At 39.6% G+C, this 60,948-nt stretch overlaps 1 protein-coding gene and 1 non-coding gene across 3 annotated transcripts; one reads left to right on the top strand and one right to left on the bottom strand.

Moving 5' to 3' along the window:
* Nucleotides 1-1,003: 1,003 nt before the first annotated feature.
* LOC133867638 (DNA damage-binding protein 1a-like) lies at nucleotides 1,004-43,996 on the bottom strand. Of its 2 annotated transcripts, XM_062304391.1 has the most exons (19): nucleotides 43,835-43,996; nucleotides 37,495-37,543; nucleotides 28,520-28,579; nucleotides 28,331-28,422; nucleotides 19,803-19,854; nucleotides 19,550-19,612; nucleotides 19,350-19,399; nucleotides 18,931-19,006; nucleotides 12,921-13,130; nucleotides 12,679-12,785; nucleotides 12,414-12,531; nucleotides 11,331-11,531; nucleotides 11,019-11,237; nucleotides 7,650-7,760; nucleotides 7,009-7,284; nucleotides 6,477-6,751; nucleotides 2,482-2,836; nucleotides 2,088-2,372; nucleotides 1,004-1,788 (listed from the first exon to the last, which is right to left on the bottom strand). In XM_062304391.1, the coding sequence occupies exons 1-19, from the start codon at nucleotides 43,936-43,938 to the stop codon at nucleotides 1,207-1,209; spliced, it is 3,285 nt and encodes a 1,094-aa protein (XP_062160375.1). In that variant the 5' UTR covers nucleotides 43,939-43,996; the 3' UTR covers nucleotides 1,004-1,206. The 2 variants fall into 2 exon arrangements, with proteins under 2 accessions (XP_062160375.1, XP_062160376.1); XM_062304392.1 differs by lacking the exons at nucleotides 37,495-37,543; nucleotides 43,835-43,996 and adding an exon at nucleotides 28,767-28,825.
* An 11,321-nt stretch (nucleotides 43,997-55,317) lies between these two features.
* Nucleotides 55,318-55,424, top strand: LOC133869964 (small nucleolar RNA R71). Its single transcript, XR_009900592.1, has one exon. It is a non-coding gene; the product is annotated as a small nucleolar RNA R71 (small nucleolar RNA).
* Nucleotides 55,425-60,948: the final 5,524 nt, after the last annotated feature.

The raw sequence follows: 60,948 nt of genomic DNA, 5'->3' as shown, positions 1-60,948 counted from the left end.
TAGATACTTTAAAAATAAAGAATTATGCATCAACCTCAAATCATAATAAAGAAATTTTAACCATAAAAAATTCACATAAAGAAACAAAAAATACTGATACTGAATCCTACATTGATAAATTGCAATCTCAATTCAAAAATTTAGATCTAAATAAAAAGACTTCAGGATATTATAATGGCGAGAGAGAGAGAGAGAGAGAGAGAGAGAGAGAGAGAGAGAGATAGAGAGATGGGCAACTATGTAAAGAAAGATGGTCATCTTTGAGTCCAGGTGGTTTGAAAGCTGTAGCTGATGAGAGAGGAATCTTGGTTGGACTATTTGAGACCGCATTGATTCTAACTAGACTTGAGCCATAGCAAGTGAAAACTACCCTTATTGAGACGTTACAAATAGTGTATTAATGCATCAAGAATCTGGATGCTGGCTGTTGTGACCCCTCAAACTATATATTTTCGCTGCCCAGAGAGTGCGGTTATTTGGGATACGTAGGGAAAGCAAGATCTAAGGGAGAGGAAAGGCAAGAGTGGCGGCGAGAGTAGGGAGAGAGGGTGGTAATGACGGGCGGCAGGAGAGGGAGGGGCACCAGATGGAGGGAGAAGAGGGCAGGAAATGGAAGAGAAGAGGAGAGGGAGGAGAGGTGGGGAACCGCGCTCTGCTCGGAGGGAGCAAAGGCGATACAAAGAGAGAATTTTGCCGCTTCGGGATTTTGTAAAAATGATATAATATTCAACAAGCACATCAACATTCTCTAATTTCAGTAGGTTCTTCTTCCTTGACTCAAGTTCAGTAATATCAGCAATAATTATTCTTTACACATAACATCAAACTTTTTTATCTCTATTTTCCTCTTTACGCATCATATAATAACATCAACACTTTTTTAGAAAATTATTTGGTACTCTGGGAATGATTCTCTCTACTCTTGCATGAATAATGGACCCCCACCGCAGATTTCTCCTTAGTGTAGTATCTAGGCCAAGCATTCATCTTACGAAACATGAAATGATCAAAGATATTTAATGCATTACTTACAGGACAAACCATAGCGGAGATTACAAAACAAAAGATTCATCAGCAAAAATTTCAAATGAAGAGATAGAAGAATAATAAAAAAAGAAAAAAGAAAAAAGAGGAATCAAACAGATAATTTGTTTTTGAAGGGGAAAAAAAAAAAAAAAAATTCTTCGACCTCGTCAGATAATTATATCAATGCAACCTCGTCAATTCTTCGACTCTATTGCAAAGCTCCTCAACTGAAGCAGCCATCGTCTTTGAAATCTCATCCATCTTAGTACGGTTGAGATCAAGGAATGATTCGATCAGATCTCCATCCAAGAAATTTCTGGCATCTACTGTCTTCTTCTCATTGTTAAATGACCTCCAATGCTCGTGGCTCAACCCTCCAACGCCCTTTATCACCTTCCTTAAGTTTGACTGAAGCTTCTCTAAAAAGAGATACTGCTCGCGAGGAAGCGAAGCAATTACTCCAATTACACCATTATCAGTACCAAAAATGGCGGTTGGAATCTGGCCCACGTCAGAATCTAGCAAGCGCATGACCAAGGAACCAAGCTGGAACCGCTTGACAAATTCTCCAAGGTGATACTCACCAACTACCTCAAGACGGCCACGCTCCTCGTCAGTGGCATCTTCACTATTCTTCCGGACAGTGAAAAGATTGAAGTTATTTTCAGCACCAAGGTAAATGTCATCGTCAAGAATCTCAACAGCTGACATCCAATTTGCATTATAGTCACGTGCGCACTCCTCAATGGCACCTTCTTCATGCTGAACAAAAGAGCAGTTTTGTATCACTCAGCAAGAAAGTGTAGCTATAAGAATCCTGGTAAAAACTATACCGCTGACCAAGAGGACAAAAAAAGAACAAAGAAAATTGAAATTATTTTTGAAGATCCAAACAGGATATGTACAATGTTGGATCACGTGGCAAGTGAGTTTTATTTTCTAACCCACAACCACAACTTTCAGCTAGGGCTCACAGGCGGTTGGACTGGTAGACAAGAAGGATAATTTAAATGACTTGATGATAAATCATATGATGGTAGAATAGGGGGCTAATTACTTACCTTGTATATTAACAAGGATATTGACTTCATAAGATCACCGACAACAATGAAATCTCCACGAGTTTGCACGTAGAGGGCAAGTATGTGTCCATGATGTCCACATTCAGATTGTAATTCACGAGTACCATCATCCCGAAGCATCCACTTGTACAACTGGATTTTTTGATTGATAGCAGCCAGCAGCTTGCCATTAAAGGCATTCAAAGTGTAGACAGACCCCTTGGTTTCCTTCTCGGCAATAAGCTGTAGCTTCCCGTCTTCAACTATGAAAACCAGTATTCGGCCCTAAAATTGTTTATGAAGGAAACACAAAAGTTAATAATATCAGCATGCTTCATTTACGTTTAGGGCCTTTAAAAAAAAAAACACACTTAAAAAAGAGTGTCAATATTACCTTGGTTGGTTCATTCTCTTCTGGCAATTGGCATGCAGTGCCAACACAGTAGTACACATTATTATCATCAGAGAAAGAGCAACTAAGGATGGAGCAAGCATAGTCGTAAGTGTCAAGTGGGTAGGTAGAAATGAACTCAAACGTCTGGTCATCCAGAAGGTGGATGAAGTGCATTTCAGAATCTTCTGGACTGGACTGGTTATACTTCACACTGCAAATAGCAAAGGTCCTGGACTGCTCCTGATGACAGATACGGTGTGCATGCTCGCCAAGTGGGATGGAACGGAGGATGTGAAGTTTCGGGATATCATCAATGGTGCCAATAGTAAGCTCACCTTCTTTTGCGATCGCAAGGCTGTTGACAAAAATAAATAAAATCAGTATGAAAGTAGATGGAATTTCAACTCCCTCCCACCCCCATATCCTTTTTTTTTTTGATAAGTAATTGCAATTATATAAAAAAGCGCAAAGGGGCGCAACCCTTATACACGGAAAGTATACAGGAGTACCCCTAACAGGGACGAACAGAGAATAAATTTCAAAATTCTACATAAGTAAAAGCACTCAAACTATGATGGGCCCCTCCCACCCCCATATCCCTGCATTAGTCAAGAGAGAAATAAAAGACAAGGAAAAATAAAAGAAAAAACAAACAAATAAAGGTCCAGGATCAGGTTTCCGGTATCGGTCTTGCACATCAAGTGTCATCTCTAGACAGGCCATAATGTCTCCACAATTTGAAATAGTCAAGCATATATCCTAATTTTACATGCTATCCTGCTCTACACTACTCTTTTCTGACTGAAAGAACTTTGGAGACAAAATAATACAAAATTGCGAGATCTTTAGCATTTAGTATTTTTTTTTTTTTTTATAAGCAAAGAAGTTTATAAAGAGCGTAAAGGCACTCTCAAGCATACAAAAAGGACACCAAAACAGGAAAAAAGAGGGAAGAGAGGAAAAACACCTCAAAAAACCCAAAAACAGGAGGAAATCCAAACACCCCACCAAAACCGGGTTACAAATCCAGAGACTATTACATCACATTAGTGGCCCTTTTGCCTTGCCCCGACTAGAACCAAAATCCCTGGCATCATAATTTACCGAGCACTCTAAGTTCTTCAAGAGCCTCTTGATGTCGCTCTACATCAATTTGAGCCACAAAGTCTAAAAATCCCTTCACATTCCCCTCGTGGGAGACCCCCAAAGTTTGAAAACAGAAGCTAAGATCAATCGCTGCCCTGGGAGGACCAATAAACTCTACAAAACCACCTTCCCTCGAAGATTCACCCACCTTTGAGAAAGACAAGGAGGGCACCCAAGCACTGGACCGAAGAGAGCGTTGACCCACCCACTTCTGACAGAGGAAGGGCTGCGCCGCTACGGAGAAGGAAGTCACGCCGAATAAGAGGTTGACAGACCTTTCAAGCAGGCGTAGACACTATCCCATCCCTTGCTGGTGCAGACAAGGGATTGGTAGCAACCCCAAAACACGACAAAGGAGGAACCTTGGCAACACTGAAAGCCTCTAGAGCCTCCGAAAGCAGATGCTCATCCAATTGGCCAACCTCATGCTTTTGGGAGTATCTAAGCACCGACTTGGATTCCGACGGATAAATACGCGCGCCAGAGAGATCTATAGCATTAAAAGCATCTTCTTAAAATATCATGTATTTGCCAAGGAAGACATACATTATGGGATACCCATCGATGGAGTATCAGTGTTACACAAATTAGTCACCCGTTATTGTGGACATTAACCTCAAAGGTTCATTCAGCCTGCAACAATTGATCCCTTTACCAGCAAGGTGTCCCTGGTAGCTCAGAGCCACTATCTGTTCAATCCTACACTATCTTGTTTGTTTACCTTCCAATTCCAATATACTTTATATGGTGCAGCAATGACCAACATAGATGGTCAAACAAATGTTGACCTCTCTAGCACACCAACAACTCCGCCACTTTTGAGGCATAAGCCACTCTAGACCAAAAAGAAGGGAGATCGAAACCCATAAATCTCTAGCCACTTCGCAATGGAGAAGAAAAAAATGATTTATGGACGTCCCCCGCTCTTCTTGCACATGCAACACCAATCCATTATGAAGTGCCTCTTTCACAAGTTGTCCAAATTTAAAATCTCTCCTAATTTTGTCGTGCACAAAAAAAGAAAAAAAAAAAAAAGAAAAAAGAAGAAGAAGAAGAAAAGCCACTCTTGAAGCTTGAAGGAGCCTTAATTCTCCACATGCTCTTCCATGAAAAAGTGGAGCCCACAGAAGGCAAAGCACATGAACGTCCGCCTTTTGGAAGGGATAACTCCACCTCCCAATCATGCATTGGCTTGGAAAAAGTAATATTTTATTGAAGAATGTCATTAATAAACTTCACGTTTTTTTTTTTAAAAGTAATAAACTAGTCTTATTAAAAGCTTAAAGCGCCTTTAAGTATATCGGAAGTATACAAGATAAGTTTATTTTAACTTTATTTATTCATACTTTGTATCTTTGGATGGCGGATTTTGTCCCCCTTGTTCACATGTTATGCCACTGAAGCCTCAAAAGAAGCAATGCTGAATAGCTTGGGAAAAGCTGCCTTAAATGGTTGGTTTCCACACCACAAATCATGCTAGAACCTGATCTTAGACCCATCTCTCATCTCAAATGTGATGAATCTAGAGAAAAAAACCCCATCCCCTTCCTAATATTTTTTTCGCACCCCAACCCCAAAAGACCCAACAACCTCAATGGAGCACCACCCTTCCCACAAGCTATCATATTTAGCTTCCACCACCAATCTCCACAAGGCATCTCTCTCCATGCCAAAACACCACAACCATTTTCCCAAAAGAGCTTGATTAAACTGAATCAGGTTTCTAACCCCTAAACCATCAGCAACAATCGGAGTACCTCCATCCTTCACTACCTCTGAAGTCCACAGAAGCCTTGGCCCACCTCCAACCTATCAATACAATGCTTGACATCCTTTTTTAGACTAAACAGGAAGTCCTTCAGTGTGCGAAGTCCAAAAAATTTCCCAAATCCTCTCAGGGATCTGTAGGCTAGATAGAGCCAGTGTAAAAACTGGATTGCCCTAACACTACCCATAGCACACCTGCACTATTTTCAGTGAAAACAAAAAAGACTATTTTGCGACTCAAATTCACAACTTCTCCGGCCCACCCAATCTCGTCCTTCCGGCAAGATAATGAAAGCTCTTAGACCACCACCACCATATTTCGCAAGCACCGGATAACAGCCATGTCTATTGGAGCATCTTTGAGTGATTTAAGCTTTACTCCCTACTCTCAAAGATTTCACAAAGTCATTCAGACCCTCCCCTTACAGCCATGCCCATCACTAACCTTACCCAGAAGAACAGCACGAGAGACACCCCTACTCCTTTCACCAAAAGGTAAGACAGAAGGCCCCTCCACCGCCGAGAGCTCAAACACCTTACACTCAACAACAAACATAGTCGAATACCCCATCTCGAAAACACCCACAAGAGAGAACCTAATCTAAAGCCGATACCAGAACAACCAACAAACAGGTTACGAAAATCGTCTGATAAACTCCCATGAAGGAAAACTAACAGATCTAGGCAAGCAATCCAAAGATATTTAAAGTACCATAAATACAAGTAAGATCCAGCTTGAACCAAGTCGAGGAATATATATCTAGAGCTGTAAAGATATCTCAGGCCACTCGGGATCATCATTACTATATTTATGACTACAAGTTGTTTCTAAATCGCTTGATGCATAGAGTTGTATTATGTTACAAATACACTTTCTTCTCATAAATCGACTGCCTATTTAGCTCCTCTTTCACAAGCAGAATTTGATGAATAGAAATATCCGAATGGTGTTAAGGTTAAAACCGAATCATACCAGATCACAGCTGTATATAGAACACAGAGATGATATATTCAGTATTACACATTTATCCTATGCTCAGGTACCACCTGACTTAAAAAGGAAGGGTGAAGAACGAAAATACCTGTCTGGGAAAGCAGCAGAGTTGAAAGGGCACATATGGCTAACTTCTTTCAAATTTACATTGCTGTAAAGTAGCTTCTTGTTTCTACTGTAAATGACAGTTGGCCTATCTAATGCAGCAAATACACGTGTAGTATTCTTGGATGAGAAAGTATGAAGAGTAATAGGCTGGGTCCCGAGGGAGACTTTCTTCCTATCCGTTAGCTCACCAGTACTTGTGTTCAATAGAAAATTTAATAGATGCCCATCTCCAAGGGCACATAACAAGTAAGATATCTGAAAGAAACAAACAACCGACCTGCTTAAAGTATGAAAAGCCAGGGAAGTACAACATAAAAACTTCATTGATGAAATGTAAAAGAAGGTGGCAAATTTGTGAGTTCCACAGTATTAATTTCAATTGGCCACATTTGCTTCCCTCAATATTCCAATTGGATGTCATGATGACTACCATTTTAATATCTCCAAAAGGCTACAATAAGAACTTATAACCACGAACAAAAATAACTTAAAAGGAACTGAGATAAGCATACCCCTTCAAAGGCACAAAGAAGAACAGAGCGAGGTATAATTTCTCCTCCCAAAAGCTCCTTTGTGATAAGATTCAAGTCAGGAAGCGAAAATATCCTTACACTTATATCTGTCCACATCCCAACTGCTGCTAGCTGACTATAGTCGGGATTCTCACCGATTGGGTTTATGTCAAGGCATGAGATCTCATATTCCAACTGTGCATGTTTTACTTCTGTCAATATCCCATCTCCAATTTCTAGATAAACTAAATGGCCAACACCAGTTGCCAATAGAACCTGTCATAGAAGTGCAATGCGTCAATTGGTCATTTATTCCATAAACACCACACTGATGCCAACGAAGACAAAATCGGAACAAGTCAAATGGATGATAGTAAGCAGCAAGTATTCACTCCACTATGTTGTATGAAGCATACATCAATCCATGCTCCCAAGAAGTGCACCAAGTCAAGCATTGGAAAATCACAAAATGCAAATCATTATACTATTTAAAGCATTATTGGATTCATTTTTTTTAGGCGAATAACAATAATTAAATTATGGACAGATCAAATCATGGCAGTAGTGTTGGGGACATTATCACCCAGCGCCACTGAAACCAAAATTGTAGTCCAAACTCATAACACAAGTTGTAACATAACCTGGGTGGCATTAGTGGTGGCAACATTAATCGAAAAGCCAGATGGAGCATTCCACTCGTACCGCAGCTCTCTAGATGTAGAACTGACCAGTCTCACAGAGCTCGAAGTGACCTGTAAAGGCAGTTGATCAGCCAGCGAATACTAAATGCAAACTAGCAACAAATTAACAATCTCCAGCTTTTTAAATTTCACAAAGGCAATTATAAAACCTCTTTCTTAGGAATGTTGTACAAACAGATACTGGCTATAGGCAGTGTTCATCATCTTCTTTTTCTGTTCATTGAATTTCTAAATTATATTTCTTTAAGGGATATCTTGTACATAACCACATGTACTTAAGTGTCACTTGTTAGAAATAAACTTTATTCTTATTTATCCCAAAAAAAAAAAGTCGTTGCCAAAAATACCTATTATTAACAGAAGGAAAGACTTTAGTAACTCCTATTAATCAAATCACAACATAGAAACAACTTCGAGCACTTTATTCCCTTAATCACTTTTAAATAAGGTTAGGTAGCGAGATAAATTTAAATATTCAAAACACAATCATTGATTCACTAAAAATGCTGGGAGTTCTGGTAAAAGGATCAATGCAATTGAGGCACTTTGGACATAGATAACCCCAGACTGATTGGCTTCCAGTTTCAAATTTCACGATATTGTTTCAAATAATCAAAACAGAGAATGCATTGTTTGGACAAAAAAGACTGGGAACTACCAGTTACTGGTCATTTGGTCATGTTGGGCATGGACAACCCCACGATCAAAATTCCAGTCAAATTTGAAACATTTAACTCTTTTATACCTAATCGCATAAGAATCAGTGCTACGTATACTCATTTTAAGCTAAAACTTCATATCTTATACACAAGAATACTTAGTGCCCGTATGCAATGCAAGACATTGATATTATAACTACAGAGGAATCTAACATTTCCAATAATCCATGACACAATCAAATCACGAAGTCTAAAACAAATGCCTCAGGAAAAAAAAAATTTACAAAAAAAGAAAAAAAAGAAAAGAACATTCATCTAGTTTGGTTCAATTCATCCAAAAATATCTTCCACATTAGATCAGAAGAGGAACTCATAGATTGATAAAGGAAAAAGAGAGAAGAATGATGCTGTGGATGTGAGTGATTTTCGGCCTATCAGTCTTATTGGGGGAATTTATAAGATTATTTCCAAAGTCCTTGCGAACAGGTTTAAATCAGTGTTGGGTAAGATTATCTCAAACACCCAAAATGCGTTCATTGGTGGTCGACAAATTTTGGATTCAGTGCTTATTGCTAATGAATGTGTGGATAGTCAAATCCGTTCAGGGGAGTCTGGGTTGCTGTGTAAGCTGGATCTGGAAAAGGCCTATGATCATGTGAATTGGGACTTCTTACTCTACTTATTACAACGTTGTGGCTTTGGGGAGAAATGGAGAGCTTGGATTCGTTTTTGTATCTCTACGGTGAGATTCTCCATCCTTGTCAATGGAACTCCGACGGGTTTCTTTACTAGCTCTCGCGGGTTGCGACAAGGTGATCCTCTGTCGCCTTTATTATTTGTGGTGGTTATGGAGGCTTTGAGTCGGATGTTGGCTGCTGCGATGGAGCAGGGTTCGATGACAGGCTTTACTGTGGGACATAGTGAGTCAGAGGCAATAGTAGTGAATCATTTATTGTTTGCTGATGATACGTTGATTTTTTGTGGAGCGGAAGAAGAACAGATTCGACATCTGAGGTGCATTTTCCTTTGTTTTGAGGCAGTTTCGGGATTAAGGATTAATTTAGGAAAGTCAGAAATTGTTCCTATTGGTGAGGTGGAGGATGTTGAAGGGTTGGCCCATCTTATGGGTTGTAGGGTTGGATCGCTTCCTATGACATATTTGGGTATGCCTTTGGGTGCCTCTTACAAGTCCGTTCGTACTTGGAAAGGGGTGATTGAGAAAATGGAAAGGAAGCTGGCTGGTTGGAAGCGTATGTATTTGTCAAAGGGCGGTCGGTTGACTCTTATTAAGAGCACGCTGTCCAATATCCCCACGTATCTCTTGTCGCTGTTCCCTATTCCTTTGAGGGTGGCTAATCGTCTTGAAAAAATCCAGAGGGATTTCCTATGGGGTGGCATAGGGGATGAGGCCAAATTTCATTTAGTGAAATGGAACAGGATTTGTACTCCGTTGCATTCAGGTGGATTGGGAGTTCACAATCTTTCCCTGTTTAACCAAGCTCTTTTAGGTAAATGGTTGTGGAGATATGGTAGGGAGAGAGAGGCTCTATGGCGTTTGGTGATTGACGCCAAATTTGGGAGCCTAAAGGGTGGGTGGTGCTCTATTGAGGTGTCGGGTTCCTATGGAGTAGGGGTTTGGAAATATATTAGGAAAGGGTGGGAGAAGTTTTGTAATTATGTTCGGTGTGTGGTAGGGGATGGCTCATATATCAGTTTCTGGCATGATCGGTGGTGTGGGGAGATTTCTTTGAAGCTTTGTTTTCCAGTTCTGTATAGTCTTGTGAGGAACAAAGCGGCTATGGTGGTAGATAATATGGCTGTTCATAATGGCAATATTCATTGGAATGTTCTCTTTACGCGGCAATTACAGGACTGGGAGTTGGAGATGGTGCTCTCTTTCTTCGAGCGGTTGTACTCCACTCCGATTCGACAAGGAGAGGGTGACAAGTTAGTTTGGAACCTCTCTTCAAGGAGCTATTTTGAAGTAAGGTCATATTATGAAGCACTTAGTCGGAAAGAAGGTCCATCATTCCCGTGGAAGAAGATATGGTGTGCTAAGGCTCCGACAAGGGTGGCGTTCTTTGTATGGACTGCAGCTTTAGGAAAAATTTTGACTCATGACAATCTACGAAAGAGGAATATTGTGGTTATTGAGTGGTGTTGTATGTGTAAAAAGAAGGGGGAGTCTATTGATCATCTGTTACTTCATTGCGACACCGCCCGTGAGCTTTGGAGTTTTGTGTTTTCTTTGTTTGGAGTTGAATGGGTCATGCCACAATCGGTGATGGGTTTGTTGACTACTTGGGGTGCTTTTCGAGGGCATGGCCTAGCAAAAAATGTTTGGCGTTTAGTTCCTCACTGTGTTTTGTGGAGCATTTGGAGGGAGCGGAATGCGAGGCTTTTTGAAGATGTCGAGACGGTAATGGTGGTTTTAAGGAAGCGTCTTCTTAACACGTTATATCTATGGATAGCTCCCCATCTTTGCCACCTAGGTGTTTCTACTTTTGTAGACTTTCTTAATTTATTAGTTGTTCCTCCTGTTTAGGGGCTCTCTTGTATACTTCCCGTGTATTAGGGTTGCGCCCCTCTGCGCTTTTTTATTGAATTTTAAATTACTTATCAAAAAAAAAAAAAGAGTAACAAAACCTACTTGTACAAGTTGGTTGTACACAGCATCATGGCAAAACAAAGTCTGCACTTGAGAGAAGAAGCCATCAATCTCGGTTTCTTCCAACACGTCCTCAAGATTCATCGCTAAAATTCGCGTCTCACTGATAAAACTTACAACCAGAAATGTGTCAAATGGATCATCAGTAGAAGATCTTAATGACCACATTCCGGTAATAATACCTTGGAGTTCTACTGAAGCCTACACCATTTCATATATGCACACCAATTAGTCTTATAAAAAAATGCTTATAGAGGAGTTTTGAGGAGAAGTGAACCACCAAGTAAAACATACCTGTTCATTAATATCTATACCATTTCGAACTATGCGAAGAGAACCATCTTTATAAGCTCCAGAGCAAGTTACAACCTGAACTTGGCCTTGCCTCTCCCTGTCCACAACACAAAAGTCAACAATTGGCCCCAAATTGACATATCGTTCCAGTACTTCCACATATGAACCTTTTGCATCATGCTGAAGATTTAACTTTATAAGCTGTGTACACACCACAATGGACTATTAATATCCAATATTGCAAATGATCTAACAATAAACAACTTACAGCCACAATTCATATTGACATGTTACTCTACAATATACAGTAAAAAAGTTGGACCTTATTCCAAAAGCCTTTAAAAAAATTCCCTTAAAATGACATATCCACATTTCTTTTAATTAAAAGTGGCATAAACCAAAGCAGATACAAAAAAAGAATGTAGCCAAAGTGGTTGCAAACGCATCCAAACACAAAATCTATTTGTCATTCTAAGAAGAAGAAAAAAATGGTTAACATATTGGCTTCATTTAAAAGATAAATTGAATAAGAGAAATTCTAATGACTTTCTGCCATCAATTGCTTGAGCTGGCAAGTAGGCAAATGTCAATGCTTCCAATATATGTAGTATTTTGGGTGGGGGCTTCTTCTGTAGTTCGGGTTTTATGGGGGTTTCGTCTGGATTTGGGTTTTATGGGGGCTTTGGGTGTTGCGAGTGCATAAGTCCTTGTGGGTTTTCTTCTGTGGGCTAGCTGGATCGTTCATGTGTATACTTCTTATGTACTTGGGGGTACTTTTTGCTTTTTTTTTTTTTTTAATAAAATTTTTCTTACTTATCAAAAAAAAAAATAAAAAATGTAGTACCTCTAATAATTTCTATTCTTCATTCTAGATTCAGCTCGTCTGAGATATTCTAGCTATTTCCATGGATATTGTTTATTACCTGTCTTCATTATATCTATCTCTAATAAACATTTAAGGCTTCAGATAAAAAGCTTAAAAATAACAATTGGAAAGTCAAGATCATTAAAGACAATAAAACTTCTGATGCAATTTCTCAGAATATACACTTAACTATACAAAGAATAAATGAAATATCACACCTGTGAATCTCCATAGCTCGAGCCAATATATACAAATGCATTATCGAGATATGATAGATATGATACAGTAGATGCAATGGAAGTTTCACCCAAGAGCTCAATTTTCAGTCCCTTGACCCTGCAAGTAGGGTAGATGATGCATTGAGAAAATCTCAGAGTTGCACAAAATCCACAAATTCTAAACCAGGGTTTCTTTTGGTTTTGTAATCAAGAAATTTCTCAAGTGTATGTTGTTCAATCATTAACACAAGATGGAATATCTTACTTTTCTTTCTCATGCGCTATGACAAGAAGGTGAAGTAGCCCAGCATGATCACCAAGTAAATACCTAGAACCATCAGCATCAACTCTTCCATAGGCTCTTGTGATGGACTTGACGTGCAGACCAATATGAGGAACAATAAGAAAACTTAGTCCATCCATTACCAATTTTGAATAGCAATTCTTTGGAAATTTCACTACTAAAGGCTAAAAGCAAATTTATCAGCAGAACTCAGCATATCCTACCGGTCTGATTGGAATTGCTTTAAATGCACTGGCACTGCAGTAGACAATTGTTTCTTCTCCAATAATAATGACGCCACAAAGTGGTGGAGGTACTGGTATTAGCAAATCAGCCCCATTGTCCAGATTGTTGTGGGACCAGGGACCCTCAACAAAATCTTTATCCTTAATAGCAACCTCATATGTTTTGACATGGCGAGCATCTTTGTTATCCTGTAAAAATCAGAATGTGAGAATGTTGCCATCTAAATTACTACAATTGATGCAACGGGACAGTCACGAATAAATAAATTACATGAGGCTATCTGACATCCATTTGTAATCCATAGATGGACCAGAAGAACCACAAAAGAATAAAGAAAAATACACCTGCAAGTTACAAGGGAGCAGATATGTCTGTGACCATGCAGAAGAGACATTTCTATAAAAGAGTCATTTACCTGTTACATTTCTAAGGAAGAGTCATTCACATGTCAGATGCCAAGACTTCTATTAGAGGCCCTCAATTTGGATTAAACACCCTCTAAAGGCACCTAAATTTTGAAGTCAAATTTCATAATGCGGAACTCCACAGACACATGATTACGGTCCATGGAAATGTTTGTTTTTTTTTTTTTTTTTTTTTTTAAAGTAAGATAAATTTCATTAAAAGCGCAAAGTACAATCAAGTACACAGAGAGAGTATACAAGAACGGCAACTAAAAAGAAGAAGAAAACAGTACGAGGAAATCATTAAAACTAATCACAAAAGGGGCAAGAAACGCAGCCATTCAAGAGTACAGAGAATAAAAGAAAAAAGAAATGAGCTCCTCAAAGGTTCTTTCTTTGTCCACAAACTATCTATCGTTACGTTCCCTCCATAAGCACCATAAGAGGCAACAATGAACCATCTTCCACACAACCGCACTCCGAGAGCGGCCACCCATCCACCAACAAGTGAAAAAATCTACCACCCGACGAGGCATAACCCAAGACAAACTAAAGCAACTAAAGATGGCATTCCATAGAACGCAAGCAACCTCACAATGGAGAAGAAGATGATCTACAGATTCCCCATTCTTTTTACACATACAACATCTATCAATCACAATGACTCGTCTCTTTTTGAGATTGTCCAGAGTAAGGATCTTCCCTAGCGCTGCCGCCCAAGCGAAAAAGTCCACTTTCAAGGGAGCATTGGTCCGCCAAATACTTTTCCAGGGGAAATGAATGGTCTCCTTGTGAGTAAGAGTATGATAGAAAAATCTAACATTAAACTTCCCTTTGCGAGAAGGAGACCACCAAAGCTTGTCTTCCCCACCACGATCTAATTTGATGGAATACAAAAGGGTGAAGAAAGAAGCCAAGACATCCACCTCCCAATCATAGGCCGCTCGAAAGAATCTGACATCCCATAGAAAAGAATCACTCTCCAAAATCAAATGAGCTGCAGCGAGTGTTCTTCCAAAGCCCCACACCGTGAGACCAGGGTGGTCTAAGGAACACCAACTAGCCCAAGTAGAACCGTACTTTGCATCCACAACTGATCTCCATAAAGCCTCTCTCTCTCATGCACATAACGCCACAACCACTTCCCTAATAAAGCCTTATTGAAGATCCTCAAATTCCGGATACCCAAACCACCTTTTGAAATAGGGGAACAAACCATGGACCAACTAACCAGGTTATATTTGAATTCTTCACCTATACCTCCCCATAAGAAATCTCGATGAAGCTTCTCTATACGACTAGCAACACTTGAAGGAATAGGGAAAAGAGAAAGAAAGTGTGTGGGTAGATTAGATAAAGTACTCTTTAAAAGGGTAACTCTACCACCCTTTGACAGATAAATCCGCTTCCAACTAGCCAACCGTCTTTCAATCTTACCCACTACATCATCCCAAAACTCCACAACCCATGATGCTAGCCAACTCATCCATATTATCCACATCACCCACAGGAACCAACACTGACTTGGCCAAATTGATCTTTAAACCTGAAATAGCTTCAAAAGACAAATAAAACCCGAGAAAAAGGGAGATGATGAAGATTAGCCCCGCAAAAGACTAAAGTATCAACAGCGAACGATAAATGAGAAATATTAAACACCCCGTTGCTACCAGAACCTACTGAGAAACCTGATAGAAAGCCCCTATGAACGAAAACAAAGAACTTACTTAGGGCCTCCATCACAATGACAAACAAGAGAGGCGACAAAGGATCACCTTGTCTAAGTCCACAAGAGCTGCTAAAAAAACCAGAAGGGGTTCACCAAGACAAAGAAGCGCACCGAGGAAATACAATGAGCTATCCACGAACACCATCTCTCCCCAAAACCACATCTTCTCATCATATACAATAAGAAGTTCCAGTTGACATGATCATATGCCTTCTCAATATCCAGGTTGAAAAGCAAACCAGGTTTGCCTGATTTAATACGACTATCCAAACACTCATTAGCAATAAGAACTGAATCAAGAATTTGCCTACCTTTCACAAAAGTATTTTGAGGTTTCGAGATTATCTTTTCCACAACCTTACTAAGTCTATTTAAAAGAACCTTTGCAATGATCTTGTAAACCCCACTTACAAGACTAATAGGCTGAAAATCTTTAAGATCCATAGCCCCAGACTTCTTCAGAATTAGGGCAAGAAAAGTGGCATTAATGCTTTTGACAAACTTGCTATGAGTGTGAAAGTCCTGGAAAACCTCCATGAGATCTGTCTTAATCACATCCCAACAATCTTGGAAGAACGCTAAAGAGAACCCGTCAGGACTTGGAGACTTATCACGGTTCATGCCTTTAACCACCTATAAGACCTCTTTTTCCTCAAAAGGAAGTTCCAAGGAAGAGGCCTCAAACGCATCCAAATTGTCGAAACCAAGATTATCCAACCTAGGACTCCAAGTGTAAGGTTCTGTAAAAAGAGACTCATAGAAATGAGCAACATGATTCCTAATAGCCTGTTGATCGAAAGATATAAAACCATTGACTGAGAGAGACTCTATGGCATTAGACCTCCTATTTGAGTTAGCCATCCGATGAAAAAATTTAGTGCATTTATCACCCTCTTTAAGCCAAAGAACCCAGACTTCTGTCTCCAGTTAATCTCCTCCTGTAGAATAGAGTTCTCAAGATCTCTGATGACCCCACATTTCCTTATCTTTTCATTGGGAATTAAACCACGTTGTTCCTCCAACCTATCAAGAGCACACAATTCTTCCATACGCATTTTTTTGCGAAACTCCACATTGCCAAACTCCTGTTCGTTCCATCTCTTAAGATCATTCTTCAGAGCGTTAAGCTTTTGAGAGAAGATGAAGCTAGGGGATCCTTGAAAATGGTAAAACATCCACCAAAGTCGCATCCTATCCACAAACCCTTCAGCCTTCAAGCACATATTCTCAAACTTGAACGGTCTAGGACCCCAATGAATGCCTCCACAATCAAGAAGAATTGAAAAATGATCAAAACACAACTTAGGAAGCCTTTTCTGTAGAGTACTTGGAAACTTGACTTCCCAATCAGGAGATACAAGAAATCTATCAAGGCGAAACCAAGAGGGGTTCTCTTGATTATTTGAACACGTAAATGACCCTCCTGCAAGTGGAAGATCCATAGGAGTCTGCTCAAAAGTAAAGTCCAAAAACTCCCTCATGGCAGCGTTCAGGCGAACATTACTCGATCTTTCGGAGGGAAAGCATGTGACATTGAAGTCGCCCCCAATACACCAAGGCAATACCCACCAAGAAAAAAGACCAGCCAACTCATCCCAGAGAGAACTTCTGAGACCGTAGACTCCAGCAAAGGCCCCAATACAGACAATGGAAATGTAACAAGTACGCTTTAAGATTCCACCCTTTTGTTATCTATTAGTTAAGAATTTAGTATGACATGGCTTATACAAGTGCATTTATACATGAACAAATGCTTATACTTGTCACTGAGATGTTATTTTAATAAGAATTTGCCATTTTACGAAGGGGTGATAAAAAAATAAAAATAAATAAATAAAGGTCAACTACCCTTTTGATAGGTAAAAAAAGTCAACTACCCTTGTGTAGCCCATCGGCCAAAGTCCCATCGGCCAAAGTGGCTTTCAACAAACCAAAAAGATGGGAAAAGGAGCTGCCGGGAGAGAAGGGTGGGGAGGGAGGTGAGTTGAAGTTAAATAAAGTACCCAAATCCAGCCACATGGCATATTCTTTTCAACTACTGAAATTATAACGACCATTGGGAAAACACTAACCACATTTGCGTTACCACTCCAAAAAGATTAGCCAAGTCACAATTTGAGCCCCTAAAATCACTTATAAAGTTCAATCTCACTTAATAAGGAATCAATGTGAGACTTAACACCCATAAACACCCTTATAATCCACTAACTCTATATGGGTAATTCAACTTTCCAATGTGGGACTCACACCCGACACACGAATACGAACTACCATACCTACACGGGAACATTGCATGACATGGACCCTGACGAAGACATCAAGGATTTGAGTGAGCAGATTGTGACACACCAAAAAGTGTTTGACCGTTTAATTAAATGAGTCTGGCAATGGTTGACCTATATGGTACCACCCATCAACCCTAACCCTCTAGTTTTGTATTGTGTCGGGTTCGCGGGTTATGTCAAAAATTCTATGTCATTATGTCGTGTCTAAGCATAAGTATAAAACAATATAGGTCAACCCTAACCCAACCCATTTAATTAGACGAGTCAGACTCTTCAACTCTAACTCTTTAATTTCGTGTTAGGTTCGTGTCGAGTTCGCGGGTCGTGTCAAAAATTGTCAGCCCTACTCCAATATCACATGGTGTTACTAGGTTGCTCTGATACCATTTGTAACGACCCTTGACAAACCACTAGCATATCACTCTATCACTCCAAAAGAACTAATCAAGTTACAATTGGAACTCTATATTATTACTTATAAAGCCTAGTCTCACCTAATAAGGAACCAATGTGGGACTCAGTACTCATGAACACCTTTATAATCCATCCACTCTGTGAAAAATTATTTTCCCAATGTAGGACTAACTTTCTTGAATGTCACAAGTGCCAAAAGCAAAAGGCGCTCCTAAGTTGTAACGACTCATCACCAACAACACAATATTGTCTGCTTTTGGCTCCTCCAAACCAAACTTCCCAAGAGGTCACCCATCCTGCTACTACTCTAGTATAAACACACTTAACTGCGGGGTTCTAATAGGTTCATGGTCATGACGGCTTTAAAACGCGTTGTAAAAAAAAACGCGAATAAACATATAAGCACATTCTCATTCTCATACCCAAGTAATGTAAGACGTCACAATGACCCCCTCTTGAGACCCAATGTCCCCGCTGGCGTCCCTTATGGAATCATCTCATTCTTGGCGTCCCAACGAGTGCTCGTTGAAGACTCTCATGGGCTTGTACACGCTCCTCCATCTCTGGCTGGCGAATGACTCTGATACCATTTGTAACGACCCACTCCCAACGACACAATATTGTCCGCTTTTGGCTTCTCCAAACTAGACTTCCTAGGAAATCACTCATCCTGATACTATTCTCGCATTAGCACGCTTAACTGCGGAGTTCTAATAGGTTCATGGTAATCACGGCTTTAGAATGCATTGTGTCAAGAAGGGTGCGAATATACATATAAGCACATCCTCATATCCATACCTAGGTGATCTGGGACGTCACATAAGTACACAGGCAGTATACAACAGGAAGCACCCAACTAAAGCTTGCACAAAAAAAGACCCAAACCCAAACTAAACAGAACCCACCCAAGAAAATCCCACTAAAACACCAAAAGCTCTCAAACCCGAAACCCACAAACACCAACAACCCTCAAACCCGAAACCCACACGAAGCACTCAACGCTAAAAAACAGGAGGCTTGCCTTTCCCACGCCTAGAGGACGCGCCTGTAGTATTATAGTTTATAGAGCATTGAAGAACTTTTTGTAAAGTAAATACATTGGAAAGCACACAGCTCTTGATAAACATATGGATGTAAAAAGAAACATGGGGGGCACCTGGTAGAGAACCATAATTGTGGGTTTTGAACAACCATAAAGAAACTTGATATCCAAAACTTGAAGTTCCTCTAGCCTGAAATCACCCAAGGTAAAAAGATGTAACTAGATTGATTCTTCCAATAAACTAAACAAATGCTAGAAACATTAAAAGCAGGAACTATTGTATGATTGATAGTGATAAATCTTTAAGAAGGAACCACCTAAATATATATACCAACAAATGAAGTTTCTGTGTATTTCAGCAGCTACATGGACAAAAAATTAAATTGAGAGTATTTAATCCCTTATGCATCCATGTCATAGCCAATTCCTTCACAAGCATACTCATCCGAAAATCCCTTTCTGGCTAGAAGCCCACAAAGCAATTTTCTTTTGATAAGTAATTTTTTACCCAAAGAACAATAAAAGCAGCATACCTAATGTTAAATGCTTCTTTGAGCTGCCCCTCGTTATCAAAAGGAATGACCTGAGAACACCACAAACTATGATGGTCACATAAAAAAAAAATTAATGTAATGGCAAAGACAAGAATTCTGCTCTATTGTAAATAAACACACAAATTACCAAAAAAATTATTAAGTATGGATGCTGTAATTGATTATATCAAACAACATACCTTGAACAATCCATCATATAAATGGAGTCCAATGAGTCTGCAATCTGGGTCAATTATGCCAATCTGCAGGAAAAGAATAAGAATAAGAACAAGAGAAAAATAGGTGCAAGGAGAATTGCTGAAATTTTCAATAAAAACAAAAATAAGCTATTGATGTCCACCTTTAGGAAAAACAACAGCTTTAAGATATACTTAAAAATCCACCGAAAGAAGTCAAGAATACAATGAAGTGAACCTAGATTCAAATATGTACCTGACCATTGTCTGTAGGACGACCAATACGATCTGAAACATCGCCCATTGCTCTAAATGACAGACATGAATTTGTTAGTGTAAAATCTTTTTTTTTTTTTTTTGATAGGTAAGAGATCAAATTTATTAGAAAAGCGTAAGGCGGCCCTTAGTGTAAAATCTATCAACAAATTACAATGGTTTCATTGAGCTATGAAGGTTCTTCACATATTATAAAAGGAACAAAAATTTAAACATTCCTGATCAAAAGTTTTTATCTAGATGATTTATTATGTAATGGCAGTAACTTCTAGGAAAATAAACTTAAAGCAAATACCTATTTGAAATTGTATTTTTCATTCCTGGTAAGTAATCGAAATTTTATTAAGAACGAAAAGGCGTAAGCCAAGTAGTATACAAGAGAAACACCCAATCAGATAAAGAAAGAAAAAAAACATGATAACTTGATTATGAACTTTTTCCAACCAATACTTGAATTAACCATTTTTTCCTAAACTTCCATATTTTCTGCACTCATTTCCTTTGGTTCAAACAATTCTGTTTCTAGGAGGCAACCCAGAAAAGTTTTAACAGGTCCACAAATCAAGATATTTATTGACAACAAGGACGGCATTTTCTTTCATCCTTGGTTGATTATGGACTTCTTCAAACCAATACTTGATTCAACCATTTTTTTTCCTTAACTTCCATAGTTTTTGCACTCATTTCCTTTGATACCAACAATTCTTTTTCTAGGAGTCAAGCCCTGGTGTGTTTGGCTTGACTCACAACACTTTTTGGCGAATATTTTGACATTTTCTGGTGTCTGATGCAGCAGAAAACCTAAGTCAACACAAGACGTTTTCCCTGTTCAACAGAAAACTTTCTTTTTTTGATAAGTAACTGTAATTCAGTTTATTAAAAGCGCAGAGGGGCGCAACCCTTATACAAGGGAAGTATACAAGAGAGCCCCTAAATAGGACGAGAAGAGAATAAATTTAAAAAGTCTACAAAAGTAAAATCATTCAAGCAATAATGGGGCACTATCCAAATATATAACATATTAAGCACACACTTCCATAGCTCCACCATTGATGTCTCTACATCTTTAAAGAGCCGCGCATTCCGTTCCCGCCAAATACACCACAGTAAACACAATAGAGCTAACCGCCAAACTTCTTTAGCACAACCATACCCAACCGACGCGCCCCAACTAGTCATCAACTCCAACACCGTTCGTGGCATCACCCACTCTACCCCAAATAAGATGAGAATGTAACTCCAAAGATCACGGGCAACTTCGCAGTGAAGCAACAAATGATCAATAGCCTCCCAATTCTTCTTACACATACAACACCACTCAATCAATACAACATTCCTCTTACGCAAGTTATCAAGTGTCAAAATTTTACCCAACGCTGCTGACCATACAAAAAAAGCCACCCTAGTCAGAGCCTTAACACGCCAAATGCTCTTCCACGGAAAAGATGGACCATTTCTTCTAATCAGTACTTCATAATAGGAGCTCACCTAAAAAAAACCTTTTTAGAGGGGTTCCAAACTAACATGTCGCCATCTCAATGTCGAACATAAGTGGAGTAAATCCGATCGAAGAAAGAAAGAATCATCTCTATCTCCCAATCCTGGATTTGCCTCGTAAAAAGAACATTCCATTGAATAACTCCGTTATGAACGACCAAGTTATCATCCACCATCGCATCTTTGTTCCTCACAATACTAAATAGAATTGGAAAGCACTGCTTCAAAGAACTATCCTCACACCACCAATCATGCCAGAAACTAATAAGTGACCCATCCCCCACCTCAAAACGAACAAAATTATAACACTTCTCACATCCCTTCCTAATATGTTTCCAAGCACCCACTCCATAGGAACCCGACACCTTTTTCGAACACCACCCACCCTTTAGGCTCTCAAATTTTGCGTCAATCACCAATCGCCATAAAGCCTCTCTCTCCCTACCATACCTCCACAACTATTTACTTAGAAGAGCTTGATTAAACTGGATGAAGTTGTGAACTCCCAACCCGACTGAATGCAAAGGAGTACAAATCCTATTCCATTTCACTAAATGAAATTTGGCCTTATCTCCAATACCACCCCAAAGAAAAAGCCTTTTGAATATTATCAAGACGATTAGCCACCCTCACTGAAATAGGAAATAGGGACAAGAGATATGTAGGAAGATTGGAGAGCATACTTTTAATAAGAGTCAGCCGCCCACCCTTAGACAAATACATACGCTTCCTTCCAACCAACCTCCTTTCCATTTTCTCAACAACACCATTCCAAATGGACACGGACTTGTAAAAAGCTCCCAATGGCAAACCCAAGTATGTCAAAGGCAAAGAAGTGACCCGACATCCAAGTAGGTGAGCCAACCTATTGACATCCTCTAACTCACCAAAGGAACTTTTGATTTTCTCTAAGTTAATCCTTAAGCCCGAAGCTGCCTCAAAGCATAGAAAAATACACCTCAAATGTTGAATCTGTTCTTCTTGTGCACCACAAAAAATCAACGTGACATCAATGAACAGTAAATGATTCACAACTCAAGTCTCGGATTCCCTGGATCCCACTAAAAACCTTGTCAAATTGCCCTGATCCAAAGCAGCAATCAACATCCGGCTCAAAGCCTCCATAACCACCACAAACAAAAAAAGAGAAAGAGGATCTCTTTGTCGCAAACCACGAGAGCTATAAAAAAAACCCGACGGGGTTCCATTTACAAGAATAGAAAATCTCACCGTAGAAATACAAAAACATATCCAAACCCTCCATTTTTCCCCAAAACCACAACGGTGCAGCAAATATAGCAAGAAATCCCAATTCAAATGATTATAAGCCTTCTCCAGATCCAACTTACATAGTAGCCCAGGGTCCCCTGATCGAATTTGAATATCCACACATTCATTGGCAATAAGTACAGAGTCTAATATTTGTCGACCACCAATGAACGCATTCTGAGTGTTGGAGATAATCTTGCCCAAAACTGGTTTAAATCTGTTCGCAAGGACCTTTGAAATAATCTTGTAAATCCCCCCCACCAAACTAATAGGGTGAAAATCTCTCACATCCACGGCACCAGTCTTCTTGGGAATCAAAGAGACAAAAGTAGCATTAAAGCTCTTTTCAAACTTGCCTCAAGCATGAAATTCTGCAAAAACAGCCATAATGTCAGTTTTTAAAAAATCCCAACACTTCTAAAAGAAAGCCAAAGTGAATCCGTCAGAACCCGACGCCTTATCTCCATTCAAATCCCTGATCACATCCCACACCTCCTTCTCCTCAAACGCTCTTTCTAGCCAAATGTTTTCATCCACATCAATGGATAAAAAAGATAGGCCCTCCACCTTAGGCCGCCAAGAACAATTCTCAAAGTACAAATTGTTGTAATATTGGACTATATGCTCCTTAACAGAAAACTAAGCAAGGTGGATGAAAGTAGTTCAAGATTTTAAAGTCCCCCTCCCCCTGAACTTTGCCCTTCCATCATGGCCAAACTTGACCCAGCTCAAACTTTCTCAATTGCACTGTTGACGACCTCAACTACTTTTGCCTCTGTCTCCCTCAAGACCCAACGTCCCCCCGAACATCAAAGTGATCTCTTCCTTATTTTTCTTCGCTGTGTGAGAGGTGGGTCTCTTGGCATCTACAGTTATAAAGTTTTCTAGAATAAGAGAAATTGGAGTCAAGAGTTGGTGACATTGTAAAGGGACAGGGAGATCGAATCGGCCTACAAATCGAAGGGGTGGCCATCGTGGCTAAAGCTAGCAAATTTGATGACGTTGTCAACGTTATCACCCTTGTTGACAAATCGACCAAGCACCACAACACAGTAGAAGTTGTCAGCTAGGTCTGCATTCCTGCAATGAGATTCGAGTTATACACAGGACCCATGGCAGTTCAACTCTCATATCTCAGCCACGTAATTGCCCACGACCTTTTGCCAGTCCCATATGTAGTGCTTTTTCACTTCAGAACTCGGATTTTCTTTTCTTTTCTTTTTTTTTTTTTTTTTTTTTTTTTTATAAGCAAGAAGATTTTATTAAAAAGCGTAAGACGCCCTTAAGTACACCAGGAATATACACAGAAACCATCAAAGCTAGCCCACAAATGGAAAAACCCAAACAAACCCACAAGGATCAACCCTAAAACTCAAATCCCACAAGGAGCACCCATAACAATCAGAACCCAAAACACAGAAGAAGCCTTCATCAAACACCCAAACCTGCGAAAGCACCCCAACCCATCAAACCCCCAAAACCTGCAAGAAAACCCAAACAACCCTCCCATAAAAACACCCACAACCCAAAATATATATGAAAATCAAACCCAAAATACAAAGCAAACCCGAAATACAAGAAAGCAAACCCAAAATACAAAGCAAACTGGAAATACAAAGAAAAGGCAGAGCTACAGGCAAAAAAAAAAAAAAAAAATCGGAGCAGTGCGGCACGAAAACAGCCAGAAGGACCACTGAAAGAAGCGGAAACTGCCGGAGAAGCCAACAGATAGGCGCGTGTGTGGAGGAGAGGTCCCATACACCGCAGATCGCGCGTGGTTTCCACGCGCCGTCGCCGGAGGCCGCACGTGGCAGTCGCGCTGTCGCCACTGCATTTTTTTATTTTTTTTTTATTTTTTTTATTTTTTATTATTATTTTTTTTTTACTTTAGCTTGGGTTTTTTCTTTGTAATTCGGGATTTGGGTGTTTCTTGTGGGTTTTTTCTTTATTCGGGTTGTGTGGGTATTGGAATTTTATTGGGCTTAGGGGTTTTTTTTTGTATTTTGGAGGATTTTATTGTATCTTGGGTTTTTTTGTATTTTGGGGGTTTACTATTGCTTCTTGGGTGTTTGGTGGGGGTTTCTATTGTACTTTGGGTCTCATGTGGTTTTGGGGGTTGTGGCCTTGTGGGTTTTCTTGAGTTTTTTATGTGGGCTATTGGGGTTTTTTTGTATTGTGGGGAGTCTATTGTATCTTGGGTTTTTCTATATTATGGGGGGTTACTTTTGTATCTTGGGTGATTGATGGGGTTTATTATTGTATTTTGGGTCTCATGTGGGTTTTGGGTGTTGTGGGTTTGTAGTTCCTTGTGGGTTTTCTTGGGTTTCTATGTGGGTTAGCTGAGTTGCTCCTGCGTGTACTTCCTGTGTACTTGGGGCGCCTTACGCTTTTTTAATGAAATTTTCTTACTTATCAAAAAAAAAAATCAGAAACACCCACGGCCACTCGCGCCGAAAACGGCATGTGGCAGCCACCCGCAGCAGTGCCGACGGCGGTGAAGAACCGACCGACGACGGAGAGTCCTCCGGAGAGGCACGTGGACGACGAGGAGGCCCCAAAACCCATAGATCTACAACCCAAGAAGCGCATGAACCAAAACAGCCACCCACAACGGCGCTGCGGCAACCACAGAGACGGCAACATCGGCAAGGACTAGAATAAGCCGGCAAGGTCACGAGCGAGGCGTGAGCGCGCCGAAAAACCCAACCACTGAGAACTACCCCCAACAAAAGAAAACCCCAAAACTAAAAGACCCAAGCGAAGAAGAAAAACTAAGAGAACCTAGACCGGAAAGGAACCAAAAGAGAAGGAGGGAGGTTAGCGAAGTAGAGTAGGCTAAGGGTTTTTTTGAAAATAGGCTAATGTTCCTTACTCAATTCAGGTTTTCTTGTAAGAACAATGATGCATCCAATTGACTATTCGGGTTACGAATTGGATCCGCTCTGCTTTGCTTTTAGTAAGAGCGAGATCTTCAGCAATGGATTCTATTTTATTTGAGGTCTTGATTCGAATCAAAGCAATTGTTGTTCTATTGGGAGCTTGAAGCACTTAGTCGGAAAGAAGGTCCATCATTCCCGTGGAAGAAGATATGGTGTGCTAAGGCTCCGACAAGTGTGGCATTCTTTGTATGGACTGCAGCTTTAGGAAAAATTTTGACTCATGACAATCTACGAAAGAGGAATATTGTGGTTATTAAGTGGTGTTGTATGTGTAAAAAGAAGGGGGAGTCTATTGATCATCTGTTACTTCATTGCGACACCGCCCGTGAGCTTTGGAGTTTTATGTTTTCTTTATTTGGAGTTGAATGGGTCATGCCACAATCGGTGATGGGTTTGTTGACTACTTGGGGTGCTTTTCGAGGGCATGGCCTAGCAAAAAATGTTTGGCGTTTAGTTCCTCACTGTGTTTTGTGGAGCATTTGGAGGGAGCGGAATGCGAGGCTTTTTGAAGATGTCGAGACTGTAATGGTAGTTTTAAGGTCTTCTTAACACGCTATATCTATGGACAGCTCCCCATCTTTGCTACCTAGGTGTTTCTACTTTTGTAGACTTTCTTAATTTATCAGTTGTTTCTCCTGTTTAGGGGCTCTCTTGTATACTTCCCGTGTATTAGGGTTGCGCCCCTCTACGCTTTTTATTGAATTTTAAATTACTTATCAAAAAAAAAAAAAAAAAAAAGTAAGGGTTTCCAAGGCATGGAGGCCGATGATTAGAGGTTTTGCTTCAAACAAAGAAATCATTGCTCGATTGCGAGGTCAAACTAAGGAATTTCAAAGGGTGAAGTCAACCTCGAAGTGGGTGCAAAGGAGGAGGTTGGTTAAGCCAAGGTGGTAGAGCTTAAAGATGATGGCAAAGCCAAGAAAGCCAGGATGGTTGGCCATGAAAATTTTCATCAATGTTTCGAGAATGGAGCCTGAGGAGACTGATCCTTTAGAAAATTCTATGGTTAATGATTTTCAACGCAAGCCAAACAATGGAAAATGTTCTTAAGATCATTTTCACGATTTCAGCCAAACTAAAAATTTTACAATATTCCAATGAGTCACAAGGACTTGCACAGGCTTGTTGGTTTAGAGTGCTCCCCAACCCCAAAATATATATATATATATATATATATATATATATATATATATATATATATATATATATATATTGAAACTTTACAAGCTTCATCAAATGACGCATTTAAATGATAAGAATAACAAAATATGTATGTGTATATACTACTCTCAAATCAGTAATAACTTAAGGAAGAATATTACAAGCCACAAGGGCATCTCATAACAGCAAAAATGGAATCATAACTGTAAAAAGCCTCATCTTATAAATGTCCTATGAATTAATTGCCTATTGAATTAACAGGAAAATGGTTGTTAGTATGCCCAGCTCGTTGGAAACATTAAAAAGCCTCACTGTAAACAGCAAAATGGAATCAAAACAACAATATTTCCTATGAATTAATCACACACTCATAAATGTCCTACATAACATCCACTAAAAGGGGACCCTACAACAGATTAGTATGCCCAGCTCGTTGCCAATACCTCATTGGTTTAGAACAAATTGTTCCCCGCTAGTTCCAACTCTTAGTTGTATAATTACTATTTTTTTGATAAGTAATAGCAATTTATTGAAAAGCGCTATGGGCTCAACCCTTATACACGGGAAGTATACAAGAGAGCCCCTAAAAGGGTCGAACAGAAAATAAATTTAAAAAATCTACAAAAGTAAAGACACTCAAACTATGATGTAGCACTATCCAAGAATATAAAGTATTGAACAACCGCTTCCGTAGCTCCACCATAGGTGTCTCTACATTTTCAAACAGACGAGTATTCCGCTCCCTCCAAATATACCACAGCAAGCATAGAGGAACTAAACGCCAAGCCTCTTTAGCATGACCACTCCTAATTGCCGCCCCCCAACTATTCAATAACTCCAACACCGTTCGTGGCATAACCCACTCAACCTCAAATAAAATAAGAACATAGCTCCAAAGAGCCCGGGCGACCTCGCAGTGAAGCCACAAGTGATCAATAGACTCCCCACTCTTCTTGCATAGAATTACTATTACATTCCTCTTACGCAAGTTATCATGCGTCAATATTTTGCCCAAAGCTGCTGACCATACGAAGAAAGCCACCCTAGTTGGAGCCTTAACACGCCAAATATTCTTCCAAGGAAAAAATGGAAGAGATGGGCCATCTTTCCTAAAGAGCTCTTCGTAGAAGGATCTCACCTCAAATAAACCTTTTTTAGAGGGATTCCACACTAATCTGTCACCCTCTCCATGACGAATCGAAGTGGAATATAATCGGTCGAAAAAAGAAAGGACCATATCCATCTCCCAATCCTGGATTTGTCTTGTGAAAAGAACATTCCTCTGAATTACACCATTATGGACCACCAAATTATCCGCCACCAACGCGACTTTGTTCCTTACTATACAAAATATTTTGTTCACATAAGAAAAGCCAAGTTAACAATCAATATACTTGCTGTTTGACTTCATAAACAAGATAACAGCTTAGCTTTCTTTATAAATAAAACATAAAAGTATAACAGCATTTTCAGACACAATTGTTCACACTGACATGATCATGTCCTACAAAATACAAGATGAGAAAATTATGTTTGCCATAAAGGGGGAGGAGGGGGGGGGAACGTATTAACTTCAAGTATGAGCACTGACGCCCAACAATGACAGACATTAATTAAGAAAATAAAGCATTAAAGATTAAACCTTGTAATAAGCTCAGATGTCTCGGCATCCCATTGAAGAACACAGAATTTGTATCTTTCTGTTGCAATGAATAGAAAATCCTGTGCCTCACCCTGTTCAGAGCAACTAATATGAGTGCAGGCAAAAAGAAAAAGTAAATCAAAAATTAAATGTGTAGATTCAGAGAAAAAAATTAATAGCAATGCTCACATGAGGGCGAAAAAGTTCAAGTGTTGCAATTCTCCCATATATTGGCACATCCAACATAGGCTGCACAAGAGAAATTTTAGATGAGTCTTATGTTTTTAGATCTCAGTTCTAGCTGGCCCAGGAAAAAATACTAATATTCAAGAAAAGTAAATACATAGTCGATACAGAGAAGACCAAATGACGATGAAACCACAAAGAAGTTGGACATTTAAAGTTTCTTTCTTAGAATATCACAGATAGCATATACCTCTTTTCGAAACAACGATTTGACCTGAGATCTTTGAGTGAGTAATCAAGATCAGTCCAAGAACCACAAAATTCTATGAACTGTGAAAAACAACTCCAAAATTTGTAGTTAGACAACCAAATATGTTGTTGTTCTAGTTCGTAGTTTTCTGTAGGTATAATTCAAAACTAAAGGATCATTCACCTATAGTGACCTATAAAACGTGGCCAGCAAGGTACCAACTGCCTCCTTTTTTTCTCACTTTTAGTGTGTTTCAGGAAAATTACACTTTAACCTCTACAGTAAGGCCATAAAACATGGACATATCTTGTGGTTATATTTGTGACACCAAAATCCCCCTACAGTCAAGATTAAATTGCAAAGCCTAAATACAAGGTGCAGATGATGTTCAAACTTCCAACCAATGACATAACGTACACAATAGCTTAAAACAATGAAATAAGGTGGCATCACTTATAAATTTTATACCATGTATAAACCATTTTCTCTCCATCCTTTATTCAAAAAAGAAAAATATATTTTTCTTTCTCTATTTAAAACTTCTAAAACCATTCCTCCTCTTGCTTTTCCAATCGACCAAGTAATATAAATCAAGTAAAATACAAAATTAACAATTAGTTCAACACTGCCAAGAGAAAGAGCCCACTCTTAAATTTATCAATAGTGAAAAAGAAGACACGCAACATAGAAAACCCATAAATTTGGAAAAAAAGAAAAAGAAAAAAAAGTTCAAGTACTTTTTTTTATCATTAAGGAACCTATAGTCTGACCATTGGTGAAGTATGCTATTTGGAGACCGTAGTTTTCTATGTGGAGATCCAAATTTGAAAATTCATAACAAAACTTGAAATGTAATTAAATTTCTAAACAATCAATTTCATTCTATTTATTTTTTAACTACTAGAAGAAAAATAGATGGGAAATATTTCTTTATATATAAGTATAGAAAGTACATAATAAAAAGTAGATGGGAAATATATAATATACACAGATTACATTGCAGCTAAGATAAAAATAAAAAATAAAATAAAATAATCCAAAGAATTCCATCTCTGATAGCCTATTCACTGCATAACCATCAAAATTCCCACCATAGAACTATCCCCATAATACAAAAGAATGGTAGATAAGAAACCATAACCTACCATAATACAAAACGAAATACTTAAAATCTAAATAATATACAAAAATGATGTGCGCTTACCAGGTATTACCACATGGAATTTCTATCGCGTCTTACATAATCAACCCTATATTTACGACTTTCACTCCACTTTACCTAGAAAGTCTGGGTTTTAACAATTTATGCACCTCTTATTAGCCCTTTGCTCTGACTTGAGATGTCCAATTGATGGGCTCTGTCAAGTCCCTCTTTACTCCCCTTACTCATTATCCCCACTTTTTCACAAGATAAACACCAGATAAAACTTTCCATGGCATTTTGTGTGAAAATTGTTGGAGACAGGTTGGTCTTGGATGTTTCTCACCAAGGATATGCATTCAGTACAAAGGGTTGAGTTATCCTCAAATTCATGTGCTAGGGCGGCCTTTTAGAATGATTTTGGATGCAATTCAATCTACAACACCACCAAGAACAAATAGCTTTTTACCACATGATAATCTTATATTGAAAGTTGGACCTATTTCAAAATAATAATATTTTTATACCCATTCTTTTTTCTTATGTTTTGAAGCTGTTTCGAGACTGAAGAATAATTTGGCAAAATCAGAGATGGTTCCTGTTGGCGAAGTCGAAGATATAGAAGGATTGGTTCGCATTATTGGCCATAGAGTATCGTCTTTGCCAATGAAGTATTTGGGTCTGCCTTAGGGTGTCTATTTGGAATGGCATCATCTAAAAAATGGAATGTCGGTTGGCTCTATGGAAAAGGCTTTATTTATCTAAGGAATGTAGGTTGACTTTGATAAAAAAAAACACTCTGTCTAAATTGCCTACTTACTACTATGACATGTTTGGATGCAAATAGAATACAAATTCTACTTGAAACAGTGTTCGGGTTTTTTTTCAAATCCAGATATATAATACAACCCGCATTTAACTCGAAATTAACCCGAATTTGCTTCAAATTTCAAGCGTGAGTTTCCAAATTCCAATGCATATTTTCAATTCCAACGCACGTCTACGTCTGCTTTTTACTCATCAAAGACGTCAGACGCATAAATATTCGGCTGGGTGTAAAAACCTCGGCCATCAGCACCGGTTTGCTACTGTCCACCATTGAAATTCTCAAGATCGCAACGACGGCCTTCTCTTTCATCTCCATGGAACTCGAATCGAGTACGCGAGCGAGTACGGGGACCGTTCCCTGCGCCACAGCGATCATCACGTTCTTATCATCCGCTTCGAGAAGCCTCAGCAACGAGTCCATTGTCGAGCTCTTGGAATCAACGGTCCCAATCTGCAACCAAGTTATCAGATTCCTCGACTTGGCTCTCACGGTCTCTCTCTTTGACGAACACGAGCTCGTACCCAGAATGCTGCTATCTTGGAGAACCCCGCTCCAAATCAAAATAACATTGTCCTTGACGTGGCAATCGAGTTTGGCCAGGACGGAATCAATGTCGCTTTGGGTCTTGAGCTTGCCTTCTAAGCAATCACGGGTCTGACATTTGTCGCAGAGCGAGACGGCGTTGTTCAAGGTGTGGGAAATTGAGTGAAGCAGGTCGAGAGAGAGAGGCTTGGTAAGGAGTCAGGGAACTCGGCGAACTCGGTGAGCTTAGCTCTGATCAGAGACCATTTCCCTTTGAAGGCCTCAATGTGTGGGATACCGTCTAGAAGGGACGAGAGGAGGTGGTTCGAGACGCTAATAGGGTGGCTTTCTGGTGCTTTCATGGCTGCCGAGCTTCATCTTGAGCACATTGAGAAAACCAAAAAAAGAAAGGGATACAAGAGTCACTTTTGTAGGGTTTAGAAAGAGAAAGAGATATGTGTGTGTTGTCACTTGTGTTTGGAAAACGAAGACGGAGCAACAAGGAAATAGTGTGAAATGCCAAAAAAAATAAAAAAATAAAAAAATAAAATCCAGATATTGTTGGATGGCAAATTCATATTTATTTATATTAATAAATAATCTTATTTATAATTGATTCATATTTATTTATATTAAACAATAATTATTTCAATCATTATTCCACACTAATTTTCATAACTCCCATCATTCTACACAAATTTTCATAACTCACAATCATTCTACACAAATTTTCATACCTCTAATTATTTCTTAACATAGTTTTCTGTGAAAAAATACTCTCATACAACTATCACTCAAACATGATTTCAAATACAATTTAAACTCTATCAATCATCCAAACATCTTTATTTGCCTCGGAATTTGCACAGTAAATTATAGTTGAATTCATATTTCAAAAAATCGAATACTCAAACGTGCCACTAGTCTCTTTTCCCTATTCCAGTGGGTGTGGCTAATAGAATTGATAAACTTCATAGAGGCTTTTAATGGGGTGGAATTGGTGATGAGTTTAACTTCCATTGAGTGAACTAGTCGAGAATTTGTACCCCAAAGAAATCAAGTGGGTTGGGGGTTAGACACTTGATTTTGTTTAATCGAGCACTATTGGGTAATTGGCAATGGCTTTATGCTATGAAGAGTGAGGCATTGCGGAGATAGACTAAATATGACAATTTAAGGGGAGGTTGGTGTTCCAATAAGGTAATTGGGCCTTTTGGAGTGGGTATGTGGAAACATTTTTGTTGATAAAAATTTAGATTTATTGAAAGCGTAAAGCGCCCCTTAGTACACTAGAAGTACACAAAATGAAACACCTTTCTTGGAAGAGACCCACCAAAGCCTATCCACATGATCTCTACTCACCTTGATTGAGTGCAACACCTTAAAAAAGGAAGCAAAGACACCCACTTCCCAATCATGCGCCTCTCTCACAAAGCTCACGTTCCGCTGAGTAGAACCGCCCAAAACTTCCATATTATCCGCAACTGAGGCATCCTTCACCCGAGCAATACCAAAGAGATCAGGAAAAACTTTCTTCAAAACCAACCTTTCTCGAAGGAGCTTGAGTCAGTCATACACTCTTCAAAGGGAAACCATTACTATCAGAGCAAGCTAAGGATTTGAAGAAGGACTTGACCTTGAACAAACCTTTCTTGGAAGAGACCCATTAGAGCCTATTCGCACGATCTCTACTCACCTTGACTAAGTGCAACACCTGAAAAAATGAAGCAAAGACACCCACTTTCCAATCATGCGCCTCTCTCACAAAGCTCACGTTTCACTGAGTAGAACTGCCCAAAACCTCCATATTATCTGCAACTGAGGCATTCTTCACCCAAGCAATACCAAAGAGATCAGGAAAAACTTTCGTCAAAACCAACCTTTCTCGAAGGAGCCTGAGTCCACCACACACTCTTCCAAGGAAAACCACTACTATCAGAGCAAGCTAAGGATCTAAAGAAGGACTTGACCTTGAACAAACCTTTTTTGGAAGAGACCCACTAGAGCCTATTCGCACGATCTCTACTCACCTTGACCAAGTGCAACACCTGAAAAAAGGAAGCAAAGACACCCACTTCCCAATCATGCGCCTCTCTCACATATAAGGAGGGGGTGGGAAAAAATTTAAAAATTTGTTATATTTGAGGTGGGTGATGGGTCCAAGGTCAGTTTTTGGCATAATGTGTGGTGAGGGGATCAACCTTTGAAGATATCTTATCAAGATTTTATTAGTATTGCACATTGTAAGGATGCGTGGTTGGCGGATCTCATGTTGTACCAAAATGGAAGTATTCATTGGAATATAATTTTTTTTTTTTTGATAAGTAGAGAATTTTATAAAAAGCGAAAATGCGCCCCTAAGCATACAAGAAGTATACAAAAAGACACCAAAATAGGAAAGAGAGGGGAAGGGAAAAAAACACCCAAAAAACCCAAACAGAAGGAAACCCAAAAACCCCTACAAGACCAGCCCACAAAACCCAAAGACTAATACATCACAATAGGTCGCTTTGCCTTGCCCCTGCTAGAACCACAACCTCTGGCATCATAATTAATCGAGCACTCTAGGTTCTTCACTTCACGATTCCCTTTAAACTTCGAAGAGGAAACAAAAGCCTCTAAACGATACTCCACATCAATTAGAGTCATGAAGTCTAAAAAACCCTGTACATTCCCCTCGTGGGAGATCCCCAAAGTATTAACACAGAAGCTAAGATCAATCGCTACCCCGAGAGGACCCCCAAACTCTTCAAAACCTCCTCCCCACGAAGATTCACCCACCTTTGAAGAAGACATTAAAGGTGGGCACCCAAGAACAGATTGGACCGATGAGAGTGGAACCACACCCACTTCTGACGGAGGAAGAGCCGCGCCGCTTGGGAGAAGGAAGCCACGCCGAAGGAGAAGCTGATGGCCCTTGTCTTGAGCAAGAGTAGACTTTGCAGGAGTTGATAAGGGCTTGGAGACAAACCCACAAAACAGCCCGGAAAGCTCCTTGGGAACATTGAAAGTCTCAAGAGCCTCTGCAAGCAGATGCTTATCCAATTTGCCCACCTTGTTCTTCCGAGAATATTTAAGCACTGACTTGGATTCCGACGGGTAAATAGGTGCACTTGACTCCAACATCACAGGGAGGGAGTAACGCAGCCTTTCACCTAGAGCATCCGTGCCTAAAGAGCAGTCGCCGAGAGCTGGATCAAAACCAACAAGAGCTGGAGGAGGAGCCATCTCAGACAAAGGAGACAAAGGAGGATCTCCACCAAGAGCTGACCTCACCAAAGCAGAGATACCAAAGCCCTCAGAAACAGAAGTATTGGCCGTCAATGACACGTTTGAAGCTTCAAAACTGGACGGAGCAGAGGACTTTTCCACGAGTAACTCCTTGGTAGAAAAAACCGAAGGATAGGGAGAGGAGAGCTCTTTTAACACCGGAAAAGAGGCTGACGAAAAACCCACAACTTCCGGCGCCGGGGAACCCAAGCCCGAAGGGACAGAACCCATACCCGCGTTAGATCCATGAACCGGCGCTAACCCACAATTCTTAACCTTCTTAATGAAATCCACTCTTCTAAGACCTGATTTACTGGTCTTTTTAGAAAAGGACCTGCAGCCCATCCTTCTGGACCTCCTAGCCCTAAAATGCATTCTGCCCAACCCAAGGCAACACTTAATCTTGCCCATGCTCCGCTTCAGCCCATCAGAGGAAACCCAACCCAAATGAGACCTATGCGCACAAGCCCAAAGAAGCCACTTTTCAAAAATAACAAGAAGCTTCCTGAATATTCCCAACTCCTGCACTGCAACGTCACCTGCAGCCTCAGCAACATCGACTACATCCCGCATCTTGGAACACGCAAGAAGGTCTTTACCCAGAGGACTGGGAGAGGAACACTCCAGAGCGTAGCCATCGACCACAAGGCCTTTACCCAGAGGACCGAAGGAGGACCTTTCCAACTCAAAACAATCCACCGCCTGCCGGAAGGGCACCAGCTCCCAATCCAGCGAATAGATCTTCTCCGCCTCGCACCAAACCGCTGCCGCCTTCTGAACCAGAGGCACGCCAACAACCGGTGAGCCCACCACCTCTGCGAACGACAAAACACCCGCGACCTTGCCCAAACTCATCCCCACCAGGACGCCACTAAAAGGAGACGACACCACCGGGGTTCCAAAGAAAGCCAACACTTTACTCAACTCCCCAGAAACTCGCCCCCGACCCCGCCTGTCACGGCCTTCAGGAAATACAAACATACCTCTCCGACCACCCATAGCATACACCGCCACCTCCAAGAACCGGCCGGAGCAATTCCCACCTCTTCGAACGATGGTCACCTTCGATCCCTCTCTGAAAGATTTGACAAAGTTTTCGAAGCCCGGATTTTGCAACACCTCTTCCACCATCGACAGTAACCAATCAACGCATCCCCTGCCTAACCGAATCCACCCTGAGAAGCCTTTCCTCTTCTCCGCGACCCTCAACTCATGACCCTTCCACTACCGAGAAGATGAAGGACTTAGCCTCCACAAAGAAACGGTTCTCCATGCCCTACCTCACACGACAACCCCCGAAGGGGTTCATAACAGCCCACCGCCACGCCTCACATGGCTGAAATCCAGAGAGACGCAAGCTTCCCAGAAAAAGATCTCTTATGGTTGCAGATCCTCTCTTGATTTTCTCTTTGATCCGAGCAGGAAATGCTAGCAGCAAATATGGTAGACAAACTAGGCTAGTTGTCCCTTTATGCAGTTGAACTCCTCGTTCTATCCTCGGTAGACGTGGGCTTCTCGTTAGGGTGTTCGTCAGGCGTTGGTTTGGCGCATTCTGTGCACCGTAAGTCCCCTCTTCAAGAAACTAAATTGGAGTTAATTTCTAGGGATGTGGTGCGCAATTTATGAGGTTGTCATCATGTGGACTGGTTTTTTTGGGGTTGAGAGGGGCTTCGGGAGGGATTTTGTTAACGTGGGATATGGGTGTGTCACTTGTGTATTACTTATGAAAAGAAAGGGAAACTTTGTTGTTCAGTCCCTCACTTGGGATATTGGAATATAATTTTTACTAAACCAATATAGGATTGGGAGGTGGAGTTGGTCTCCTCTTTCTTTGAGATGTTGTATTCTCTCAAAGTAAGGCAAGGAAATGTGTGTAAAATATGTTGGATCTCTTCCAAGAGACACAAGTTTGAAGTAAAGTCGTTTTATTATGTGTTAATCATATCTATGAATTCTCCACTTCCATAAAAGAGTATTTGGAGAGTTAAGACTCCTTTGAGAATGACGTTATTGTGTGGATGGTGACTTTAGGAAAAATATTGAAGTTGGATAACATGAGGCGGCGGAACATCAGTGATGTACTGGTGTTGTATGTGCAAGAAGAGTGGAGAGTCTATTGATCATCTTCTTCTTTATTGTGAAGTAGCAAGAGATTTATGGAGCTCAGTATGTAATATGTTTGGTGCGGGTTGAGTTATGCCTAAAAGGGTGAGAGAGTTATTGAAGAGTTTGGGAGGTCAGGTAGGGCGTCGTGATATTTTGGAAGTTTTAAGGTTAGCTCCTTTATATTTAATGTGGTGTATTTGGAGAGCGCAAAATGCACGACGCTTTGATAATAGAGAGACATCAGTGGCGGAGCTGAAAAAGATTATATTCAACGCCCTTTACACATGGATAGCAGCTCATAATAGTTTGTTTTTTCTAGTTTTCAAAGTTTTTGAACCTTTGTTCTTCTTTTTCAATTAATTAAGGGATTCTCTTGTATACTTCCTATGTATTAGGATTTACACCCTTTTGAGATTTTTCAATGAGAGTATTACTTACAAAAAAATTTAAAAAAAAAAAAAAAAAACAACTATTTCCCACATAGCATTTTTACACTTTAAAAATAACATGCTTTCATTAAAAATGTTGTTGTGTTCATATACATACTTCTTTTGTCTTAGTTGTCAACCATCTCTTAAATACTTTCAAGAAAAATAAATTCTGATATACAAATTTACTTGCCCATGAAATACCACTTTAAAAATATAATTGTATAATTTTTTTAATGATTCAGAGAGTAAGTAAAGACAACAGTCAACTATACTAGTAGACAATGAACTAATATCCCAACAATCATGAAGAAACCCCAGTTCAGGAAATAAAACAAGGCAAGAACTAGTGCAGGTCCTTCCATCAAAAGCGAAGAAACAAACAATATATGCAGACACTAGTGAGGCCAAAAAAAATTGGAATTAATATACCTGCAGGCCCTGAGGCGTAAGCAAATGAACTTCGATTCGGGTGCATTTTCTGAAAATGTTTTCAGACTGTTAGTAGTCAATTTATTCAGAAATCCACCTTTTTATGCAAATTAAGGCCAAAATGTGGAAGATGAACAGAACTCGCTAAGAGAGTTCACGAGAGAAAAAATTAGTTGAAACTCAAATATACATTTCAATATTTTCCCCAAAAACATGTTAGAATTTTCATCGGCAAAAACGATATTATTCATCATCATACACATAGAATCCCCTAATAATTGGATAAAACTCGCAATATCTATTAAATCCCATCAAACAAAAATTTGCAATTTTCAATCTCACATCACACGATGGTTTACAAAGAGAGAAGTTCTATATACAAATAAACAAAGCACAGCCACAAAAGCACATGATTTTCTGTCACAGCCATTCTAGAAACCCTAGGACAAAGATGGAAGCTTGAAGAATAGAAGATCGATGAAGAGAGAGGGAGTTGAAGTGAAGGAGAGATGAGGACAGATGGCAGTTTGTCCGAGTTCCTGAGAAGAATGCGATCCAGCTGGGTATTCTAGAAGGTTGGCTAAAAACGGTGTGCTTAAGCCAAACGGTGTGTTTTGGCTGTGAGGAGGCTATGTCGTTTCTGTGGAAGAGGCTGTCGTTTGATGCTTTGTTTTAGTCTGTCGTTTTATGCTTTGTTTCCAGCGTATTGTAAGAAGGACAATATATAAGTCCTAGTGATAGCTAGGTAAACCTGTCTGTTGATTTGAGAAGTTTTCTCTTGGAGGCTGGCAACCTCGAATTATGCCTTATCTATGTTAATTTCCCAGAATTAATCAACTCTACTACAATTTCCATTACTCTATCCCTATTTTCTCTTTAAGTTCTCTAAACTACCCTAAAACAATGAAGAAACTGTTACAAATTGGTATCAGACCACCGGTCCTTGGCTTATGAGAACAAGAGCTGCTGCTATGGCCGAAGAAAACCAACAGATCCAAGACATCCGGGCGCAAGTGAATCATTTACAGGCGGAAATGGTGACCACCGTGGCGACGAAGGCGGAGGTACGCGGGTTGGAAACGTCCGTACGCGGGTTGGAAACGTCCGTACGCGGGTTGGAAACGTCCGTACGCGGGTTAGAAACGTCCATCAATGACCTGAAAACAGATTTGCGTCAATTGGTCAATTCCCAATCGGGTAACCGAGCTGGAACCAGTAGGGGCCAGCAGGAGCATGGGGGAAATAGTTTTACTGGGGGAGGATTCTCGGAGCAAGACGGATCTACCTCCACTGATGGCTTCAAGCCTAAGATGGTGCGGTTGGAATTTCCACGATTCGACGGTGAGGACCCGGAGACGTGGTGCTGCCGGGCAGAATAGTTTTTTGACCATTACAGCACTCCTAACACACAATGCTTGTTCATTTCCTCGTTCCATATGGAGGGTCGAGCTCTGGTATGGTTCTAAGAGCTGAAGGCTAGTGGGAGTATTGGGACCTGGGAGGAATTTGCTCGGGCTATCCAAATCAGGTTTGGCTGGGGTGCTTATGATGACCCCATGGAAACTCATTCCAAGCTAAAACAAGAAGGCTCCCTCGAAGACTACAAAACTAAGTTTGATACCTTAGCTCTTAAGGTTCAACGATTACCCGAAGAACACAAACTCAGCTGCTTTATGGGCAGGTTGAAATACAAAATCCGGCTTCCCATGAGAATGTTTAACCCGAAGAGCTACTTCTCAAAAAAAATGTTTAACCAGAAGAGCCTATTGGATGCCTACTCCCTTGCTCGGATCCAAGAGGAGTGCGTGATGAATTCAGCCAAGAGTTCCAGACTGAGTTGGCGCACCACCCAATTTTCTCAACTTCACAAGGGCTTTACTACAGATCTGCTAGTAGGGGTGGATAAGGGGAGAGGATTCCCTGCTACCAGGAGTAACCAGTTGGCCCCGTATAGGCCGAATCCTTAACCCCCAACTGGGGTAGGACCACCACGGACAGGAAACACCAACCCGAACCAGGCTTTGGTCCCTGTGCAAAAGATTACACAAGCCCAATTGGATGAACGGAGGAGAAAGGGCCTATGCTACACTTGTGACTCCAAATATACCAAGGGCCACGTTTGCCAAGTGCCTAAACTTTTCTCGATAGAAGTGGTTGACAAGGAGGTGGGTAATGAGGGTAATATTGAGCACCCACCGGAGGAGAACCCGGGAGAATTTTTTCTAAAAGAATTCCCTGAAATCTCCTTGAATGCCATCACCGGTTCTCCGAGTCCTAAAACCATGAGGATCGTGGGGTTTATCAAGTTAAACCGGGTCATTATTCTGATCGACAGTGGAAGCACCCACAATTTTGTTGACACAAAATTGGCGGCTGCACTGGGAATCCATCCTACGGGGCAAGATAGTATCATTGTGAAGGTTGCCAATGACCAAGAAGTTGCAAGTCTGGGTAAAAGCAGGGAGGTGGAGGTTTGGATGCAGGGTCATGTTTTTAGAACTGAACTCTTTATCCTACCTTTAGCCGGTTGTGATGTGGTCTTGAGCATCCAATGGCTTCGAACACTCGGACCTATCCTATGGGACTTTACTGAATTAAAGATGGAATTCCAATTTAACGGGGTGAGCTGCACCTTAAAAGGCCTTAAGCAGGGGCCTCTGATGACCTGGGAAGAAGGTGACTCCTTCAAATTGCCTAAGCATGAACAAAAGGGCATGTTGTTACAGTTGATTGGTCAGCCTAGCCGCCCTCCACTTGGGCACACACAGCCTACTCTAACGATGCAACAACCCCTAATACCAGCTACAGTGACCGCCATCCTTGAGGCTTATGAGGACGTTTTTCAGGAGCCTAAAGGACTACCCCCCCATAGAGCTCAAGATCATTCCATTCCACTACAGGAGGGGGCCAAACCAGTCTCAGTTCGACCTTACCGATACCCGTTCTATCAGAAGGAGGAATAGAAAAAATAGTCCAGGAGCTGCTAGACTCCGGGGTGATCCGACCTAGCCACAACCCATTTTCTTCTCCAGTCTTGCTGGTCAGGAAGTCGGACGGCACATGGAGAATGTGCATGGACTACAGGGCTCTTAACAAGCTCACAATTAAAGATAAGTTTCCAATCCCCGTGGTGGATGAGTTATCGGGGACACAAATTTTTTCTAAAGTAGGTTTACAATCCGGGTACCACCGAATCCGAGTGGTGGAAGCAGATGTGCCTAAAACTGCCTTTAGGACTCATGCTGGCCTTGGTGATGCCCTTTGGGCTCACCAACGCCCCTTCCACGTTTCAAAGTCTTATGAACTCAATTTTCAAGCCCTTCTTGTGGAAGTTCATCTTGGTTTTCTTTGATGATATCCTAATCTACAGCCCTAGTATAGAGACCCACTTGCAACACCTCACACAAACCCTAGACCTATTGCGGCAACATCACTTTTTTGCCAAGATGTCCAATGTAAATTTGGGTGCCTTGAAGTACTTGGGCCATGTGGTTTCTGCACAGGGAGTACGTGCTGATCCGAGCAAAGTCCAGGCCATGGTCGACTGGCCTCATCCTAAGACAATCAAGGCTCTGAGGGGTTTTTTGGGGCTAACCGGATAGTACAGGAAATTCATACGTGGCTATGGATCCATAACTGCCCCGTTGATAGCAATGCTTAAGAAGAACTCTTTCTCTTGGACAGAACCTGCCCAAGAGGCCTTCCAAGCTCTGAAGATTGCTGTTACCCAAGCCCCAGTTTTGGCACTCCCTAACTTCTCTCATCCCTTCCTCATCGAGTGCGATGCAAGCGGAATAGGCATAGGGGCCGTCCTCATGCAAGGCAGCAGGCCTATCGCCTTTCTCAGCAAGGCACTTAAGGGCAAGGCCTTACACATGTCCACATATGAGAAGAAACTTTTTGCCCTCGTGACCGCCATCCAAAAATGGAGACCTTACTTGTTGGGTCAGTCCTTTGTAGTTCGCACTGACCAACAGAGCCTTAAATTCCTCCTGGAACAGAAGGTGGGCACTCCATTCCAGTAGAAATGGATCTCGAAATTACTAGGGTATGATTTTGTTGTAGAGTACAAAAAGGGAGCTGAGAATAGGGCGGCGGATGCCCTATTCCGTAAGGAAGGTTGGGAGGATGAACTGTCCCTCTCCCTTCTCTCTATCCCTGCTGTTGGTTGGATTGAGGACTTAAAACAACAATATGTGGAGGATGTAGAGTTGCAGCAGCTGCTGGACAAATGGCTCAAACATGAGCTAGACACTAGAAGGTACTCCTTTCGGGATGGGTTGCTACTCTACAAACACAAGATCCTACTTGGAAAGTCCCCCCAACTAAAGAACCAAGTGCTACACTATGTTCACAGTGACCCTATAGTTGGCCGTTCGGGATATGACAGAACCTTACAACAGGCAAAGAGGGACTTCTATGGCAAGGCATGCGGAAGGAGATTAAGCGGTTTATACGGGAATGTGACACTTGTCAGCAGGCCAAATATGAGAATACCTCTCCTGCCGGGTTGCTACAACCCCTCCCGATCCCCACCCGGGTGTGGACAGACCTCTCCATGGACTTTGTGGAAGGGCATCCACTCTCTCAGGGTCATTCTGTTATCCTAGTAGTGGTGGACAGGCTCTCTAAGGGCAGCCATTTCATCTCTCTCTCTCACCCCTACACAGCAGCCAAGGTGGCTCAGTTATTCATCCACAATGTTCTGAAATTGCATGGGATGCCTCAGTCCATCGTTTCTGACCGCGACACAACCTTTACCAGTGCCTTCTGGGGGGAATTGTTCCGCTTACAGGGTACCACCCTCAAGCTTAGTAGCAGTTACCACCCCCAGACCGATGGCCAAATAGAAATTGTAAACAAATACCTCGAAACCTATCTCCGATGCTTCACTCATGATAGCCCTAAGCATTGGACTCATTGGTTACCGTGGGCCGAATACTGCTACAACACCTCCTGGCATTCCTCTATCAAAATGTCTCCCCATGAGGCCACCTATGGCGATCCCCCCCCCCCCCCCCCTCGCCTATTGAGTTATGTTCCGGGTACTACCCGAGTGGCGGCGGTGAATGAAGTGCTGCGCAACAGCGAGCAAATCCTAACCCTCCTCCAGCTGAACATGAAGCATGCTCAGCAGCGAATGAAAAAATATGCGGATTTACGGCGTACAGAGAGGGAATTCGAATTGGGGCAAATGGTTTACCTCCGACTGCAGCCGTATCGACAGTCCTCCTTGGCGCACTGTCGGGCTCTCAAGCTCTCCCCCTGCTTCTACAGCCCCTTCCGCGTAGTCCGTCAGGTGGGAAAAGGGGCTTAAGAACTGGATCTGCCACCAGAAGCGAAGATTCATTCCGTCTTCCACGTTTCGCAGCTCAAACCGAAGCTTGGCTCTTCCTCTTCTGCCTTACCGAGGCTTCCACCGGTGGATTCGCGGGGTGTCTTGCGGCCGAAACCCGTTGAAGTCCTCGATCGCCGCTCTCGCCCGAAAGACAACCGGCCACTCATTGAACTGCTTATCCGTTGGGATGGCCAGACGGCCGACGATGCCACTTGGGAGGAATTTCACACCCTCTGGAGCGCCTACCCACACCTTGTGGGCAAGGTGTTTTGAATCAGAGGAGTACTATCACAGCCATTCTAGAAACCCTAGGACAAAGATGGAAGCTTGAAGAATAGAAGATCGATGAAGGGAGAGGGAGTTGAAGTGAAGGAGAGATGAGGACAAAAGGCAGTTTGTCCGAGTTCTTGAGAAGAATGCGGTCCAGCTGGGTATTCTAGAAGGTTGGCTAAAAACGGTGTGCTTAAGCCAAACGGTGCGTTTTGGCTGTGAGGAGGCTATGTCGTTTATGTGGAAGAGGCTGTCGTTTTATGCTTTGTTTTAGTCTGTCGTTTTATGCTTTGTTTCCAGCGTATTGTAAGAAGGACAATATATAAGTCCTAGTGATAGCTAGGTAAACCTGTCTGTTGATTTGAGAAGTTTTCTCTTGGAGGCTGGCAACCTCGAATTATGCCTTATCTATGTTAATTTCCCAGAATTAATCAACTCTACTACAATTTCCATTCCTCTATTCCTATTTTCTCTTTAAGTTCTCTAAACTACCCTAAAACAGTGAAGAAACTGTTACATTTTCGCGGTTCAATGTATGAAGCGCCAATAGCAAAGCATAAAATAAACTTCAAGCACAGGATAAACCTTGTAAAAAATTTGATACATTCGAATCAAAGAAACGAATTAGCTTATGAAAACGAACGCGAAACCCTAACCAGAAAGAGAAAATCCCAAAAACGAATCTGAAAAAACACCTGAATGTAAAGAAGATTGAGAGAAAGAGAGGCTTACGCTACAATGAGGTTGAGCTTCTGAGGGCTGGTGAAATTGCCGACGCACGAGTGGGTCACGTTGGTGGGCTTGTGAGCCGTAACGACGTAGTTCCAGATACTCATCCTTTGGCTGGGCTTGTTTGGCGTGGGAGGTAAAATTCTCACTACCCCTCTGCACTATCCCTTTTCTAAAGGGTAATGGTGTTTCTACGTCATATTACCATTACCATGGACGGAGCTTGACATTTTAATGAGAGAAAGTCAAATAATTTTTTTTTTTTTTTTATTATTATTTTTTAATTTTGTAAGTAAGGGTTAAAGTATATATATATATATATGGATAATTGCATCGTTGGTCTTTATGGTATGCCATAATTATTTTTTACTCCCTATGGTTTAAAAAGTTCATGGGAGGTCCCTGTGGTATGCAATAATTACGTTTTACTCTCTGCATCGATTTTCCATCCACCAGATTGACGGATTCTGTTAGCCCTACACGTCAAACCCACTCAAAAATTGACACGTGTATATTTGTTTTCAAATTAGTTTTTAGTCGTTTTTTGGATTTTCCACGTCGTCTGGGGTTGGCCACGTCGACTGACTAGAGTTTAGTAAATTTTAGGGCTGACTTCTTTTTCCCCAACAGTAAAAAACCTCCATTTACTCCGCCACTCTTCATAATCGCACAGTTTGGTCCCTGATACTGATACCCGTAGCCGTCTTCTTCGCCAGTTCACAGTCTTCTTCACCGGTCACGCTATCACTCGTATTTCTTCGTCGGTCATGCTGCGCAGCCCATCGTCTACTTCGCCGGTCACGCTACTCGGCCTATCGTCTGCTTCACCAGTCACGAGTCACGCCAGTCGTCGATGGTATTGTTGCTATTCCTCGTTCTTTTTCATTCGTCTTTGCCGGTCACCACCATTTGGGGGGTTTTTGTTCCACTGATTTCTGTATGTAGATTTTTTTTGTTGAGAACCCCCTTCAGTTTGTAGAACAGATTTTTGTTTAGGGTTTACTCTATTCTCCTGAAATGTTGGAATTGGTTTGTGTTGATGTTTCGGTTTTATGTATTAATTGTTTAAGAGCAGTAATAGGATAAAATGCATTAATCTGAAAATATAGTTCAATGTATATGCACCATTCACATGGAAACCATAAGGTTAGGTAACAAGGAGATCATACAAACATAATTTTTTTTTTTTGATAAGTATCAATACAAACATAATTTTCTGACTTATTAACCAGAAATTAAGCTATCATCCATCATCTCAGATACTCAAGTGTTTAGTATATGGCAGAAAAGAAAGAATAACTGCAAACAAACTAAGCCAAGTGCATTTGAGATGTTACTAATAAGAAAATAAGACATCAGCATCTGCAGATACTCTAATTTGTGCATGTTAAAACTAGGTCCTCTTATTTTTGTACAAAAATATTCAAGAAAGCCTGAAAATTAATCTGACCAAACACATAATATTTTTTGTTTGAAAGACAGAAATTTTTAGTTTTGAATGAGAAACAGTGTGGAATTGGATTTGGAACCACTTTGTTAATTTGAAGTCATTTGTTTTTTCATTTAGATGTCTTCAAATTGGTCATCATCGGAAAATTGCAGTGAAGCGCCAGCACGGGAATGCTACTGTGGTATGAAAACATATTTAAGAACTTCATGGACGAGGAAAAATCCTGGAAGACGGTTCTTTGGATGCGCTCAATACAGCAAAGGCCCATATTGCAAATATTTTGAATGGTTTGAACCACGCATTTGTGAACGTGGCGGCGAGGTTGTATACGAATTGAGGGTGAAGATTAAGACTATGGAAGAAGAACTTCGGAAACAAGCAAAAAAAGAGAAGCGATCAAATGTCATTTTGTTTATGTCATGGGGAATAATTGTTGCTCTTTTGTTTGGTTTTATGTGTCCTGTTTAGATCACTTTTGTTCATCTTGGAGTTGGTGTTTGTACTAAGTGGTTGATATGTTGTTTGGTTTTATGTGTCCTGTTTAGATCACTTTTGTTCATCTTGTAGGTGATGTTTGTACTAAGTGGTTGATATGGACTTGGAAAAAGTAGGTCGATGCTTTTTGTGTTTCTTAATTTAACTAGGATTCTCTTCCTATACTCCACTGGATTGATGTCATTGTAATTCCCAAACCAAAAGCACCAAGAAGTGCATTTTGTGTAGTTAAAGCCTTATCCTTAGTAGTTCCAATTATATAACTTGTAAATATAGTTTCTTTACTACTTGAATCAGAGATTCAATTGGATTTCTGCAACTTGAAAACTGAATGCTAAAATATTGTGTCTTTGCAATGTAGGAGACTTTAGCCCCACAGTTTTTTATGGTGCCGGAAGCTCATTAGCACATGTGAATTGATTTGTGCTCTTAGATTAGGCTTAATTTTTTGATGTATCCTGAATGCCTGCTAAATACACATTGAAATGGAAGATGACTCACTCATGCTTTCATAGAAAAAGATGACCCACTCGTGCTTTCCTTCTGTCATTCTAGCAAAAGAAAATTTTATTTCTAACTAGTGGCAAGAGAAAAATAAAATACCATTATCAATTACCACCATACATCAACTAAATACCATCAAACTAAATACCTTCTAATTACCACCATACATCAACAAAATACCTTCCAATTACCACCATACATCAACAAAATACCATCCAACAAAATACCTTCCAATTACCACCATACACCAACAAAATACCATCCAACAAAATACCTTCCAATTACCACCATATTGTTCCTAACAACTACCCCCATACATCCACAAAATACCATCATATTGTTCCTAACAAACTACCCTCATACATCCACAAAATACATATATTGTTCTCGTCTAAATACTCCTATACATCCACAAAATACCATCATATTGTTCCTAACAAAATACCACCACACGTCAACAAAATACCATCATGTTGTTTCTTACAAACTACTCAATCACAAAGTATGTTACTCCATTTCTGTACCCCATCATGTTGTGAACCTCTAGTTGTTGTCACATTCCCCCCCTGCAGGGAAAAAACAACACATCCACACTTAGTAACATATATAGAGAATTAGACTAAATAAAATATATATTATAGAATTAGACTAGTAATATACACTATCTATCAATTCACTGTGCTGACTAGGCGGCCATGTTACGTTTGATGGCCCCCAGACGCATTTGGTTGCGAGACTTGCTCATTACTCACATTGCCCTGATTACGCACAGTTTCCTGCATGAAAAGAGAATATACATCAACAAAAGATTTAAGTTAAGAAGCCAAAACTAACATGTATAAATGGCTCGTCCTTACAGATCTTTTCTTTTTGCTTGGTTTCTGCTTATGGATCCGATGGTTTGGCCGCAATGGCTCATGACAGGACCTGACATTATGACCAATCAACCCACAATTCCCACATCTAACATCATACCCTTGCCTTGTAACTTTATACGGGTGTTGAGGCTCATCTGTTTCTTTTCTCCTAGCTTTTTTAGGGCGTCCAAGTTAAGTTCTCACCAATGGTGGTAGAATGGTGTCAAGGGTAACTTTTGGCCATTCATCAGGGCCAGGCATTGGATGAATTGAAGGAGCATATGCTTTCTTATATGTATCATACCAATAGCACGCATGCACAAAGTCTTATGGATTACGCCGGTCGGCGAAAATGGCAGCACATGCATGAGGACATGGAATCCCATTAAGATGCCATCTACCACAGCTACATGTCCTGTTGATAAGATTAACCACCCTCCTTGAACCATAGCAACTGTCTACCTCAAACGCTGCCCCATCTCGCTATTCACAAATGCAATTTTTCTATAGATCTTTAGACCTCTCCAGCCTTTTTAGGATCTTTGGACAAATCCTATTAGTGGCTTGACTAGCTCCTTTTCTTTTAATGTGATACCTATTCATCAACTATCTCCTAATTATTTCCAACATGGTTAGAAGTGGCTTGTCTCTGGCATCCTTAATCCAAGAGTTAAAAGATTCAACAATGTTATTAAATATCATATCAGTTTTGGAATTGGTTCCAAATGCATGCCTTGACCAACCTCTAGGATCAATTTTTTCCAAGTAATCAAAAGCTTCTTGGCTCATACCCTTAATCACATTCAGGTGCCGTTTAAAATCTGATTCGGTTGTGGCTCTAGCTGCTCCAAACAACTCATCTTTAAATGCTCTTCCTTTCCACCCTTTTTGCTTAAAATTGGCATGCAGATGTCGGATACAAAACCTATGTTCAACCTCAGTGTCACGCCCCCGTTTTGGGATATAAGGGGATACGTGAACTAGAGAAAATATATATATCAATTCATCCACAAATATTAAAGAAAAAGGGTAATAATCCCCAGATGTAGATTAATACACATAACTTCATTTTATATATATATATATATATATAAGTCTTAGTAACATTTTAGCTAATACAAATAGTCAGGGATCACAAAATAAAACACTGTTCATATACAAAAAAAAATCAATCTGGTCTTCGTACTATTTCTTAGAGGGAAACTTCTACTATCTCCAAACTGGTCCGGACTAGTAGTGTCATTAACTATACATAAACAAAAATGAATCCCTGACTAAACATTATGATCACGAGCTATCAAAACAAACATAAACCCACTGATCAGCATCAATGGGCCAGAATTGTGGATCATCATAGGTAGCGACCCCTATGGGTACGCCCGCTATGAGGATGATGATATGAAGCGCCATCTGAAAAGAATTGTAAGAGTAAGGGGGTGAGTTCAACAACTCAGTAAGTAACACAACAAAACATAAGATACAATATAAAATTTAATTTACAAATTTAAAATTTCACATAAAAAAAAAAAAATCAGTAACAATAAGAAATGTGCATTTATAGTGTGTAAGTTTTATCTACCAATGGCCCACTTCCGCTATTTAACCGTGAGCGGTGCACGTTAGGCTCGTCCATAGGACCGATCCCGAGGGATCCATAGGCTCATCCTGTCGTCACAGGGAAGAGCTGCCGGGTTAGGAAGCTCCCTAGGTGAGAACCCCCCCGGCCGATAGCCCCACACTTTTGGTGTGGTTGCCCTGCTACCCATCATTATCATTAAAAGATCCGGATCACATCATTATGGTGCCGTGGGATTAAACTTTATGTGATGCATATAAAACATACATTCATGTAAGTGAATCATAGCTTCATCAACTTGTTCAAGTAACATATAAATTTATATTGAGAATCATCATCTTCATTCATACCATAGTCTTCTTACTCGTTCTTGTGGTTCATAGGTAACATATTCATTATTTCATAGAACAAACAATATTCAAGTAAAAGAATCTTTTGAAAATTCCCGACGTTTTCTTTTTGAAAAGATTTTATTTAAAAATTTGCCGGAGTTTTTAAGGTTGTGTTCCCTTACCTTGGTGGTCCTGAGTGAGGTTTTGGATACTTCTACCTAGTTAGGATCACACAAAAGAAAAGATTTAGACGACATTCCGAAGATAGTGAGATTCCTCTTTTTTTTTTTGGGATAATTACACTTAACCTCCCTGATTTATTCACGGTGTGGCGATTTACCCCCCAATGTACCAAAATTGGTACATGACCCCCCCGAACTTGCCAACGTGTGGCAAAATCAACCTTCCGTCCAATCGACCGTTCGTTTGGACGGAAAGTCGGTCACGTACAAGTCACGTGACTTGGGGAGGGTCTCTGTCTTAAACAGTCACGTGACTTGCACGTGACCGATTTTCCGTCCAAACGAACAGTCAATTGGACGGAAGGTAGATTTTGCCACACGTTGGCAAGTTCGGGGGGGTCATGTACCAATTTTGGTACATTGGGGGGTAAATCGCCACACCATAGAAAAATCAGGGGGGTTAAGTGTAATTATCCCTTTTTTTTTTTGTGCAAAATATTGACTAGAAGACTATTGTATTTTTAGCAACATACAACTAAAATATATAATCCTTTTTACTAGAAATTCGGTCATTATTATTAGTTATTCGTTCTCTTTCCAGGATACCAAATTAGATATAAATAGTAACAGAATTATCAATCATTTGGGTATTAACAATTGAATAGACTTATAGGAGAAAAGGAATCCATAACTAATTTACATAAAGAGTTTGCCATAAAAACATTTCATTGTTTGTAGGGTCAATAGTACTTGGTGGCATTAAGGGGTAACATTTTGGTTAAAAAAAAACATTGCGTCATGTGTATGGCAGGTTCTATATAAATCTATACCATATACTAGCTGAATATGTTAGGCAGAAAATGCTAATTTCAACAGGCTAGTAACCATGTCTTTTCGGTGATTGAGACATATTATCTAAGAAAGAAAGTCCCTTAATGAAAACATCCTAAAAGGAATATTGTGAGTAAAAAAAAAATTCCAGAAATCATCAACCTGAAAATGAGAAACTTTCCATACACAAGTTTCAATTCTTAAAGCTAAACACTGAAAGCAACTATTTCTCATCCGCAAATATTAAACTGACTTAATTAATAAACATTTTTTCGTTTGTTTGATTCCTGTTTTCCTAAGTGAGCCAAGCAACAAATCTATTGATACACTATTTAGAATTGACAACGTAGTAGTGTGATATTTTCATATTTTGCAACCTAGTATTCTGTTAGTTAGGATAACACTGTACATGAATATTGAACAAATATTGATAGAGTATGGAGAACAAAATTCTTGACAAGGACATCTCATTACTCTAAACTACTGCCAACAAAAATCAGGGATGAGTTTCATCACATTTTTCACAAGAACCCAACAATCAAACCATAAAATCAGCAATCCAACTTTAGTCATTAATACCCAGCATCTCAAAAAAAAAAAAATATAGAAATCCATTCAGTTATCTAACATAATTTCTCAAAAGAAAATTCCTCACCCAAAAGCCTAAAACCCCCAGAAATTTTCCACAAAACAAGCCAAAAGATTTCATATAATCAAACACCAATATGGACAAACAAGAACCCAAAATTTATACTAGAATCTGAATCACCTAACAATCCAAATTAAGACTCAAAACTCAGAAATTTTCCATCTCAATCAGTTCCTCCACTTGAACACAAAATCTGAAAATTTTCTCAGAAATTTTCAATACCCGGTAGTTTCCCCCTTCTTCACCAAAAAAATCCTTACCTAAAATCAGAAAATTTTCCTCCTAAACTAACCACCCTAAACCTTGTTGTGCAAATATCTACCTAAATAAATAGGCAAATACTTGTACGTTTTACTCGCAAGTGCACAAGATCAAAATAATAGTATAGCAGGCAAATACGAGATCATTCCCACGAGGATTGGTATAAATTGTATTTAAAGAGAAATTCCTAAAAGCGATATGTTGAATAAGACAGGATAAAAGATTGAATTAAAAATACTATGAAGAAAAGGTAGGGCTTCGATATCCACCGCTAATCATACTCAAATAAGATTCGCAATATACACAATACTACAATCATAACATGATGCTTAATGCTTACCAGCTACAAGGGAATGATACCTTCTCCTAAAACTATTGATTTCCCTAAACAACGAGTTAGGCATGGTATCTACTCTAACTTTTTTCTTCCTTGAAGGATTTAGCATGGTATCTACTAAGTTGTTCTTTAAGAAAACATAAATCTATGGAAATCGGTAAACACACTCAGATTGGAATATGGTATCTATTCCAATTGTCTTTATGTTGATTAATCCAAGAACCTGTGTCGGGGTTCTTCCGTTACTCTATTATGCCCAGGACTCGGTCATCCAAATTGACATAAATAACAAATCCATACCACAAGAATATGCTAGCTAAACATAAACATGCGAGGAATTCAAGAAACTAGAATTAATCAAGTTAAGCATCAATATATAAATTGTAGCAAGGCAAATTGAAAAACTTAAAAAGACATGATTAGGGCTTCAATCGAGCCCTAACTAAAGTATTAGTTACAACTAATATAAACTAAAATTATATACATACAGAAAATAAATAAAGGAAGAAAATAAAAACTAGAAAGAACCTCCTTGATGTAGTCTTTGATTCTTCCTCAAAGCTTCTGTGTCTTTCTTCAAAGGCTAGAGTCCTATTTATAGGGATTAGAGAAGCTTTAGAAGCTTTAGAATTCCTATTACAATTCTAAGTAGGTTTTCTAGTTCAAAAAGAATAATTACAAGTCTTCTCATTTTCTGAAATTTCTATCCAAGTAGGAAAAGGATTCCAAAATTCGTACAGATTTGCGGTCTTTTATTGCGGGGTGATTTTGGCATGGAAAACATCCGAATTAGGAAAAATCTATTTTTGACATATTTGTTTCCTTTCTTATTAGCTTTCCAACGCTATCAATTTTGTTGCAATCTGATACTTGAGCCGAAAGTTATGATTAAATTACTGAGACATGCTCATTTTGGATTCTTTTCAAAGATAACGAATTTTTGCCAACTTCTCTTTCCTTAAATTCAAAATTGATTTGGAGTTTGAATCTATCCAAAAGTGAGTTTGCTGACTTCATTATAATCTTGGAATTTGATCGATTTTTCTTCTAAAACCTGTAAAATACAAGAAAACACAAAAACAACACAAAACATCAAATTATAACAAAACTAAGAGCTTAACATATGTAAATTAAGGGGCTTGAATGTGTAATGTTCAGCACTTATCACACCCCCAAACTTACATGTTGCTAGTCCCTTAGTAATGCAGAATTGAAAATAAAATGAAAACTAAAACAATAACTACTCTACCTCCTCTGTCGCGGGAAACACGATTGCATTTAGCGTATGCAATAAGCCTTTTAAACCCCTAGGACTCCCTAGTGGACGAGTGAAGTCTCGTGAGGGTTTGCCATGAATGATACCCACAAACATTATGCCAAAATTCATGTTTATTCCAAAGAGTTAAGTGTCACCAAAATTATGATTCTCATTCATTAGTAAACTTAAAAAGATAAACTTCATCTTCAATATAAAATAGAATTCCAAAGTCTAACCACTTACAAACGACAAGCTCAGGCATCATAAGTTCAATTCAGTGTAAGGTGAACTAACACATAATCATGAGGCTTCAAATTAATTCCAATGTGCAATGATTCAATATCTCAAAATTCATTGGGATCCCCATCAAATTGAATAACCAAGGCATAATAGCAAGAGCTTTATTATTATTATTATTATTATTTTTTTATTTTATTTTTTTAATTTTTTCAAATTGTGCAACGCTTAGTTCTCTTAAGCTTTCTAATTGACCCATGTAACGAGTGTTAAGCTAATGCTCCCAAACCAGATGGTTTTAAGGCATTAAGTGTTGAAACACCCCTAAGAGCATACTAACTCGAGTCAAAAAGGCTACAGATCTAAACTAGTCATGACTTTAACCAATCTGAATTTCTCACTTTTTGACGTGAACATTCACTACTTAATGAGGCAAGAAGTCCAGTTACTCGGTGAAAGCTTAAAAAATGGTTTTTATTATTATTATTATTATTATTATTATTATTATTATTATTATTATAAATATACCAAGGTATCCATTTAACAAGTCACACAGCTTCACTTAAGACATTGAAAAATACACAATCAGGTTCATATATCATACCTCAAAAATTATATGCTAATGTGCTTGTGATAGTTTAGATTGAAACAAATGAATCCTTAGATGCCAAAAGTAAGTAGTAGGACTTTAGCATCAATTTCAAATGATCATGTGTTCAACATTCTAAGCTCACCAATGAAATTTAAATCACAATTTTTAGATCAACCAAGTCTTAAAAATAACATGAACATGCAATTTCATTTTTTTTTTTTTTAAATTAAAAGTGTGTGTGTGTCCCATACCCCCAAACTTAAATTACACATTGTCCTCAATGTGTAGATAGAATGGAAAGATCATACCCGGGAGATGAGAAAATTGGTTGGACTAGGTATGGCTCGTAGCATACCCCCAAACTTGAATGCAAAAACACTTGTTCCTGAAAAACAAAACTAGAAAAACAAAACCAAGGAAAGGAAAACTAAAAAAATAAAAATAAAAATAAAAATAAAATAAAAATAGAAACTAAAATTAACCACAATAAAACTAAAATTAACCAAAATAAAATGAACAATAATTAAAAACAAAACCAGAATTCTTTAAAGGATATGGATTTGTAGTGCATGCAGTGGCCTCAGTACCACTAATCTGGGCAGATGCGCTTGAGTTCCTAGACTGCTCGAGCGCTTTTGGTAGTAGCTTTTGAGTTTAAACTTGAAGCACCAATCTTTTCTTCTCTTGGACCATAGAGAATGAATTCTACCTACAAAAAGGTAGTTCCTAATTTTCACAGATCGGGGTAAATCAATCTGAGAATTCTCAAACAATTTCTCATCCGGAAGGGAATCATGAACTGAAATACTATGAGGAGAATACTCAGAGAGTTTTTCTATTTTGATGACCTCAGTTTGCTCGTCTAATGGTCCTAGCAAACTACTCTCATGGCATCTTGGTAATTCGGGAATAGGAGTTAATGTTGAAGAAGCCTCAGTGCTCACTTTCTTGCCTTTTTCCCATTGTAGATCATGTGTGACCTTAATTTGCTCCTCCTTCCCCTGTTCCTTATGATTTTCAACCACTTCTTCACTCATCAATGTTGTGATAGCTTGCTCATGATAGGAAGAACTCCAATCCTCCACGTAATATCCACTAGGATTAGCCACCAACTGACTTTGAAACTCTTCTTCTCTTTCTCTTTTGAGGTGGTTGATGATTTGTTCACAGTCAGCTTCTATTGTGAATTCGCCCCTTTTTCTCTCACTTAACTCTTTGGCCAACTGCCCCACTTGTGTTTCCAATCTTTGGATAGCTTGACTGGTCTGAGTATTGCTCTGTTGTTGTATAGTTATATATTGGAGTAGAGCACTTTCGAGGTCATTCTTCTTTGGCTTTGGATTTGGTTGGACCGCTTGTGGTGGAGCTTGATAGTTATATCCTTGCTGGAAATTTCTTTGCTGCCTTTGTGGATTCTGCACATTCTGATTGTTACTCCATGAAAAATTGGGGTGGTTTCGCCACCCTGCATTGTATGTGTTGGAGTATGGATTGTTCTTTGGAGGATAATTATTTTGGCTCACATAATTTGCTTGCTCCTGATCTGTAAATGAAAGCATGGGGCAAGTCTTAGTGGTGTGGTTAGAATGAGAACATATGGCACATACCTCAACTTGAGCAATCTGTTGAATGGGAGAGATGTGATGAGTAGTCATGGCTTTTTAGCATGTCCAGTTTCCTCTCCATGGTAGCCATCTGAGTTTGAACGCCATTATTGACATTTACTTCATAGACGCCCTTTCCTTTAAGTCCTTGTCTTTCTCGGGATGAAAATTGTTGGGAGTTTTCGTTTAAAGTCTCAAAAAGTTCTATGGCCTCCTCGCTATTCTTCTCCATTAACATGCCTCCACAAGCTGAATCTACAAGACTTTTTTTTAGAATAATTTAAACCTTCATAAAAAGCTTGTACCTGATCGTCTTGAGATAGATTATGATGTGGACATTTTAGAAGTAGCTCTTTGAAGTGTTCCCATGCCTCAAAGAATAGGTCTCCATCTTTTTGTTGGAAGGTTTGAATCTACCTCCTCAATTGTCTAGTCCGTTGGGCTGGAAAGAATCTTTTCAAGAACTTTGTGGTCAACTCCTCCCAATTGTGAATAGACCCTGCAGCCAAAGAATTCAACCATAACTTAGCATTATCTTTCAAGGAAAAAGGGAAGAGAATTAACCTGATTCCTTCCGCATTTAAGCCATGGATGTTTTGAGTTTTGCAAAGATCAAAGAAGTCCCGAATGTGTAGATATGGATCCTCTGTAGGTGTGCCTCTATAGTGTGGAACCATATTGAGCAACGGAGACAAATCAAAATTGCTTTGCACATTTGGTTGAAAAGCAATGCAAGAGGGTTGATTTGGATTTTGTGGTATGAAGGAACTCTTCATTGGCTTCCGCTCGGACAGATTCTCTACACATACTTCTGCCATGTCGTCCTCAACTTTGAATACGTTTTTTTTTTTTTTTTTTTTTTTATTTTTTTTTTTACATGAACATAAGCATAACAAAAGGAAAACAAAAACAAAAATAAAAATTAAAGGAAAAAAGCCTTCTTCTTTTTTTCTTTTTTTTTTTTTTTTTTATTTTTTTTTATTTTTAGATTATCATAAACAGAAATAACTAAAATAAAAGGAAAAACTTTAAAAACAAAATTTAACACAATCCCCGGCAACGGCGCCAAAAACTTGTTGTGCAAATATTTACCTAAATAAATAGGCAAATACTTGTACGTTTTACTCGTAAGTGCACAAGATCAAAATAATAGTATAGCAGGCAAATACGAGATCATTCCCACGAGGATTGGTATAAATTGTATTTAAAGAGAAATTCCTAAAAGCGATATGTTGAATAAGACATGATAAAAGATTGAATTAAAAATACTATGAAGAAAAGGTAGGGCTTCGATATCCACCGCTAATCATACTCAAATAAGATTTGCAATATACACAATACTACAATCATAACATGATGCTTAATGCTTACCAGCCACAAGGGAATGGTATCTTCTCCTAAAACTATTGATTTCCCTAAACAACGAGTTAGGCATGGTATCTACTCTAACTCTTTTCTTCCTTGAAGAATTTAGCATGGTATCTACTAAGTTGTTCTTCAAGAAAACATAAATCTATGGAAATCGGTAAACACACTCAGATTGGAATATGATATCTATTCCAATTGTCTTTATGTTGATTAATCCAAGAACCTGTGTCGGGGTTCTTCCGTTACTCTATTATGCCCAGGACTCGGTCATCCAAATTGACATAAATAACAAATCCATACCACAAGAATATGCTAGCTAAACATAAACATGCGAGGAATTCAAGAAACTAGAATTAATCAAGTTAAGCATCAATATATAAATTGTAACAAGGCAAATTGAAAAACTTAAAAAGACATGATTAGGGCTTCAATCGAGCCCTAACTAAAGTATTAGTTACAACTAATATAAACTAAAATTATATACATACAGAAAATAAATAAAGGAAGAAAATAAAAACTAGAAAGAACCTCCTTGATGTAGTCTTTGATTCTTCCTCAAAGCTTCTGTGTCTTTCTTCAAAGGCTAGAGTCCTATTTATAGGGATTAGTGAAGCTTTAGAAGCTTTAGAATTCCTATTACAATTCTAAGTAGGTTTTCTAGTTCAAAAAGAATAATTACAAGTCTTCTTATTTTCTGAAATTTCTATCAAAGTAGGAAAAGGATTCCAAAATTCGTACAGATTTGCGGTCTTTTATTGCGGGGTGATTTTGGCATGGAAAATGTCCGAATTAGGAAAAATCTATTTTTGACATATTTGTTTCCTTTCTTATTAGCTTTCCAACGCTATCAATTTTGTTGCAATCTGATACTTGAGCCGAAAGTTATGATTAAATTACTGAGACATGCTCATTTTGGATTCTTTTCAAAGATAACGAATTTTTGCCAACTTCTCTTTCCTTAAATTCAAAATTGATTTGGAGTTTGAATCTATCCAAAAGTGAGTTTGCTGACTTCATTATAATCTTGGAATTTGATCGGTTTTTCTTCTAAAACCTGTAAAATACAAGAAAACACAAAAACAACACAAAACATCAAATTATAACAAAACTAAGAGCTTAACATATGTAAATTAAGGGGCTTGAATGTGTAACATTCAGCACTTATCAAACCTAAAAATCAAAAACATCAAAATTTAATAATCACGGGCAACCAAAAGTCGCCGGAAAACGCCCTCCTGTGGCGTCGTCGGCGCGGGGCCGTGGCCCACCGGCCCGGCGTCGCCGTCCGCCCAGTCCGGTGGCTAGCCCACCGGCTGGGTCTCTTTTTTGCCACACTCTCTCCCTGCTTCTCCCTCTCCCTCGTCTCTCTTATACAGTTTTGGCAAGGGAAGAAAAAAAAAAAAGTGCAGAGAAGGAAGAAGAAAAGGAAGGAAAAGAAGAGAAAATAAGAAAGAAGAAAAATAATATGGGTTTGTTGTCCCTGATGCCGAGTGTGTGCGTGATAAAAGGAAAAAAAAAAAAAAAACATCAATGCTGAAAAGTTTTCAGAAGAATACCTCTTGGCTTGCAATTTTCAGAAACGAGCTGAGTAATTTATTTAGAGGATTTTTTTTTTCTACTGATGCCTTGAAGTAGTGTGAGAGTGATGTTTAAATAGAGGAAGAAGAATGGCATCGTGGCTGAAAGGCTCATGCATGGAATCAACGTGTCGTTGCTTGGACTGAAATGTGGCAAGAAGTGGCAAATGGTTTTTGCAAAGTGTCAAAGGTTTTTCAAGCCATCCTTTGTAACGTGTAAGGGCAATTGCAATCTGTCATGAGAGAGATGAAAGGTGGAAGACATCGTGTGACTAAAAAAATAAAATGCTTCCTTAATAAAACGACGCCATTCAAGTTTTTATATATATATATATATATATATATATATATATATATATATATATATATATATATATATATATATATTATTCTTTTAGGTCCAAAAATATTGTTAAAAAAAATTTTTGGGGCGTTATAACCTTCCCTCCTTAAAAAATTTCGTCCTCGAAATTAATTTAACTAATTACTCAGCATATTTTATTGCAAACAGTAACAGCAAAATAAAATTATTTAATTAACAAACACAGACATAAACAATTATACCTGATATACTAGCTTTCCTCACTAAAAAGAGATGGGTATTTCTTGCGGATTTCGTCCTCTAGCTCCCATGATGCTTCTTCTATCTCTTGATTCCTCCATAAGACTTTCACTAATGGGATGCTCTTGGTGCGCAATTCTTGGACCTTACGATCTAACAACTTCACTGGAATCTCTTCGTAGGTCAGATTTTCCCGTATTTGTAATGGCTCATAAGTGATCACATGTGATGGGTCCGAGATGTATTTCCTTAGCATGGAGACATGGAAAACATTATGTACTCCATCAAGGTTTGGTGGCAAAGTTAACCGGTAGGCTACAGGGCCTACCCTTTCTAAAATTTCAAACGGTCCAATGTAGCGGGGGCTCAGTTTTCCTTTCTTCCCAAATCTAGCCACTCCCTTCATTGGTGCCACTTTTAAAAACACTTTGTCGCCTTCTGTGAATTCTAGATCTCTACGACGTGTATCTGCATAACTTTTCTGTCTGTCTTGAGCTGCCGACATCCTCCGTTGAATCAATGCGACTTTGTCTATAGTGTCTTGGATAATATCTGGCCCTAAGATTCTACGCTCTCCCAGTTCGTCCCAATAGAGTGGGGAACGACATTTCCACCCATATAATGCTTCATAAGGAGCCATACCTATACTGGCTTGATAGCTATTGTTGTAAGCAAATTCTATCAGGGAAAGATATTTTATCCAGCTTCCTCCAAAATCTAACACACAAGCTCGTAACATATCCTCCAAAATCTGAATGGTTCGTTCAGACTGTCCATCTGTTTGTGGGTGATAAGCAGTGCTAAATCGTAATTTCGTCCCCATTGCTTCTTGTAAACTTTTCCAGAACCTTGACGTAAAACGAGGATCTCTGTCTGACACTATTGATCCTGGCACTCCATGTAATCTGACAATCTCGTGCAGGTAAAGTTCTGTTAGCTTCTCCATTGAGTGCTTCACTTTTACTGGTATGAAGTGTGCGGTTTTTGTCAATCTATCAACTATTACCCATATTGCATCATGACCGGTCTGTGTCCTTGGTAATCCCATCAGAAAATCCATTGCTATTGAATCCCATTTCCAAACAGGTACCTCTAAAGGTAGCAACGGTCCTGCAGGCCTTTGATGCTTTGCCTTGACTTGCTGACAGGTAGAACACCGTTCCACAAATTCGGCGATGTCCTGCTTCATTCCATTCCACCAGAAATACTTCTTGAGGTCGCAGTACATTTTCGTTCCTCCGGGATGTACTGAATATGGAGAGAAGTGTGCTTCTTCTAATATTAGTTTCCTAATCTCCTCATTATTGGGTACACAAATTCTATTTTGATATCTGAGCAGCCCATCTGATGTAATATAGAATCCCAGTCCTTCACTGATCTTCTTCTCCTTTAAACGAATGGTCTCATCATCTTTTTCTTGGGCTACACGAATCCTCTCTAGAAGAGTGGGTTGTATCTCCAATTTCGCCATTAATGCTTGCACTTCCCCCAGAACAACTTCCAATTTGAATCTTTCAAGATCTGTTTGTAATTCACGTGGCAAAATCTTTAAACATGCTGCTCCTCCTCTAGACTTCCTGCTCAATACATTAGCGACTACATTGGCCTTTCCAGGGTGGTAGTTAATTACGCAATCATAGTCCTTGATTAATTCTAACCATCGCCTTTGTCTCAAGTTTAGTTCTTTCTGTGTGAACAAGTATTTAAGACTTTTATGATCCGTAAAAATTTCACATTTTTCTCCATAGAGATAATGCCTCCAAATTTTTAATGCGAAGACTACTACAGCAAGCTCCAAATCATGAGTAGGGTAGTTTAACTCGTGGTTCTTGAGTTGTCGAGATGCATAGGCTATTACCTTACCGTTTTGCATAAGAACACAACCAAGCCCCTTTCTTGAATCGTCGCTGTAGATGACAAATCCGCCGGATCCGGAAGGAAGCGTCAAAATTGGAGCAGTCACTAGTCTTCGTTTTAGTTCTTGGAAGCTACGTTCACACTCCTCAGTCCACTCGAAGCGAGCATTCTTCTTTGTCAAAGCTGTGAGTGGGCCTGACAATTTTGAAAATCCTTCCACGAAACGCCGATAGTATCCCGCCAAGCCAAGGAAGCTTCTAATCTCATGGACATTGGTAGGCCTTTCCCAATCAACAACTGCTTCAATTTTCTTGGGGTCCACCGAAATACCTTCTTTAGAAATTACGTGCCCGATAAAAGAAATCTTTTCCAGCCAAAATTCACACTTGGAGAATTTAGTGTAGAGTTGCTCATCTCTAAGCCTTTGCAAGACAATTCTCAAGTGGTCTTCATGTTCCCCTAGGTTTTTGGAGTAGATTAAGATATCATCGATGAATACCACCACAAATTGGTCCAGAAATTCTCGGAACACCCGATTCATTAAATCCATAAAAGCTGCTGGTGCATTTGCTAATCCAAATGGCATTA

The sequence above is a fragment of the Alnus glutinosa genome, chromosome 5, assembly GCF_958979055.1.
Source record: "Alnus glutinosa chromosome 5, dhAlnGlut1.1, whole genome shotgun sequence".
NCBI lineage: Eukaryota > Viridiplantae > Streptophyta > Magnoliopsida > Fagales > Betulaceae > Alnus > Alnus glutinosa.
This window is presented reverse-complemented; position numbering and strand designations above follow the sequence as displayed.

Bases quoted from the DNA above. Each gene is read 5' to 3' on its own strand.
- LOC133867638 (XM_062304391.1), bottom strand. From the start codon at position 43,938: ATGAGTATCTGGAACTACGTCGTTACGGCTCACAAGCCCACCAACGTG. The intron at 19,613-19,802 runs GTACATATTTGA...CTTTTCCTGCAG, and splicing joins GTCCTACAGACAATGGTCAG to ATTGGCATAATTGACCCAGA. The intron at 7,285-7,649 runs GTTATGTTACAA...CTTCTATGACAG, and splicing joins CCACCACTAATGCCACCCAG to GTTCTATTGGCAACTGGTGT.